Source organism: Dendronephthya gigantea, unplaced genomic scaffold (genome assembly GCF_004324835.1).
Source record: "Dendronephthya gigantea isolate DGI-Jeju-01 unplaced genomic scaffold, DenGig_1.0 000136F, whole genome shotgun sequence".
NCBI classification, from domain to species: domain Eukaryota; kingdom Metazoa; phylum Cnidaria; class Anthozoa; order Malacalcyonacea; family Nephtheidae; genus Dendronephthya; species Dendronephthya gigantea.
In genome coordinates, this window is record NW_021163146.1 from 312,266 (window position 1) to 384,354 (window position 72,089).

Sequence of the window (72,089 nt, forward strand, 5' to 3'; positions counted from 1 at the left end):
GTGTTTTGCCCCCATACAAAACATGTATTTCTCCCCTATTTATTTTCATACTAACTCCCCTGAAGTGTTTTGTCTATTTTGGCAGTTGTTATACCACATTTGATGCTAAATTGAGTGAAATAGCTCAAGATTACGCCGAAGGAGCCCAAACGAGCGATGATGTTAGCCAGAAGTTAGCTGAAATTGTAAACCAACCTTGCTCATCCAATTAGGAGGCAAAATTGAAGGACAAAAATGAACAAATATGCTCGGCTGCAGAATTGTGAGAAGCTCACTGTGCCAAGAATAAATCCCAAGATCTGGTCAACCTTGAACCATACGACCCGTGGGTCTGGTCTCAAATTAGTCAATTATCAGAAAACGCTGGTAGCGTTTGGGGTTGCTTTAACTCAATCCCCAGAAGCGCTGTTATGACAGGATATTCAGTTCCGGTTTCGCGAAAATGGAGCAGGCTCCGGATTCGAGTGAACCCGGAGCTGGAGTGGCTTGTTTTCATAAAAACCGATATGGCCGTTTCGCTTTTTATTTAGCTTTACGACGAGTTTTTGTACAAACTAAAAGATAGACAATCGAGAGAAAGCCTAGGAGAATATCCTTATACTTCTTAACTTCCTCTAGCTTGCGAAACCACGACAGGCAACTTGTGTAAAGTCTAGCCGTCTGATTTCATTCACGCACCCGTGGCATAAATTTAATCCCTTCGCAAAGGCAACACCGTCAAGCAAGTGTACACAAAGCGGCTCAAATCGACGAACGGCCATTGCATGTTATATACGCCGAGATTTTTCGCTGATATCAAGATGGCATGAGAGTGCAAGCCGTCAGAATTAAAGGAAAATGGCAATATATTTTTTTTCTGCATAATATTAAAGTTTACCTTTTAAATAATCAAGCGTGATTAGTATTATGTCGATAAAGAAGCTTTGTCAAAAGAAACGAGCGTTTGTTTATACCCGAGTGTTCTCTTTCGTCCGCCATCTTGATTTATATTTCTCTATGCTAATTTATGCACGCTTAACATGTGTGACGTCATAACCTGGGTTGATCTAAACATCTTGGCGCGAAATATAAATTTCTATTTACTTTTACTGCGCCAGAATGTATTGCCCGGTTTACGGTTGCACAAGCGATTACAAAAAGAACAAAGAAAACAATATACATTATTTTTCATTTCCGAAAGCGTCAAATAAAGAAGAGCAGAGAAGGCGAAATATCTGGATCGACTTTTGCAAGCGAAAAAACTTCCGTCCATCGAAATGCACTTGCATGTGTTCCTTACACTTCGCTACTGACTCCTATGTTCCATCACATTCTCCCGATTTTTTAAAGTCGATAAATTTTTTTGGAAAACGTAAGTTAATTCTCAAACCCGACGCTGTGCCAACTATAAGAAAAGCACTTGATTCTGACACCAATAAAGAAGAGGCATCAGCAAAAAAGAAGAGGTCGACAGGTATCCTTTCAAGAAGAAAGGTAATTTAGAAAATCTTATTAAACCTGTTCTCTTTTATTATTTTCTTTGAACTAATATTATTTGTTTGTTTCTTTTTTCAAGGAGGTAGATGAGTTGATCGCTCATGCTGAAAGTTTTGCGGGAAAAGCAGACGAGGGTGAATCAGAAGGAACCATACTTGAAAGCAGTGTTAGCGCCAGTGCCAGTGAGACATGCCAACCAGAGGCGAGGGAGTTAAAAAAACACTCGTCAGTATCTGTTCAAACTATCCGTCTAGAATACGTTGGTAAAAATGCGGGTACCCAGACAAGTAGGAAGCTTGAAGGAACAAAATTAACATGCGTGACAAAAGGAACACAAACCTTCGTCAGCAATGAATTTTTTACAAGACTCGAGTCGCTCAAGAAAGCTTCAACATCCTCACAAACGGATCCAATAGAATGTGACAGTAGTAATGCAATTGTAAGTGAAGAAATCAGGAAAGTGGAAGACGATGGACATAGCTTGAACGATAAGAAATTGGCTGTGACTGTGGATTTGGACAAGAATAATATTGAAAATTCAGACCACGTTAAAGATGACCACGACGAAAATGATGCAGGCGACGATAGTTGTGACGAAGAGTTTTTACCCACATCTGGCGAAGAAAGCGAATCTGATGAAGAACATATCGAAGATACAAAGACATGCGATTCGGTCATTCTTACAAGTGACAAACCCATTCAAGATCAGCTAAAACTGATTATATGCGAGGAATCAATTGCGACTATGTTCAGTGTTTGCTTTAAATGCGGAAGTCGTTGCACTGTTTCTGTTGGGAACACAATTGGAAGTTATTGCACTATCTACATATCATGCTGTTCATCAGCAAACCATGAAATAACCTGGTCAACAGGCCCTCTTCTGAATCGATTGCCAGCGATGAATTTACTTATGGCGTCAACAATATTGAGCACAGGCATGGAGTGCAACAAGACGTTGAGATTCATGGAATCGCTAAAGATTTTGTGTTTTAAGAGACGCGAGTTTTCAAATGTCCAAGGTGCCTATGTTATACCGGCTGTAGTCAGTGTTTGGAGAACAGAGCAACGGAAACTGTTGTCCGAGATTGATGGAAAATCGATTGAAATTGCGTCGGATATGAGAGTGGATAGCCCTGGACACAGTGGGCTCCTTGGAGCTGGAAGCAGTCTTGATTCAAATAGAAATGTCATTCTCGATACTCAAATAATTAAGGTACTACATTCTTGATAAAAAGACCCATTAACATTGTTCGTTTTTAACATTGCTGCGTCTATTACGGTTGTTCCTGTTGTAATATAGCACCTCTTTTATAAATCCTAATGGGCCTTTTCGTTGAAAATGCCCGTCATCCCGTTTAAGGCAGACTTATTCCGATATATATATTTAATAATTGTATAATAGAGCACAGAAGTAAAAAACTCTAATGGAATGGAATTAGAATCTCTAAAAAGGCAACTTCTTTACCTCGAAGAAGCAAATGTGGTTGTGAAGAAAGTGGTGACAGACAGGCATGGCCAAGTAGCGTCCTACATGGCGGAAGAAAAGCCAGATATTGAACACAATTACGACGTCTGGCATTTAGCTAAAGGTTTGTTTTTCAAATTAGTCACTTATTACTTGGGGAATGATTTACAACCTCTTCTGCCATTTTCATGGGGCAAAGTTTGCGAAGTGACACGTAGTGATATATATTATAAATTACACAAGTGAAGATTCTAACTTTAATTACAAACTGTATTTCATAGGTGAAAAGAAAAAGTTGCTCAAAGCTGTGAAGACAAAAAAATTTAAAGCCATTAAACCCTGGATTGGGGTAACTATAAGACATTTTTGTTACATTATAACACAAGGTTGCAGTTATTGAATAACTAAAGTTGCAGTTGTAGCTATTGAAATAAAAAAGCATCTTTAATACACTTTTCCTAGTCTATTATAAATCATATATACTGGGTGGCTTTGTCAACTGCAAATGAAGATGAGAGAGTGGAAAAGTGGTTAAGCTTGTTGAATCACATAGTGGATATTCATGTGCATGAAGAAAACAAGATTTTTAAAAAATGCACACATGAGGAAGTGGATCGAGCTTGGTTGAAACCAGGTAGAATGGTTGCTACAAGTGAAATTGTAAAATGCATTTACAGAAATAAGCTTTAAAGTATGTTATAATGTTCCTATTCATTTTTTCAGGTTCAGCAGCTTATAAGAAGCTTAAAGAAATCTTAACAAGACCAAGATTATTATCTGCAATTCGAAAGCTGTCAGGCTCTCATCAAACCTCATCCCTAGAAGCAAAGCATGCTCTTGACAACCAATTTGCATCCAAGAATACCTACTACCCATACCATTCATTGATGGCAAGGTTTGAGATTTTCTGACAATTATTATGATGATTATACTAGGGGATAATAACAGTCTGAGGTATAAATCTAACTTAGTCCCTGTTACTAAGTACAAACTACTGATATACAATCACATAACTTTGACATTTCAAAGAGGCAGGCAGCCAGCCCTTTGTCATAAAGTAAGGGTGTTTATAACATTAAATGAAGAGTAGTCTACATACTGTATGGTTCAATATGTTTTTTGTTTTTTGTATTTTCAAATGCTTTTCTATATAACTCTCTATGCACCTGACAAGAAAATAAATATTCCATTTGTTGTATAGGATATTTTGCTCAAACCTACATTTTAATGAAAATTCACAACGGAAACAAGCAGAGACAAAAGAAGGAGCCCCCCGATGGGTTGTCATATATCCTAAGGCACATATGGGTGAAAAAGCAATTGCTCGAAAAATTAAAGAAGATACAACACACAGTTAGTTTTAAGAATATGTTAATTATTTACCTGACAGCTATATGACTTAATGGATGATATTTACATTAATTGGCATTAGGAAACATTTTAAAACATGTAGTCATGCACCTTTAGGCTTTAGCATGTAAAGTGCATGTCATGGCCCTTATGCATGGGTTAATTAAGATGCATTATTCTTATTTGTTAGGTTTTTTTGTAACACTGTATACAATCCAATTTTAAAATTTAGAATATATACAAGCAATCCAGCAGGAAACTCTCAAGCTGAGGATGAACTATCCAACACTAAAGAAAGCATGTGAGCATGCAAAAAAGATCCTGCCTGAAGAGCCAAAATCACTAGTTCAAAATTATCTTGATGGCAAACAACCAGAATGCAAAGAAACAGTTGTTTCAAGGAAATACAGCAGATTCACAAAACCAGCCTATCCAATTGCTGACGATGGAACCACATGTAAATGCTCAGGCAAATGTGCTACGGTTAGATGCCCATGTAAATTAGTTGACAAGAGCTGTACACACGAATGTAAATGTAAGGTACAGAAGTGTTCAAACAAATAGATATATTTTATATGTTCAGTGCTGTTTCTGATCAAATAGTATTATGAAAAATACAGAATAATTCGATGAAATGGGTTTTCGTTATTTCGCAAATTTAAAATGAGTGTACAAACCACTTGGTGACGCAAAAGTATTTCTAATACAAGTATACACACATGAAGGGAAAACTCTACGATTTTTCCTACCCAAAATTGTGAATACCCATCGTGAGCATCTTCTATACGCCGCATGACGAAATATTTTGTGTGTTTGTTCTAACTCATCATCGTCAACCGGCCAATTCTCCTCCAGATATTGTGATACGTCAACGTCAAGAACTTCCTTCGAAAGCATATTTTGAATGAACGATGACAAACTTGTGATACAGTTTAACCCTCGATTCTGTGCATCAGTTAGAATACCATCGTATTCATCGTATTCTACAGCCTTCTCGTGGCAACAGAAACTTTCAATTGTTTTTTCCATGAGTGTACAATTGCCACATTTACACCACTGAAGGGAAGACAGACGCCATCTATTTGCTGTTTCAAATTCTTCGTCGAAATTATCCTCAATCGAAGCTGAGTCGTCAGATGAGTTATCACTGGCTTCTTCTTGATCCTCCTTAACAGTTGGCTCAAACAAATAGGGTTGTATTTGTTCATTATTAATAACTTTACATTCATCTTCTTCGTTGCCTTTCGCAGTTGCCATTGTTGAAGAAACTATAGCAGCAACACAACCCAGGTTGTGACGTCACATGGACATTACGAAAGAATTATAATTTTGTTCAAATATGATTCAAAATGGCGGGCAAACATTCGAAGTACCGAAAATTACATCTGCATTTACTCATGAACGTTCAAAACTGATGAAGGCAATTGACATTTTTAAAACATCTCTGTAAGTCCTCTTTCAGATGAGCAAGAAAAAAAATATATTGCCATTTTCCTTTAACATGACAACCCGGTGGACAAAACCACCGTGTTTAAAGCAAATTCACGCTTTAGCGGACAAAAATATCTTTACTATTTGTAGTACACGGCGCAAACTGCGTCGCTAAATGATGGCACTATAAAAGCGGCTCAAGTTCTCGAACGGCTAGAAATATGTCAAGTAAGCTGAACATCACTCGAATTGTTTCGCAGATTTCGTCGATGATTCGACTTTATATAAAATTCTAAAAGATGGTCATTTGAGATTTATATTCATACTGCTATGTTATAAAAGAATAAAAGCCTTTGGATTAACATGTACATGCTTGCAGCGGCGACAACTCATGAGAACCCAAAGATATTTTTTAGTTTCCACGTTGTTTTGATCTCAGGAAAGACCCGTGTATATTAGAGTTAACTAATCACGTAATACAATATATAGGAGTTTCCCTGAGAACAAAACAACGTCATTATATAATCATGCATAACATCGCTCAGGATCTTTTTGTCAACAGTTTAGATCCTCATGAGATGTAGTCGCTGCACGTTAATCCAAAGGCTTTTAGGTTTTTAGGTTCTTACTGTCTAGCTCACACAACAGTCTGCATGTAGTTACAAGTTGCAGTCGCTGTCCTAATGCATTCTTTTGTAATATAAGATGCTATTTGTATCTTGTTAAAGAAAATTTATAGCTTTAATTTCAAGTTACAGGGTTCCAAAAAACAACCTAATTTTTACGTGCGTATATTTTTGATGCAAACATTTCTGGAACTGGAACTATGAGCACTGTTTACACTCAAGATGAAAAATGAAAACGCGCTTACCTTGAAAATTCATCTAACTTAAAGCTCAGATAGAAATATAATATTCAAAATATGCAAACATTTGCTGGATCTACTTTGCATTATTTTTTCTGAATAAAGAGCCCAGTTGCGTAACAACTTACAAATTTGACGTGATATAGCCATATCACGGATGGCGCGTCAGCATTATAGGTGTTTTAGCTTGCGTTTCTAGTCCCTGTCTTCTGGATTGTCTATGATGGTATACACTCGAGGCGACCCACCATATAAATTACTTGGAGATGCTAGCAGTTTTCTTTGCTCTCAAAGCATTTCACTGAACCTCTGAGAATAGATAACGTTACTGCTATGGCAAACATTGGGAAAATAGGCACAAGCTATGCTCGAAAACTTAATAATCTAGTTCGGGAAGCTTGGGACAGGTGTATACAACAAAATATATTTTAAGCAGAGCCCATATACTAGGTGTTGAGAATGAGGTAGCAGATGGAGAATCTAGAATGCCTTAAGATATACTTAATGGGCCCTAGATAAAACAATCTTTCAACAGAGCATTCGGTTACTGAATGTAACTCCAGTTATTGACCTTTTTGCCTCTAGACTGAATTATAAAGTAAAACCGTTTATTGCTTATCAACCGGACCCTGAAGCTCAGACTGTGAATGCATTTACCATTTCTTGGAAACAGCATTTATTCTATGCCTTTTCACCATTTAGCATCATACCTTTAGTTCTACAGAAAATTCAGGAGGAGGAGAGCATAGGAATTATTGTTGCCCCCAAGTGGCTTGCTCAACCGTGGTGGCCACTTCTGATGCGAATGATAATCCATACGCCTGTTATGTTACCCAACAGAGAGAACACTATCTACATGCCCAGCAAGCCAGACCTGATCCACCCCCTGCATCCCAAGTTAACGTTATTGATGTACCACATTTACGGGAGCCCTTTACAAATAAAGGCCTTTCAGAAGTACGCAAAAACAATATTTACCTTAGTGATAATGCAAAGACTCAGGTGTGTATATTAAATGTATATGTGATGTTGCTACTCCGAGCCACCAACCGGGCAAGCTGAAAAAATTAGCTTGCCCACGGTGGGAATCGAACCCGCGACCTTTGGTTTGCTAGCCCAATGCTCTTCCAACTCAGCTCCAAAGTCAAGACGGTTCGAGTAGTATAAATATTTACCTTATTTTAAGAAATGGCGAAAGTATTGCAATACAAGGATATTGGATTCCCTTTCAAGGACTGTAGAAGAAGGAGTTAATCTTCTAGCAATGCTATACAAGGAAGGTCTTTGTTGTGTTCTTTCTTGTATTTAAATCGAATAAATCTTTCTGCTCAACACACTTATTTATGTGCACATATCATGCATTGATTAAAATAATATAATAACTAATATGAATATATTACATCTCCCCTGTTTAATTGAAAACTTGAAGTTACTTTTTTTTTGTTCACGTTTTTCTAAAATATAATGTTAATATATGTTCCAAAAAAATTATATTGTAATGTTACTATTATGTTAAGCTAGACATAGTCACCAAATCTCTGAGGTTTCTTCACGACTCGTCCTGATCGCGTTTTCATGTGATCAGCTGCAGGATACTGTTCCGAATTTCCTTCTTGAGTCACTTTTAGTGACGATTGTAGTGCTTTTTCCAACTTGTTCGTTGACTATCTGTAGAACTTATCTGTAGACGTTGACTGTTCAGTATCTTCTGATTCGAAAACTTGAAGAACATGTCGCCTGTTCCGTCTAAACGTGCTCTCGTCCGGAGTACGAACATGAAACAAACATGGTGTCTCGACCACTACATACACAGCTGGTTTCCATTCTCCTTTTTGGCATACTCGAACACTATCATTTAGATTCAACGGAGGTAGAGGCTTTGCTGTACGGTCATAATGTTCTCTCTGCTCCAATTTCTTTTCTTCCAACATTTTTTTTACAAATTGGTGATTAGTCAATTTCGGTAACAATTGTTTGTGATGGGTAGGCAGGTCTGTTCTAAGCCTTCAATTCATCAATAATTGTGCTGGAAATCCGGTTTTTTGAATCGGCGTGTTCCTGTAACTTAACAAGCTCAAATATGGATCTTGATTACTTTCTTTAGCCTTTTTGAGTAGATTCGTCGCGGTTTGCACGGTGCGCTCTGCAAGGCCGTTTGACTTTGGGTAAGTTAGCGACGAGGTTTTATGAGTGAAATCCCAACATTTCGCAAATTGGCTGAACTCCTCGGAGGAGTACTGGAGACCACTGTCCGACATTACGACTTCTGGTATACCCTGTCAGACAAATATTGACTTAATAAAAATTATGTCGAATCACGGTTGGGCTCTTCGTATTGGAAAGTAGCGATATCTCGAAGTAGTTGCTGTAAATTCCACTACGAATGCATAGTAGGAATTATTCCACACAAATAATTCAGTGGCCACTCTTTGCCATGGACGCAACTGTATCTCATGATGATGAAGTGGCTCCTTCTTCTATGCAATGCGATATTCTTGGCATGTTGCACATCTCGCTACAAAGCTTTCAATTTCTTTGCCCATAGCAGGCCGAAATATAACATCACGACCTCGTTCTTTGCATTCCTGCACACCCATGAACCCTGCATGTGTGTATCTTCTCAAGCATTTTTTGTCGTAGAGCTTTCGGAATTATTATCTTCTGAGATTTGAACAGAATTCCCTTGAGTACTAAGAGAGGTAGGTGAACATGCCCAATTGACATTCTAATTCTTTCTTACACTTAGGTGACTCAATTTCTTTAACTGCTGCCACTTTTCCTTGATCAGGCTTTAGACCGTCCTTACTCTGCAGTTTACCAAATAATTTCACTTGATTGGAACTTTCTTGGGTTGAACTTGATTCCGTTCTCTTTAACTCTGACAAGTGTTCCTCGTAGCCTTTCATCATGCTCCTGAATTGTTGACCATACAACTCGAATATCGTCAACAATAATGAAATTAAGTACACCGGAAATACCCCCCCAAATTACATCCATTCGCTTTTGAAATATTTCTTGGGTAAGACATATCCCCTTGGTTCGGTTTTATCATTACTTTAAATATCGACTCCGCTATATGTGTTGTAACCGTTCATCTGATCAATGATAATAATCTAACCCTTCACATTGCCTTCCTGAACAACTTGTCTGTCTGTTGTTTAAACGTCAATTTAAACAACAATGGACGAGTTGTCCATTAAGACACCCAAGTAGTCGTAGACTGTTGAATTTTCTACTTTCGTTTTTTCGGCCACTATACTTATCTCAGATGATATGGATCGTTTCTTTTTAGTTCCATATAGAACAGGCTTGGTTTTTCCTTTCTTCAGATTTATAGTTAAGTTATTGTGATCAAGCCAATTTATTACACAGTTGAATTCTTCATTTATAGTACCTTCTATTTTCTTGGGATCTATATCTGAGTAAAATATTACCATGTCATCAGCATATAATAACATTTTACATTTCTTTATTTCCATTCCAATATCATTTATATGTAGTAAAAATAACAATGGCCCTAATATTGAGCCCTGGGGAACTCCACTTGTAACGGGTCTTACGTCAGAATCTACACCGTCGTATTTGACATATTGTTTTCGGTTAAACAAGTAATCTTCGATCCATTCCAATTCTTCGTCCTGAATGCCATTCGCCGGAAGCTTGGATAGAAGGACCGAATGGTCCACTGTGTGAAATGCCTTCCGCAGATCTACATATACCACTCCTGTATAATTGCCTTTATCCATATGCATACGGATATGGTCAGATAATAAAGTTACGGCTTGGGTTGTACACCGACCCCTGCGATAACCATATTGACTTTGATTGAATAGCTTGTTACTTTCCAAGTATCCGTAAATTTGTCGATGAACTAGTCGTTCTAGTACTTTCAAAAAGGTTGGCAGTACAGAAATCGGTCTGTAATTGTGGAATGAGTCTCTGCCATCAGATTTGAAGATTGGTGTTATTTTGCCACACTTTTTAGCAGTAGGAAATAAGGATTGTTGAAGTGACGTATTAGCAATGTAGCATAGGGGAGGTGATATCTCTTCTGCCCCATCACGAATTAAATTTGAAGGTAATTTGTCATTCCCAGCGGCTTTACCTTTCTTTAGCCGGCACTGATCATTGCGTACTTCCCTCAATGTGATATATCTGAATTTGAATTTTTCTTTGTTAGGATTCACCGAGTTTTTCAGTTCAATAGAGGAATCCCCATTTTCCCTCCATATACTGATTTTTCTCAGTTTTTCACCTACCGAGCAAAAGTAGGAGCAGAAACTATTTGATATCACACTTTTGCCAGAAACGCTGATTCCATGAATTTGAAACGTTTTTACATTGTTTTCAGATTTGGACTTTGCTGAATTGTTTTGGATCGTTCACTTGCTCATACAATATATTTTTATTGTACTTTGATTTACTATTCCTTATCATGTTTGTTACTGTGTTTCTAAACCGTTTATAAGTTGACCAGTCATTTTCCGCATTTGACTTTCTGGCACGCTTATGATAATAATCACGCTCTCTCATTTTGTCCTTTATTTCACTATTCATCCATTGACAACCCTTTCCTCTCACTGTTTTTTGCTTAACTGGTGCATGTTTATCAACAATTGATGTAAGCAAGTTCTTAAAAATACACCAGGCATTATTTAAATTTGACTCGGAAAGTACGTGGTCCCATGGACTCAAGTTTATTATATTTAGAGTAATCGCGGCGATGAATTTTTCTTGGCTTAAACTTCATAACATTTAGTTTTCTTAAAACTCCCGTTAGATCGTGATCGCTGAAGGAGTTTGCTTCTACTATGGTGAGTCGTTGCTATAATATAACTAGCGTTTTGGAAGTTGACGTTATTCTGGTCGGCTGGTCAATTAATTGCTTAAATCCGTTCAGATTTATAGCATCTTTAATTTCTTTTTGGTCGTTCTTTATCAGGTCATTACAATTTAAGTCACCTGCAATTATCGTTTCGGGCCTTATTTTCATTTACCCCAGCTTCTAACATTTCCTTAAACTTGTTAGCGAAATTGGTATCTAAATAGGTCGATGATTCCGGGCATTTGTATGCTATCCAAATTAGGATAGGCTTCGATAAACTACAAACAATTCAATCCAAATAGATTCAATTCCCTCAACCTCAAGGTCATAGCGCCTTTGCCAGTTCAAGTCATTTCGTAAATAGCACAAAACTCCCCCAACCTTTCCTTTACCCCTATCTTTTCGTACAATTTTGTATCCGTCGATTGCCAACAGTTCGTTCAATACGCTTGAATTGCAGTGGCTTTCCGTTAATTCAAATATTTGAATGCAATTACAAGTGTCTTGCATAAATAACTTTATCTTGTCAACTTTTTTGAGCAAGTTATTAATATTTTGATGGAATATCTTCAGGCCGCGTTTTCCAACAAGGTTTGTCAGGTTAAAATGTGCCTGGTTGTTGTCAAAATCTGAAGACAGAGCTTCAGCTTCCACTGACTTCACTCGGACAGCATACATTTGGACAATAGCGCTTTTCCACACAGTTTTCGAACCGATCTTTGAGGCATTTCAAGTGGGATATCCCGTCACAAACACTGCAATTCACTCTGCTCTGATTCTTTCTAATCGTTTTGAGACAGCACGGAACAAAGCAATGTTGTACATTGCGCGTGCAACATTGCTTTGTTCCGTGAGATCCTTCATTTTTTGTTGATGATAATTCAATTTCTCTAGCGATCGTTAAGGCTTTAGGCTATGAATAAGTCTAACACTTCGGCTTGTAGAAGTTTCTCTTTTACAAGCAAGTTATTTGTGCCACAAACGATTCTATCGCTAATAATTTCATCGGTTAATTCCTACCCGTACGCACAGTCTTTCGCTAGCCGTTTAAGCTCAGTCAAGTACTGGTCGATAGTTTCGCCGGCTTTTTGACTTCGTGTATTAAATTTATACCTTATCACAGTTACGTTTTGTTTCGGGTTGCAATCTGCCTCGTATTTTTCGAACAACACTTTGATTTTATCTCCCTCTGTAACGCGTGCAGGAACCAGACAAGTTTACTCTGCTAACAAGATCAATATGATTCCATAAAACAAATACAGCGTAATTTATATATCTACGGATAATTAACATAAAACATGCAAATTAACTGAACCTTATATGGTAAGCGTAAAACGAAATGCAAATATCGTCACATCTCTTCCTGTTTAAGTAATAACGATAAGTTCCTCAAAACTGAATAAGTTAATATACTATATTTCCTACAAATGTTCCTAAACTAAACCATCTGTCCTTATGCTTGAAAACGTTCAGGTGATTTCCTCACTCGAGTAGATCTTCTTAAACACGATTGCCCAATATCTCGGGTACTTAGTACATCTCCGGACGTAGGTACTGGAACCAAGTCATTTGAAGTAGGAATTTCACCCCACCCTCTCGATGTTAACTTTTCCTTGGTGGAATCCAACTGATCTTCTAGGGTCTTTCTCAGATCGCGTCGATTCCGTCTGTACTTTCGATCATCACATAACACTTCGTACGATCGAGGACCAACTTGCTTCGAACAAGTCGCCAGAGACCATTTCTGTTGGCCAGGCAATTTTACACGAACCATTTCTCCGGGCTTTAAAGATGGCAAAACACGAGTTTTCGTATCATAATGCCTTTGCTGCAACGCTTTAGCACGATCCAAACCAGCCAAAACTCTCTCTTTCGCTACCACTTGAGGAGATAACAGATCTGTTGTCGTTGGAATACGTGTTCTCGTTCTTCTAGAAAACAGTTTTTGCGACGGACTCGTACTATCTCTTTCGCTTGGGGTGTTTCTAAAATCCAACAACGCGAGGTGTACATCCGACTTTGACAAAGCTGCTTTCTTCATAATTAACTTACACGTTTTCACCGCGTTTTCAGCTTTTCCATTGGACTGCGGATGGAACGGTGAAGACGTACGATGTTCAAATTCCCAACTATCTGAAAATGACTTGAATTCTCCACACGAGAATTGAGGACCATGGTCAGAAAATACGATCTCTCGAATACCATGTCGACTAAACTGCTCTTTCATCTTTTTAGTAACTGCTGTGCTAGTAGTGCTCGTTAAATAATCTACTTCCACAAAGTTAGAAAAGTAATCAACTGTTAGTAAGTAATTTCTGCTCTCAAGAGTAAACAGGTCTACTCCTACCTTGGCCCATGGTCGAGCAGGGACCTCATGGGGTAAGAGTGGTTCTCTACACTGCCTCGGTTGATACGTCTTACACACCATCTGGATACGAAATCTTTTACTTGAGTTGACATTCCTGGCCAATACAAACTTTCACGAGCTCTTCTCAGACATCCTTCAACTCCAAGATGCGAACTGTGCAACCGTCTAGTTAGATCTCCTTGCAAAGCTTTTGGAACAACAATTCTTCCCAACTTGAAAATCAAACCTTGCTGATACGATAATTCACTGCAGAATGAATAATACTGGTAGACATCAAGTGGTACATCCCGCCGAGAAGTTGGCCATCCATTCTCGACATATCCACGAATCTTCTGAAGTGTCTGGTCAGCGGCTGTTGCACGTCTGAGATCATTCAGCCTCTCGTCGGCAATGGGTACTTCAGCCACCAAGTTGATCTCTTCCAATTGGATACTGAATTCTTCTTTTCCAACTACATCATTCTGTACATCATCAGTCTTCGTCAAATATGTACGAGACAAGGTATCCGCGATAAACAATTGTTCTCCTTTCTTGTAAGTGATCTTCACGTCGTATTTCTGTAATCGTAGGTACATACGCTGCAATCTCTTCAGGATTTCATGGAAGGGCTTCGTTGCGATTTGCTCCAGCGGTTTATGATCCGATTCAACCGTAACCGATCTTCCGTAGACATACTGATCAAAACGTTCACAAGCGAAGACTATCGCCAAGAGTTCTTTTTCCACCTGAGCATAATTCTTCTCAGCTTTCGACAGCGCTCTTGACGCGTAGTAGATAGGCTTTCCTTCTTGGGTTAGGACAGCCCCTAAACCTCCTTGCGAAGCGTCGCACTGGATAGTCACTTCTTTCTCAGGATCGAAAAACGCCAGGACTGGAGCCTCTGTTATGCTCTTCTTCGACCCGTCCCAGGCTTTCTCATGGCGATCACTCCAGTGCCAATCCACACCTTTCGGCACCAGGCTTCGCAAAACTTCACTTGTAGTGGATAAATTTGGCAGAAACTTGGCCAAATAGTTGATCATTCCTAATGCTCTTCTCAAGGACTTAGCATCTGATGGCGTTGGCATATTCGCAATGGCATCCACTTTAGCCGGATCAGGGATCAGACTTTGTGGTGTCAACAGATGACCAATGAATGGGACTTCTTCCAAACGCAGTCTCATCTTTTCCGGGTTTAGCTTCAGATTTCTTTCTCGAGCACGCTCTAAGAAACCAAGAAGGTTCTTGTCATGGTCTACCACAGCTTCTTCAACCGTATCACCATACCCAATGACCAAGAAATCATTCATTATAACTTCAACCCCGTGCAAATTCTCGATGAACTCGTGAGCCTTTCGCTGCCAAACTACGGGTGCTGACTTAATTCCGAATAGCATTCTCTTCCAGTAATATCGCTCAAACGGAGTATTAAATGTAGTCAGTTTACAGGAGCTCTCTGATAATTTCACTTGCCAAAACCCCGACTTCGCATCAAATACCGAGAATACCTTAGCTTTAGGCAATCTCGTCGCGACTTCTTCCAACGTTGGTAATGGATAATGACACCGCTTGATGGCGTTATTCAAATCACGTGGGTCGATACACACACGAACTTGATTATTCTTCTTAGGAACAACGACCATTGACGAAACCCACGGAGTTGGCTCGGTTATTCTTGCGATGATACCGTTTTCTTCCATTTTCTGCAGTTCTTTTTTAACTGTGTCACGAATCGCTATAGGAATTCTTCGAGGTGCATGTATCACTGGAGAGTGTTCTAAATCCACTTCTACATGGTATTCTCCGGGTAAACAGCCAATTCCTTCGAAAACATCTCCGTAATCGCGAAGAATTTGGTCCTTCCCTATCGGTTTGTTAGGCGTATCAGTCCTTACTTGACGTAGATGTCTTGAAACTTGAGGATTTGGTGTGCTGTCACTATCGATGATCTTCACTAAGCCAAGTTGCTTACTTGTCACTAAACTCAACAATGGTATTTCGCAATTCTCGACAACCAGACATTGCACTCGATAACCGTGACCACCACGATGTAGTTGCACCATTGTACTGCCTCGGGGAAAAACCAGCGATTTGTTGTGCATGACCAACACATTATTCGTAGCCTGCAGATTATGCCCGTCGAAATCTCTCGTTATCTGCTGATATTCATCAAATGGTAGGACATTACAGGTTGCACCAGTGTCAATCTGAAAGGCAATATCTTTTTTTTGGTTTACTTTAAACATAACAAACGCTTGCTGCTCGGGCTTGCTCTTTCCCAACGAGTTAATATATAAATATTCGACTTCTTGCGAGACTTGATTAACGTTAGACGAACGGCAGACTTTCTCGAAATGCCCTGTCTTTCCACATTTCCGACAACGTTGTTTCCAGGCTGGGCAATTTTCTTTCTTGGGCAAATGTCTAGGACCACAAAACTTGCAGTCTTTGAATTCTCTTGGCATTTTGGATTCACCGGGCGCGTCACGTTTCGACTTACTCGAACCCAAGTTTGCATCATTCTTCGGCTTTACTGATTGTTTTGACCACTAACGTTTAACGAAATTTGCTTCCGATTCTTCATTTGCAATTGCTTTAGCTTGGAAATGGGTCAGTTCGCTTGATTTAAGTATCTCGATACATCTATCCAAGTCTAGGTCACGTTTGCCCAATAGCTTCTCTCGAACACGGTCATCTCGAATACCGTATACAAGCCGGTCACGAACTAGCGACTCACGTAGTTCCCCAAACGCACACGTCTCTGAGAGCTTTAACAATGTTGTTATGTAAGCATCTAATGACTCGCCATTGTTCTGGTTCCGCTTGAAAAAGTTGTATCGCTCGAAGATTTCATTTCTTGCAGGCACACAGCGTTCTTCGAATTTCCCCAGCACTTTTGCTATTTTGAAGTTGTCACCTTCGTCATCCCACTGAAATGTTTCGTACATATCCAGGGCATCTCTTCCGATTACGTTCAGAAGGGCGGCGACTCTAATCTTTTCTGTCTTTGATGCAATTCCCGCTGCTATTTCGTAATACGACCATTCTCGCTTAAAATTCTTCCAATTTTCTCCGCGATGAGCTCGGTCTTCAAGATTAAGCGGTTCTGGCGGTCTTGCCGAATTATTTGAAGCCATTCTGACTTTCAACTACAGGTTCTTTTAAACACCTGACACCATGTAACGCGTGCAGGAGCCAGACAAGTTTACTCTGCTAACAAGATCAATATGATTCCATAAAACAAATACAGCGTAATATATATATCTACGGTTAATTAACATAAAACATGCAAATTAGCTGACCTTATATGGTAAGCGTAAAACGAAATGCAAATATCGTCACACTCTCTGTCGACGATAATGTTAATGTGTTGTAGATATCTCTCCCAACGTTGTTCTACATTATATAAGGAAATAGTCGCATTGTTGCTTTTTGTCCTTTTCTACCAACAGTCCATGAAGCATTAGTTGCATCGTTTGTTTCCAACGCTTCCAATTTTTTCCGCAATATTACCGTTTTCAAATTCAAGCTCGTTGATTCCAACTGGTTTGGATGCCATGCTTATTTATATTTCCAAATAGATATCCGATCTATTTCACACTGGACACCATGTTGTTTTCTCTCTTGTATTTGAATCGAACAAATCTTTGTGCTCAACACACTTATTTATATACACATATCATGCATTAATTGCAATAATATAATAATACCTAATATTACAGTCATGGCTATAGTGCGTTAAATACGTACAGCTCTGAGTGCATTATCAGCAACTTGTACCTTCTCCAGCGATCAACACTTTGGGACTCACTTTCTGGTCACCCGCTTTACGAAAAGAGTTTTTGAAACCAGACCAACGTTGCCGCGTTATTCTGACACATACATGGATATGCAAATCGTACCGAATTATTTAACCAGTTGGGGTAAACCAGAGGAAGTTCACCTTAAAACGCTAACTCATAAAACAATTATATTGTTGGCATTAGTGACCGGCCAATGCCGCGAAACGTTGCAAGCATTGGATATTTCTGCCATGGTCTTGATTCAACAAAGTGTAGCTTTTTTATTCATTCCTTACTAAAAATTCTCGTCCTGGTAAACAACTAGGACCGCCATAGAACTGCCTTCATTCAAACCACCAGACAAGAGCTTATGTCCTGTCGCGCATATAAATGAGCATGCATGTCAAACGAACGGCGAAATTACGTGAAGAACAGCGAAGTTTTCTTAATTAGTCACCAAATGCCTCATAAAGAGGTTTCAGGGGGTACTAATAGGCATTGGCGAGGAAAAACATTAGAGTTAGCTGGTATTGATACCTCAAAATTTGGAGCTCACAGTACTCGGGCAGCAGCAACATCAGCAGCAAAGGCTGAGAGCATGCCCATTGATATGATTATGCAGAGTGCTGAATGGTCACAAGAGTCTACGTTTGGAAAATACTATGATAAACCAGTTAAAACAGTGGCCATTTATGGCAGATTTTTGTTAAGTAGTACTAAATAACCGCGTGCAGTCTATAGCTATGTGTTATTGTTTGTGAATGAATCAAGTTTTGATTTATTGGGTTTACTTTGATGTGTTTATAGTATATTTGTGCCGCTTTAAAATATCATAGATGTCATATGACTCCGTAGCCACCAAGACCATGCAATGACGAAACAGAATTCTAAAATCAAACGAGACTTACCTAGTCGAAGTTTGATTTGGATTCTGTGAGTTACTGGTCGGGAGCCCCTAAGGGGCTGTTTACATGAGCTCGGTTACCCGAGATTCAACGAAGCGTGCGATGATTTCGAAGTATTGAAATGAGCAGATAACATGATTCTGGTAGTCGTATAATCACGACAACAATAGCATGTGCTTGTTTGGTGTCATAAAGACTTATTTCAATACCTCAAAGTCCTCTCACGCTTCGTTGAATCTCGGGTAACCGGGCTCATGTAAACAGCCCCTAAGTAAGGTTTTAAGGCTAGATTTGTGGAATATTTAACTCATTTACGCTTCCATAAAATGTAATTAATAAAATACATTACTGCCCAGAAATAACCTAACACCGCGGTTGCGGTTCGGTTCCGATATGGTTATCTCTGGAAAGTGCTGTATATTGCAAAATTTTAAACATACATACAATAAAAATATGTTTTTAATGGCCTAACATGTCTCCATCTCCCGCTAATTTGAATGTCTTCTGATACAGTCTATCCATATCCCCGGAAAATATTGTTTCTTGAAAAGTATAACCAAAATTTTATTGTTTCCATCAAAAAATATCCAGAGCACAAAACCGAAAATCATTTCACTGATAATGGCTCTGTACTCTAGAGGCGGCTCAACTCTCTAAACAAACTTCGTCAAAAAAATGATTGCACGATATTCTTGATGCTGCTTGCCAGCGCATTAATTGTTTGCACTTTGCACGTGCAGATATTACCGGACGAACTTTCTTTTCTCTGACAAGTTCATCCGGAGAAATGAATCATCTTTAGTAAAAATCATGTATCTGAAGAATAAGCTAGGAATCTCACCGTTTGATGCGTAAGCAGGCCCAACCAAGGTTATAAGAGTCATGACCAAAAGCTCCATTCTGTTTTTCCCTGTATATTATGCTACACGCTCCTTGAAAGATTGTCGAATTATCAACTTGAAAACGTGTTTTTGAAAATGAATTTTGTTTTATCCTTAATGGGAAAGTAAAATACATTCAATTTCATACAAGAACACGTCACATCCATTCCTTGTATGGGGCCGGACTTTGTATATACTTATATTGGTGCTCAATTCAGGAAAGATATATATTGCATTTAGGAGTGAAGTTATTAAACGACTTTCGCTTATAAAATGCCCACGCATAAGCCATATTTTATAACCCTCATAGGCAATAATTATACTAAATATATGACAGGATATTTGAGATATAGCTACATGAAGCCCAGGGGCGCCGTGGGTGTGCTAATGCAGGGGTGGCCAATGGCAACATAATTCCTACCGGCACGTTTTTTTCCCGACATCTTTATAAGAAAAAAGTAACGAATATTGACAGGGGGGTTTGGGCAAAGACGCGCATGCATTTGCTATGACAAAGATCACGAGCAGTGGCGTAGGAAGCAAGTTGAGTTGGAGGGGAGCACATGCTTTCACACACAAAATACACAAAAATTTTCTTGTTAAAAAATTCATGTTAAAATTTTAAGCTCTTATTATATGATAAGACAGCATACAACATGGTTCCGCGCACCATGCGGCACTTAATGGTATAATACTCACAATTAATATATGATATTTGTATTAATATTATCAAATTAAAAGGTAACAATACTTTTTGAAAATACTACGAATTTTTTCAATGTAGCTTGCATTACAAATGTGAAATACAGACACAAACTAAATTCATATTTTTAAGACAAGACAAGAATTGCGCTGTTTGGAAAGCGAAAATGAATTAACTTGAGGGTGCCCTTTTTCTATGAAGAAATGCCCCTGAAAGCATGTGCTCCCCTCCAACTCAACTTGCTTCCTACGCCACTGCATCGGAAGCGTATTCCGCAACGTTGAATATTAGTGTGAATACGGCATCGCATTCTTAAGTATTCTAAGTGTGAATATGCATGCTGTGAATATGCGCGTATTCCGACTAATATTCACACTTGAAAGTTGGAACATCTCACTTCTCGCTTAATCCGTGTTTCCACAAGATAATTTCTGAAGCTGAAAAAGCGCTCTTTCCAGTTAATAAACATTGATTCAGGATCGTGCATTCGTACTTGTAAGAAAGCTTTCGAGGGAAAAATAAATATGGGTCAGTCAAGAAGAGAATCAAGAACGCCAAGGGCTTAGTAAAGTCTGCAAACTCTGGTCGCGGTCAAAGAGCATGCCAGCGAGCATTTGTATGCTACGATTCCCATGAAGAAAATGCACAAAACAGAAATGAGATTGTATGGCGAGATGCACACGCCAGCTTCGACGACTCCCTTCCACCAATTCCAACCTCATACGAGCTCGTCGTTTCCCGCCCCAACAGGAGCTACACTTCGTTACCCTTCCCTTCAACTTGGCTTACGGTTTCTGTTCATGCGAACCCGAATAGGCCACAATTTCGTCCTGGCGCTGTTCATCCCAGCATCCGAGGTACGCCGCCATATTTGTTTACCACTCAGTACCCGGCTCCCGGTCTCGGGGTCTCTATACCGGGGTCTATTCCCCATAGTTTCATGTCGGGTCCGGGGTTTTCGGCACCTGCGCTTGCGCCCTCTAATTTCCCTGCTATGGTAGTCGGGCCGGGCTTTCCGCTAGTTTCGTCCAAGCTTGTTGCGGCAATTGTGGCTGGTGAGTTCATTAAACTTGCTTCTGTGTTGGAGGATCCGTTTGATTCAGATTCCCCATCGTTAACTGTGGTAGCTGACCAGCTCATCCTTCGACACACTCGCCGGCTTAAGCAGATCCTGGACTGTGTCAGGATCGGGACCCAACCCCCCCGTGTGGCGTTAGAGTCTATTTGGAAAAGGTACCGTTTAGCTCCAGATGTTCCTGTTAAAAGTGTCCAAGCTTAGCAAGTCTTAAAGAACGCTCGCATTCCCTGACTTATCACGATCGCATCACCAACCTCGTTCGCATCGTCTAGCTCGATCGTTTCGTTCGCTCGATCGCATCGCCGTGTTACCGTCTCCATCCTTACCGATCGGCAGCCGCCAAGACCTAGTTAAATGCTATAGTATCGCGCTCGAATGAACTTCTCTACTCGGGGTGAGCCTCGTCAATCTGTGGGATCATTAATTGGTAGTGATTTTATGGATTTTATGAATTTTCCTTTTTCCCTATTTAGGTAATTTTTTTATAAATAAATTACAAAAAAGTTGTGCTGATGCCAATTGCCAACCATAAAAGCGTTGGTCTCAGACTTCTGTCAGTCTGTGTGTTTGTTCTGTCTGATTTTGATACCACATATTGAGCTCGTGGAATCCCAGGACGGCAGGACCTTTTACTAGCCAAAGATATGGACGAAAGTTGTTGTCAATGGTGGAATCGGAACTGTCACATGGCTGTTGTTCAGAACAAATCATTCCATGGTTGCGAACCTTTGTATAGTTTCATGCACTACATATGTACCGCCGATATATTTCTTTTTGTCTGCATCTTATTTTAATTGTGCAACAAACTGAACATAGTTAAAACATTTCCAACCGAAGTTTGTAGCCTTGTAGGTGAGTTACAGTTAACACTTATTTCATTATTTATATCACCATTTTCGCGCCGCTATTTCCTAGCGCCAAAAATGTCACCAAAATGACGGTGAGGACATTTCTATAAGGAAATTTCCTTCGAAGCAAAACTGTTTATGTTACATTGCTATCTTTAGAGAACAACGAGAGATAAGCCACATAAAATTTACACGGGGCTTTATGCTGTATTTTTATACACATATGGGACTTGAATGTTAATCTTATAACATAGGAGCGTACAGGAGTTAAAATTTATACATTCAATACAAGGATATATTCGAGCGGATTAACAATGTATGGCAAAGTCAAGGCATTGCAAAGGAGGAAAAATCCGATCAAAATTTGCCATTGAAAATCAGAAAATATAGGTCCTGGTCATGTGTTTATAAGTTTATTGGAGATCAAAGACACTAAATAAAGTCTCGATTCTCGATAATGTAATCTATATCGTCAATACCTGACACTAGCAGGCGATTGCAGAATCACAACAAGGCTATATATGTATATTTGGCATTATAGACAAATTAGCGGCAAATTTTTACAGTGAATAATGTCTCGCTTATTCTATACTTATTCAACAGCACTTAATAATATGACCAAGTGTGAATATCCTACCTCAAAAAATATTCACACAATTTTCGAACATATTCTAGGTGAGAATATGGGGTGTGTTTTATTCACAGGTATTCACGTCGGAATACCCCTGATATTCCGAGGATATTCACAGTGAATATGTGTGAATACGTGTGAATACTAACCATATTCGAACTCATATTCGCCTGTATTCACCTGTGAATACTCGGCTTTTCATGCAGTGTGCAATAAAGCCTTGCGTAACAGTATACAGACTGTAAACAAGCCCTACCGTATACGTCTGCAGGCCTGAAGAATTCTTCTTATATGTAAACCAATCTTAGCGATTCCTTTTTGAGAGTAACCCATACAGGTTTTCGACAGCTTGGTTTGTATCTCGATTCCTGCTGCAATGATCAAGATTTCTCAATATCGAGAATAGTTATAGCTGTTGGCCGTAAATGTCAATATTAAATAGCCTAATATCTATATTTTGACAAACGGATGTGTCATATCTGCGTGTCAACGTGTTTTAAAACTGCACTTACACTTTTCATTTGCATGCATACATAAGGTCTGACTTTGAATGGCTGGCATGCAGTAACAAATAAAAGGAAAGTTGGCAAAATCAGCCGCAATAATATAGGACTATGTTTCTTTGTTTTGTTTGCAAAATCGAGACATATATTTGCAAATGATTATTGATTGATGGAGGCTGGTGAAGTGGATAATTGAGAGGAGGGCGAATACTCATATATTCATGCAGTTCTGCCAGAGGGATTTCTATCGTCAGCTATTGCACAGAAATCTGTCGGGCTGAACCGGATATATGACGCCCCCAATTATAGTTTTAGTCACGCCACTTGGGCTAACACACCGCAGGATCAAGTTCTAGTTTATTTTCAGGAACACGCTTCACTGACTCAATATTCATATTTAGGCGTTATATTTCGTAAGAGCGGTCAAGGTGCATGATTCTCAGGTTGAGAGTTAGCGTAATTCTAGCTATTCTGAAGTCAAACACAGTATATCTTGACAGTCAGAAATCTTCTCTGAACATCAGAAGATTTAATTCACATTTTAAATTGTTTAATATTCAAACGAAAATATACAGGGCAAGGCCGCAAGGTGGCTAAGTCTGTGTCCATCTTGCCAGTGATCATGACTTTGTATTGTCTTTTCGGCAAAATGGTAATACGAGATATGAAAGTAGAATGAGCCCGCTAAACATAAAAGGAATAGAGATAACATGTTTCACCAAAAATGGGATGATAAACTGTCCTCAACGGAACTTTAGATTCTATTTCGTCATAGTTACGTCACTACAAAATAATATGAGATAGCGAATGCGAATCCAACATTGCGAATTGCGTTTCACAAAGGCAATACGTGTTGCCTTTGTTAACCAACAAACTTACTTAAAATACAACCTCAGGGGGCAAAAACTCGAGGTATGTGGGTGGATACGATCGGGAAAACATATACAATAACGAAACACTGCTTAGCTAAATTGTTAATAAGTGGTAAAAACTCACGCGAGAAATGTCGACAGCGAAAGAAGTCGAGATTGACGAGAACGAGCTGCTTAGTGATGCACCAAATGAATACAGCTTAGCTTCGACTAGCGTACCTGATCCGATGTATAATCTGATACAGCAAATGCAAGAAAGCATGAATAATATGGCTTCGTCAATTAAGGCCTTGCAATTGAGCCAACAACAACAGCACGCAGCCACGCGGTCGAGAGGAAAATGTGAAAATAACGAGTACTGGCCCCAATCTGCTAATGAGAGCGACGACGCTGAAATGTTAATTGGCGCCAAAATGCCTGCGGCAAAGAACGCCACGGAAGACTGTATCAAAAGCAATGACAACACCACCCACGCAAACGTTTTGGACGAAATTGAACAAGAATATGAGAATGCTGCTACTGGGCCTCAAGTGGACGCGCATGTAGCCAAAACTATGAATAAACGCTGGGAAACGTGAATGGACATAAAAATATTAACAGACAAAGTGGCCAAATACAATATATAGGCCTGACAACTGCGAAATGATTCGCGTCCCGCGTGTGAACACGCCTGTCTGGAAGACACTAGAATCATACCAAAGACGCAACTATGTTAAGATTACAAACATCTAAAAATAGGCAAGAGTGCATAAGGATTTGCAAAAACGCATACCAATGTTTTGTTTATTGCGAATGGCGATTGCATGAACATAAGCAGCCCAATGTTATGGTGGCCTGCGCACGGGCACATATGGCGTAGTGATAGTTATATAATAGTATATAAAACCAATTCCCGCACATTTAAAGCCATTTCCTGAACGTTTAACCTGCTTGTATTCTTCAGGTATATTAAAATTGTTGAAAATATCTTTCGTTTTAGGACAAGGTCATATTCGCACGACGAAATTGATAAACGCACGACGAAATTGTTTCAATGCTTCCGCTACAAGCAATTATATTTTCTAAAGTTCCATGAGAGAAAAATGGAGCTATTAAGTGGAGACACCACCTTCAATTTTGTATAAAATCCCGCTCCTTTAGTTTAGTGAATTTGGCTTTTAGGACCTTTCCCACTTGTAATCCCAGCACAAAATAGCCATTTATCCCTTCGCTTAGCTCTAAAAATAGGCTAAATCTTTAGTTGCTCGTGCATTTACGAAATTATGCGGTATTTTTTTGCCCAAAAGATCGCAAATATTCACAAACTGATGCAACAGTAATAGCGGATAATAGTTTCCGACGGTTTGCGAATTTTTGAGTCCTCGGAAGATATCGTAGTTACGTCACATTCTTACTATCTATCTATCTATCTTACACAGACGATGACATAAAGGATTTTGCTTAATAAGCAAATCCTTAAAAACATGTATTGCGGTGGGTGCTAGCCTTGCTTATACTTTGGATGCGGTATGTAAGGACCAAAGCTCAAATGATTTAGACATGCACCTCTCAAATTGCAGATGCAGCTGCATTGTTTGGTCACATTAATACTGATTTATCACTATTAAGACGACAACTTATGCGACCTATATTTTCATGCAGATTACCGAAATCTGTGTAACTCTGATCATCCAGTAACATCCCTCCTGTTTGGGGATGACCTTCAGAAAGAAATGAAAGATCTGAAGGAAACTAGCCTTATTGGTAGTAAAGTTAGCTCCAACTAATATGTTTGAAAGGACTAGCTCCTCACAGTCATTTAATCAAGGATTACGTAGATTTAATAACTACAGACATCGGGAGTTTTCTTGGGGCAGTCGCCAGAAAGCCAGAGTAAGGAAGAAATACCCCTCCAAGAAGGATGCAGAACAACTTTAACCTCTCACACAAAGGCAAGTCTACCTTGTGCAGGAATATTGATACGAATAGCCAGCGCATAAAAAAAAAGCTTTCCATCAAGTAAAGCAGGTTAGATTTCTAATTTTGTACATCAATGGGAAATGCTGACATCTGACACAGAAATTTTAGATATGGTTCGAGGCACTCATATTGACTTTGACAGCTTACCAAAACAATAAAGTGTACCTATGCCTTATGGCTTCACTCAGGAAGAAACTGTGTTAGGTACTTCTGAGATTAAAAGCTTATGGGAAAAGGGGTTATACAACCCTTTTAAAAAGAAAGCCATGCATGACTTCATATCTAAAATATTTTTGCAACCTAAAAAAGATGGTTCACATAGGCTTATTTTGAATTTAAAAAATCTGAATCAAAATCAACCTCGTACCCAAGGTCTTTACTCGTGGGGGGGGGGAGTAAAGACCCTGGTCAGAGCAGGTCATGTGACAGAGGCCAAAGTGAATTCCTTAGGGGGCGAGGGGAGAGTATCGTGTTACACTTGGTTAGCAGGCAACCACTTCATAAACAAGCACGAGAGCGTTATCGATGCTGGTCTGCATAACCTTTTAAACTTTTTTAGAATTTCCTATTTTAAATAGCTTGTACAAATAAGTTATATTAAAACCAAAGCAAGTTCTTTGCCTGGAAAATATTTAATTACAAAAAGATGTGATGTGCGTTTTGCCGACAGGCTTTGGGAAGTCTTCGATTTTCCATCTGCAACCAGTGCTGTTTTTTGCGAAGTCAAAGCTGCTCAACCACGTTCGATTGCGAGGTATTTATACTTGGACAAGATGTTGATGCTACTAAATCCGTTCTCATGCCAATTGCCAAAGCACCGTTGGATGAAAAGTACCAAATTACAATTGTGTGTGTCTGCTGAGGTTGTGTGGATTTGCATAGAGCAGATAATTTATAAGCTCTTCGAGTATGTCCTTGGTAGTCATCAATACTTCCCTCCTGGCTCTGCTGCTATTCCAGCAAACCGACTTTTTGCACAGTTTCATGCTCCACAAACAGCACAGATGAAGGATAAAATCTTAAAACAGCTTTGCTCGGGAACAAGCATTATCGGAATTGTATTTGCTACTGTAGCAATTGGGATGGGTGTAAACAATCCAAATATATAGGGCAGGTGATGCACATCGGAGCACCATGTAGTTTGAAAGCCTACTTCCAGGAAACTGGACGTGCAAGGAGAGATAGCAAGCTTTCATCAGTTGTGTTAACAATCGAGGTATTGGCAAAAATAGACTAAAAATACAAGATGATATGAGAGAGTACTGCTCAAGTGAGAATTTATGTCTAAGAAGATTGTTAGTCAAATCATTAGATTTTGATTTAGATGTTGAAAATTCTGTAAAACAGCTTTACTGTAATTGTATGTAAGCAACAGTGCAAATGTTCAATGTGCACCACTGAGAGTGCAATACAAACAATAGATATAATGAAGCTTGTTAAGATTTACGGTTTTAATCTATGATTGTCCTAATTTGCATTCAACTTGACTGAAATTCTCAAAATTCAACTCAAAATTGTAGCGTAGTAATCCGTACAGATTATATTCAATATTAGTATGCATAACTGAAGCAAGTTCAAATGGCTAAGGCTCCGTCATTTCGCGCCAGATCGTGATAAAACTTCACACAACTATGTTGAAGGTTATTATTTATCTACTTACGGAGTTAAATAGTTTGTGCTGATATTCTTGAGAAGATTTGCAAGCCATGTAAGATTGTGGCGGGAGGCAAATTTTAATATTATTAATATTCATATACTATGAGTTCAAGCCAGAAGGTCGTGTATTTTCTTTGTTTTTTACATAATATATATTCATGACTATAGGACCATTGCGTTAAATGCGTTTCTCTCTAGGGCATTACTTATTTTTTATTTATTTGTTTAGGCTTTGCCCAGCATACATAAAAACGACTATAATGACAGTGGCATGCACGCGCGGTGCACGCAACGCTAGCTTCTCGCCAGCTACAGCGGCATAGATTAGGACATAGATGTGCAACACGGCACATTTTAAGTGTCTTTGCAGATGAGAAAATGTAGAAAAACGACAATTTTAACATAACCGTTCGCAAGATTGCCTATATAGGTTCATAGATATTTGAAATTTCATCCTGGAGAGAAAGATTGAATCTATACTTCACCAGTTCCTGGTCCAATAGTACGATCGTACTTGTTTATTAAATAAGGCACGTTTCATGCCTTTATCATTAATGACTTTATTTATTATATAATCAATATATTGCATTTCATTAAGGAATCATATTTATGAACTAATAAATGAAACGCACAACATACAATGTTGACATAAACTTCGACATAACATTTTTGACAACCAAAGTAAAATGTTGTCGATTCTTTCGATTCCGAGAAATTTAAAAAGCTTAGGTTTTAAAAATTCAAAAATATTTCCTACCTTAGCTGTCTCGGTTGTTTCTTTGAAACTCTTGGAATTATATTCTCTTTCACAGACGATAATATGTCCTTAAGACATAAATACGAGGTGAATGTATTACTGTGCTAACTTCATACGTTTTATTTTAATACTTGTCATCAAGATTTTACTGCACTGAGACCCAGTCTTAAGACCAATTGAGCTGGAACAATTATTATTACAATCATGTCATTGCTTAACTTAGCAACACACTCGTATCTAAGCCAAATGCCGCTGTTCTTATGCACTAAATGCATTGGAAAGTATAGATATAATGAGGCATGGAATATAATGAACCCCGATTATCACTGAATATCATTAAAATAATTTTTACACCTTTATTCTCTCCTATATTCGCTCGCTCTATTCTATACGCTTTATTCAAAGGTAAAGAATCATTCACCCTCTCCCTTCAAGAGAAAGATATCTCAGTAGATAAGCTAAGAAATTTATTTTTGAACTAGGGATGTGCTTGGAGTTACATGCATGTCATTATTTGAAGACGCTTTCTTAAGAGTACACTTGCTTGAATAATATTAGAAGTGTTTTGTTTTTCCAACACACTTTCAGTGAAAATTTGAAACGAAAAGTAGAAAATAAGAAGGTATTTGCGATTAAAATTATTTAAATATTAATTTCGCAAAAATAAATAATTATGTACGCAACGAGAACAAATATAAAACGTAGCTAAGAGAAGCGACGACATTCACAGCGGTACAATGAAAGTTGCCTAATATTTACACCTGTTGCAACAGCAAGAGCAGCCTTCTTCTAACCTGGTGGAATAGGATCCATTTAAACGTAAAAAATACCTGTTTAAAATTAAAAGAAAAAATATCTCAAATAAACGAACAAATCTGGTGCATTTTTCCATTAGAGATGCATGTGCGTGCAGTTACTTGGCACATGAACCTGCACTTATAGTCGTTTTTGTATGAGTGAATATTGCGCCTAAATAATATCACAAGTATTTTATTTTCCGAAACATTTTTATCAAAAATTTCAAACGAAAGCTGGGAAATAGGAATTTTTTAAATCAAATAATTCTCAAAAAGAAATAATTACGCAACAAGAACAAGTATAAAAATTAAGAGAAGCAATAACATCAACGACAGGACAATGAAAGCCGCCTAACATTTACAGCAGTTGCTAGGGTAAGACCAGCCTGACTAAAACCTGGTGGACTACGTTGCATATAAACCTGAAAAACCTTCCGTAAAGTAAAATGAACAATATCTCGGATAGCAGAAAAAATCAGGTGTAGCTATTTTTGCATTAGATATATGCGTGTAGTTACTTGTCACATGAGCCTACACGTATAGTCGCTTTTCTATAGGCGAATATTGCGCCTGCATGAATAATATCACAAGTATTTTGTTTGTCCAATACACTTTCACCAAAAATTTCAATTGAAAAGTGGCAAATAAGACTTTTTATATAAAATATTATTTGCTCAAAAAGGAATAATTACGCAACAAGAACAAATATAAAAATGACGAGAAGCGTCCACAGCAACACAACGAAGCCGTATAATATTTACACATTTCACAACAGCAATGTGCACTTAGTCGGTGAATATTGTGCCTGAATTGGTAGGATGGCTGAGTGGGTAAAGGCGTTAGACTTAGGATCAAATGTGCGTCATACTCGTTGCAATATGCTTTTTTGTATTTGCAGCCATTCAGTAATTTTTGGTAGAATTGTAGTTTAATTGATGTTATAGTTTTTACGCAAACGATATCACTCGCTTATAATTACCTGGTTTAAGACGAATTCACCTGGTCAGCATGCAATTAAGCTCTTAGATTCTGACGCAATACAATCGTGGTTGCCATCCAAGTTGCCAGTGTTACTGTTTGCAATTTGATTATCCCTTTCAACCGATTTTCTCAAAGCCACAAGATTCTAAACGGGAATTTCAAATAGCACATGGTATATGGGACAATGCCAAGGGTCATTAAGGCCGGCATAATTAAATATATGACTGAACACATTGTCAGTTGATGACTTTGTCCAAACGCGTTTTTGCACACATTACTGGTAATATGTTTTAACGACAGGACGAGCCTGAGCTGGTAGCTTGGGTAGCTTGCACATAAATATCGCAAATCGCAAAGAAATTGCCCGACAGCAAAGCAATGCTTACATGGAGTGCCTGCGACCGCAATCTTTGTGAAGAAAGAAATGTTTTAAGTTTGCAACAAGAACAATCCTAAATGTTGTGAATTCTTCTGCCCTAAACAATCGATCTCATTGACGAGGAGAAAGACGCTGTTCTTCAACAAAGAATAGTTTCTTGGACGAACACGATGGCCGAAGATATTCGCCGCGAGATAACCGAGACGCCAGATGGAGTTGACCCTAATAAGTTAGGAAACTGGACTGACGAACAATGTCGTTTCTTTAACAAAAAGTGGGCCAATGACGAGGAACTCGGGATAGTCGATATTTCTGACCATGAAGTAGGCGAAGAAACCAATAACCAAGTGAGTGAAGGCAGCAAGCGAAAGAAAGTCAGAGAAGAAGTACCCTCAAAACGGCGATGATTTCACTATCAAATCAGTGGAACAATTAAGACAATGTGCGCAATTTCAATACGAGAGGTACTGAGTAACTTATTTAAAGAGTATCTATTTGAACAGTGCTTTTAAGTCAATCGTTCAATTTAATGCCTAAAGTGTATTTAATCAGTTTAAAACAGCGCTTCTCAGGACTTATTTTTTATTTACGTATGGAGTATATTTGAAACAGTGCTTTTAGGTACTTATTTCTTTTTAGTACGTATGACATGTATTATGCTTTTAGGTATGAACGTTACCGTAAAATTTAATCCCTTGGAAGTTCGAGGGATGTCAAATGCCATGTCGACGTTGAACCGCGCATTCCAACAGTCATTTGATCGACTCACGACTCATATGGCACTCCACGACCAGTTTCGCTTGATTCTAAAATCGCACCCAGGAGCGGATCTAGGGGTTGTCAGATGAGTCACGCGACAAGTCAAGAATTACCCAAGTCCAGGTCGAAATATTTAAACTTCATGCAGTCCGCGAAAATATTCATGCGATAATTAACAGTCCAGTTAAAAGTTATTAAGCTTCATGCAGTTGCTGGTCACTGACTTTTAAGCCCTCGGCAAATGAGTCATAATAGCGGATACCCGCTTGAATTTTGCCTCATCGATTTCTGATTATAGGCATTTGATTGGCTTAGAAGGAGTTTGACTCATCTTTTCGGGGGGGCCTGACTCATCTGCGGAATTTAAGCGTTTCCAGTTGGCTGGTGGAGGGCTAATACTGGTTCTTCATTGGCTTGCCTTATCTTTGCGGGGGTCTGACTCATTCGCCAAATTTAAGCTTTCCGATTAGCCGGTGAAAGAAAAATATTGATTTCTTATTGGTTTGCTTCATTTGACTGAAAGGAAAAGATATATCCTTTTCAAGTAAAGAAGGAATATTGAAAAATATCTGCATGTTTGACAGTGGTGTTTTTAAAAATCTTTTGAATTCTTCTGGCTGATCTCGCCATTTATACGAATTCGTATTTTTATTTTACAAAATGGCTTTTATTGCAATGATTTGAGGTTCCTAAATAGCGAATAAGTCGAATAGATTTCAGTTGTCGTCTTGTCGAGTATTAAATATGGATATTTCCGTTACCTGGTGTGCTCGTCAAAATGAGAAATCTACTGAGATAAGGTAAAGATTCATGTCGATGTTCAAGTATAAACAATACTTCTATAAGTTCGCATAAACTATAGTCCCATAATTTGATTTACCAAAAACCAAGACCTGCCGACAATTTAAAAAAGTAAAGTAAAAAGCAAATTCCGAATAAACAAGACATCTTGAGAATCAAAATATAATTCAAAGTCATCTACAGACGGAATGAAATACAATACTTGACAACGCATATATATACAACAGAGAGAGAGAGAGAGAGAGAGAGAGAGAGATAGAGAGAGAGAGAGAGAGAGAGAGAGAGAGAGAGAGAGAGAGAGAGAGAGAGAGAGAGAGAGAGAGAGAGAGAGAGAGAGAGAGAGAGAGAGAGAGAGCGCGTGTCAATCCAACATGGAAGGGGAAGGCCGGTAAAAAAAGCAGAGCGAATTCAGTGAAACATGATAAGGTGTGAATAAAACTAAATATGTATGCTATATTTACAATAATATGTTATATAGATTAATCTAAGGAAAGAAAAGAAAGACCCGACATTTAAAATATAGGGAGATTGAGTGAACAGTTGTAGTTCTTTGCTGGCTTTAAGTCCAGTGTTAAGGAAAGGTTTGTTATGTTTGATTAAGAGTGCTTCAAGAAAGGCGAGGGTATGATAGTTACTCGATTTAGTTATGTGAGGCTCAGCGAGGCAGCACACTATTCTTGACCTTACATGACGTTCTTGCCTCCTCGTGCCTAGTCCCCGGCCGAGTTATGTGTTGTCTGCTGTTCTATTGACCAAGACGTTGGCAAACGATAAGTAAGGTCCAGGGTAAAGGCAATTTTAAGTTTTTCACTTTTAGTATACGTATTATACATTAAAATTCGAAGGGTATGTTAGAAGTTAAATGCAAATTTGTATACATGCAAGCCAACATACTGCAAATTTCTGATAATAGCGAAATCTTGGTATTCACTAAGCAGATATGCTGAACAAGCCAACATACTGAACTAATAGATGTTACAGGAAAATGGCAATAGATTTTTTTAATCTTAAGATAAAGCTTATCATATAAATGATTAAAAATAGTAAAAGTTTAATCTTTTGGCATTTACATCGGCAGAAAATAACAATTGCTTGTACCCTAAGATATGTATGTTGCACTTCGTCCGTCATCTTGCCCGTCATCCTAATTTATCCACATTTTTATAATTATGACCTCAGAACCTGGGGTGAAGGTGATATGGTTATGGCACGAATTGCAAATATTTTGCACTGTGCTGATGTACTGTGCTGTTTACAGGTGCACAAGAGATAGGAAAAAAGTGTTGAAAAGAAAATGCACTTTTCCTCCTTTCCAAGGCCGGTTAGCAAGAAAGAAAAACGTAGCGGCATCTGGATAGAATTTTGCAAGCGAGAAAGCTTCGTCCCGTCAAAATGCACGTGTTTGTGTTCATTACGTTTTAGTTCAGATGCATATATTTCATCCCATTCTCCCATATCCTTTTAGTATAAATTAAACAAGTAGGTTTTAAATTATATAGTATATTGAATTTATTTTAGTTTAAAATAATATTTTTAGCTAGAATTTAGGTAAAACGAATTAAACCTATAGATAGTTTGATGGCCATAAACTGTCATATATTATTAGTTAGTGCAATTTTTTAAATTTTATAATTAAATATCTATATACTAAGGCAGGTCTTAGTACTAAATTTGTAATAGTAACTTCGGTAGAATATAAGATTGTTTAAACTTAAAGTATAATTTATAATGGATGATGAGCCGGGAACTTCAATGGAGGTTAATCATAATTTGGCAGCAATGACAAGTGGTTGGACAAAAAGTTTAAATTTTATCCCTGAATTTTCATACAAAAAATTGGAAGAGAATTTGGTATGAGATAGTTGAAACACCTGATGGACAGCCTGTTGGAGCAATGAAACACAAAAAAGTGCAGATATAAATTATATAAAGCAGATTATCCAAGGCAGTTTAAGGTAAGGCCAAATGTTCGAAAAGGTTATGAGACAGTGTATTTTCTTGTGCGGTGTAATGTTATGGCTGAAATGAAAAAAAAAACAATATCTTGTCTATGCACACCTCAACCAAAATTCAGGCGATGTAGTATACGCAAAATGTTGCTGCCCTGCTGGTGCGAGTGATCATTGTAAACATGTAGAAGCTACTTTGTTTCAGCTCTTGGATTATATGGAACTAGGCCTTTCAGACATACCAGATGAAAACACATGCACTCAGCAACTGCAACAATGGCACGTGCCCAAGACAAGCAAGACACAACAAGCTCGTCTTTTTGAGGGCTTAACATTCCCACTGGACACAGTTAGCGGACGAGTTACCATCAAGACAGAGAATTATGAGAGCAGAGGAAATGGGAGACAAGCTGGAGACAACAGAAATTAGATCAAGCATTTTAGAGAAATTGGACATATCTTTAGATTATGCATATATTCCCAAAGATGAAAATTGTTTGAAATTTGTGAATGTTAGGTTAAAAGTGAACAATGAGAGGTGTCAAGAGAAAAAAATACCAAAAAATAAAATGAGTGCAGAGAGTGGTTTGATTAAAGAAAGTGTAGGTTAACATCATCAATGTTCGGCACTGTAATCAAGAGAAGGAAGCCCATTTATCCAAACAGTATTATAAAGAGCATCACAAAACCCACAGCTACAAAGAATGCCAGCTGCCAATGGGGAATTGATAATGAACATACTGTTCTCATGAGGTATTATCGATATAAGGACAATATCAAAGAACATGTAGAGATCTGTGCAGCTTGTGGTTTGGTGGTAAATCCAGGGTTGCCATGGTAGGGAGCAAGTCCAGATGCTTTACTTTCAGATGCTAGGGAAGTGTCATTGTATGGGGCTGTGGAAGTGAATCCAAGTCGGGGAAGACCATTGTAGAGGCTTGCAGTGACAAATCATTCTGCCTAAAGTTGGTAGAGGGAAAAACATGTCTCAAAAAGAAACATATTTATTATTACCAATGTCAAGGTGTTATGGGCATTTGCCAGTTGGATTTTATAGCTTTTGTTGTTTACACTGTAAATGACATTCATGTGGAAAGAATTTACTTAAGTAAAGTAGAATGAGAAGAGACTGCTTCACCTGAAATAACTGCATTTTACTTTAAATATTTAATGAATCTTGTGCAGTAGTACCATAATAGCATGTGTTCTCTGAAACATAATTAATAGTTTCAATTCTTGGAAAAAACAAATGTACTTGTTAATTAATGGTACAAAATTATTTGTGTTGAATAATATGTTCATTCCTCATGTTCCCGAATTAATGGCCTGAAAAACAAGGTTAGATATGCGCAAACAACCCAAATCTTGTTAAAATCAGCTGCCATTGATATCGGCAAGTCGTGTTTCAGAATGCGGAAGGTCTTAATTCGCTGTATAGCTCTTTTTACAAGGATTCGATGCTTTATATACTATTCTTCGAGTTTTAACTTCATCAGCTGACAAAACTGTAACTCGTACACAGGTTATTAAGTCATGAATATCAAAGCAAGCATATAAAAATTATGCAAATCCAAGATATCGGAAAATTATTCTTGCGTGAGCGACGGAGTTGAAAATTCATTTTGGTTTTGTTTTGTTTTTGTTTTTTTTTCTATATTTTTTTTATAATTCGTCGTCGCAAGTGTGTTTTGGCGCAAATTATACTAGTATTTGAAATGTGTATGTTACCGTATTTATCTACGTCACAGTTTTGTCTCCCAAGAGTTGTGGTGCACAGCTTTAGCTAATTTCCCGATGCGCGATTTAATTTCGCTCGCATGATACGACAATTCCCCCAAGAGGAACAAATAAACCGTTCTTTCGATTAAGTTTAGATTTAATTGCGGTCAGAATATATGTAATACATATAGATTCTGGTGCAATTTTTAAATAATATTTTTTAATAATATCGCTGCTATTTTGCGGTTTAACAAGTGGTCGTGTATGGGCGCTATTTATAATTTTGCACTCGATTTTGCAATAGGGCAGTCCTTTGTAGATTTTCTCTAAATGTATAATGAAAATGAAAATGAAGGATCCTGCATGTGCATTACAGAGTTTATAGTATACTGGTCTTATTTTTAAACAGGGATCTTCGGATCTTCATGACCCCAAAACGATCCGATTTCGGCAAACCTTCAAAGAAACGAAAATCTATAACTATAAGTTTAATATATTGTAAGTCTTTTATTGTAAGTTTGTTTGTGCTCATTGCATTGTGTTCCCGCTATATTGCTTGTGTAATGCAAGAAATCAGTTGGAACAGGGAATTATTATTGTATTGTGTATGTGCTGTTTGTTCCTATGTAAATTCAAATTTAAGCAATATAGCGGGAAAAGCGTGAAATCTGTCTAATCCCAGTTAACTGTGGTCTAATTTATGCGAGATTACCAGAACATATAAAAGCAAGTGTAAGGCAATATTTTGGTTGTTATTAAAGTAATTTTAGTTTTCCACAAGGTTTTATTTGATTCTTCTTCTGACGCGATCTCGTTCGGATTTGGCACAACACTTGTTACATCACTGAATATACGTCACAGAAAATGAGAGCATTATTAACGCCTATCGACAAAATCGCGTTCTAGAAAAATCGGCTATTTAACTGCATGTGGGGAATATATTATTTTATTATATACGTGAAAAGAGGGGACTCTGAATGTTGACCGCAAAATCTTGTTTTTCAGGTTTGATCGAACCAGTTTGATAAGGGGTTAATACTTTTAACCACCGAGAGTTAAGGCTGCTTTCCACTTACGCGTCTTTTATATGCACGTACACGTACGGAAAATTTTAAATGCTTTTTAATTTTTATTATTTAACATCTAGGTCAACTAATGCATACTAGAATACGCAGAGTTAGTTACTTGAGTTAGTTTTTTCAAAGGTAACATGTATAAGGATTTAGACTTTTACGTGCGTGTACGTGCGTATGAAAAATGCGTAAGTGGAAAACAGCCTTTAATAAAAATGAGACTGTACCTTTGAACCTCAGCCCAATTCTTTTTAAAATGAATAGTTTCTTTTGCCTACGTTTTTGTCGCGTATTTTCAGCCGTTGTTTGACTTGTTTCCTTTAAAACTTGCTATATAATAAAACACTAATTGACTGATCTCTTTAACATCATAATTATTTGTGAACACTCGACAACAATTTTGTGGAATCTCGACAACATTAGTGGTTTTGGGTCAACAGAACATGATTTTTCTCCCGGGATCAGTCAATAAGTTTAAATATTTTACACCTATTTGATGGTTCGGGTTTGTATATAAACATACTTAATATCGAAAATTCACAACGCGAACTTATGGCTTGTCACGCACTGCAGAGAAAATCAATGCGTTAAAACTGGTCTGCATATATTTTCTCTATAAGTGCTTCCCTCTGAGATATAAAATGAATTAAAACGAGAAACAGTACAAAGTTATGCACACTGCTCAATTGCAATATCTGTGCAGTCAAATTTGAAAAATTATTAAGTATCAAAATTAAAAACCAGGCGAGCTATAGCAAAATATTTGGACAATAAAACTCTTGGGGCACATATAACACTCATTTATTGTTTAAGTTTGTATAAAACGTAAATAAATTGACAGATTACTAAAGCAGACTTGAAATACCTGAAATTAATGAAGTTATTATATAAAATAGGTAAAATTAATGAGTTAAAATGTAAAACTTGCTGTTTGAACCTAAAAATTAAAGAGAACTTTTATTATAATTTTATCTTTCCAAAATATTGAATGCCATGATAAAACCGTATAAAGCGAACTATTGTTCGCCAATAGCAATAAACAGGTGATTTGCAAATGCGGTCTTTATTGCCAATAATTTTGAGCCAATAATACCGATGGCAATGTAGAGCAGCAACCAGCCTGACGATTTAGTCATGCTATGCAAATTTTATGTTATTATCATTATTCATTTCCTTAGAAATGCATTGTTTTCAAAGTAAATGAACACCAAATGCAAAATATTAGGATAGCATGACTAAATTGTCAGGCTTCCTACGTCACTGACCTTAATTGTGTTATGCTTAAACATTGAGTCAATCAGCGACGACCAAAACGCCCGCCTCTTCGTCCAACGCTGCGCCCAGCTTTTGCAGGAAAATAATATCGATAAGAATGTGGATTATGATTTGCACCACCAAAATAATAATACAATCTTCTTCCTCCATATATCAGTTTCTGTTCAGGTTTTAAATTGCTAAAATGCATCAAAAATTGTTTTGTAGAAATCGGTATCAATACAAAGTGTAAGAATATATTTAGATAATGGAGCTTATGCATGTGTGTGCCGTGTCTTTGCCAATTCAGTTGTTTTGTTTCTTCAAAAAGATTTAGAATATTTTTTTTCAATTCAGGGCTTACGCTTGAGTCCAGTTTCATGATTGTTCATCTACAGAATTTATCACAGTGCATGGCTATCATCAAACATCTTTTCATCTTCCAAACTTAATAGAAATGAACTTTTATACCATTTATTTCGGCAGATCGAAAATTCTACGTCTCAATTGCCTATAGCCCAATTTCAGCCGCAAATGGGAACAAATAAAGAAGAATAAATGAATCGGCATTAATCGAAATATTTAAAACAACACATCAATTAACAAATTTTAAGGAATCAATACAAGTCATGCATGCATTCACTCCGGCAGCCAAATCATTGTTCTCCAGATCTTTCCAAAGATTGTACTTATTTTTTACTCATTGTTTCTAAATTCCAAGAGATCTATAGATATGCAATACAACTCAACTTTTAGCTGGTGTGCTGAAATCTGCTAATTATATCAATCTGCTAATATAAATATATATATATATATGTATATATATATATATATATATATATGTGTTTTATATGTTCTTCTACAGAAGTATAACCAAACGGGCAAGCAGAAAATTCTATTGGGAATCGAACCCGTGATCTTCGCAATTCTAGAACGATGCTCTACCGTCTGAGCTACAAGGCAAAGTTGGGAACGACTATGATTTTTATATTGATATTGACATTACGGAGTCTCGTCCTTACATGTCGTTGTGTAGTTTTCTGCATGTGTTAATTTATATATATATATATATATATATATATATATATATATATATATATATATAATATATATATATATATATATTTTATATATATATAATATATATATATATATATATATATATATAATAATATTATATATATATTATATATATATATATATATATATATATATATATATATATATATATATATATACATAGCGATATAACGTAAAAGCGCTGTCACTGTGGTGCAAAATGAACTCTTTTCATGATCAGTAAGGGTATAAAAATGTGTCCATTCTAATATAGATGTAGCTAAAGCCTGGCAAGAATTAGTAGGCAAAGTGCTTTATAGCCTTATTGAACACAAACTGAAATTTGAAATGTATATGCATGCAAAAATCCGACTAAATTTTCATACCTCTTCATGTATTTTCGATTGGCAAAGTTAATAACATCTGCGTTGACAATCAAAAACAAGAAAAAGGCGACAAATATGACTGCTGACTTCATGGTAACTTGAATCAAACTAGATAGAAAAAGCTGTTTGATTATATATGTAATTTGGGTGGATTAGTAAATAAAATAACAAAATCAATGATATTATATTGCCAGAAGTTTCTATGATGAGAATCTTTAGTAAAATGTTTTGCACTAATATATTAGTAAATACAGCAGTAAACAAGTACTTACATGAAATTCTGTCAGATATCAGTATCAAATGAACACTCAAACGCGATCTGATAAAGCTAACGTCAAACACGAAATTTTACATTGCCAATTGGAATTCAAGAACAAAGATAAAAAAATCATTTATCATATAGGCTGACTGTTAGGGTGAATTCATGGATAAAAATATTCTTAGAACTCTGCATGTCGCAGCTATTTTAATTGATGTAATCCGGTTTGATTCATTCAACTCTGCTATTTGATATATAATTGTTTAAGGTCATGCTGTTCATTTTCTTTATGGTATTAACAAAGGACGCGACATTGGACGCCACGAAGATGAAAACACTTATAAATTTATAGTTATATGTCGAAACATGTTTGCAATTAAAATATTTCTTAAAATATATATTATTGAAGATATCAAAAAGGCGGTAAATAATTTTGCTCTCAGAAGCCCTTTAAAGGCAAAGATATTAGATCCATCAAACTAATATGAGCATTTGCTATTAAATTAACTATTGCCTTTTAAAGGCAAAAGATATGTCGTGACAAGCGAATCCGCTATCTCGTATAGACGGCGCCTAACGTCTTAATCTCAAGAGCTGACTTCAAAGATGCCAATTATCTTTCTTTAAAACGCTCATCGAAAATATTTTATTTTTTTTTCACAATTGATTCTGCTATAATTTTTTCGAGTGTCGTTGTGCTGAAGATTCAACGGGTAGCCTAATTTTAATGGTGAATGGATAAACATTCCAAATTATCACGCACTACATATACAACACTTTATCCAGTTTGGCTATGACGTTTGGTCACTTTATTTTGACGCTAGTTTGTTCACTCGGAATGATATTTAATAACGCGAGTAAAATTTATGCGTCGGAAGTGGAAATAGATAGCCACTTTGTTTCTAAGGGAAGGGCACGTTTACACAAAATGTTTCATATAGGAGCGAATATACTTAATTAAAAAGGTTAATTGTCCGTCAAAAACCTTAAAGCTTAAAGAGATACAGCAATAAAAATTATCTTAGACTATTTTGAAAGAAGGTCATGTATATTTACAAATTCGTTTACAGATTTTCGTTATCTTTATTACTTCTCAAGATATTTTCGAATGAAATTATCTTCTATCCGTCATTTTGGATATGCATATATTCTTGCTCTGATATGCGTTAGATCATAAGCTAGGTGAAAATTCGCTTTGTTACTTCAAATTAACGATCCAGCGAAGTATAGTTTTATGGTATTACATGCAATAGCACGCATCTGAAATTATAGCAAATGAATTGTAAGAGTTCTAAACTAGAGCGTAAACTTTTATACTTGTTATTTTTTAATTATCAACCCTGCTTTTGACGTCAAGTAATTTGATTTCATCATAAAACAAGATGGCGGATACATCTCTATAGCCGCCGATGTTTTTGATCTTCAATATCTTGTGAAGTATGAAAGATATAAAAATTTTGTAAAAAGGCTTTGTAAGAAGTAAAAATTTCTTTTCAACAAGGCAGAAATATTTTTTATTGCCATATCCTTTTAAAGCCCATAAGCGCAAAGAATGGAATTCTAATTATATATTCTAATTCATTTAACAAGGCTTCTTACAGTTGGTACAGTTTGATTCGATATTTATATAGATCTGGCGCGCGTGGAATATTCACGATTCACAATTAACAGATTGCTTTTAGCCTGAATATGCATGGGCAGAAAAAATGCTTTTTCACAAAAAAAAACATAAAAACGTTTAGAAAATGTTGCCAATTCAACGCGAAAACCGCCAAGTACCCAAACGCAAAGATCTGGTTTGAAAACAATATTTCAAAAAACGAGCCAAGGGTTAGAGGTTTTCTTACATTTGCCATCCTAAACGTATTTTTCTTCGACCAAAATTACTAACTGAATTTTTGTTTTTTTTTGACGGTTGCACGCTTTATTGCGCCCGAAAACACTTTACGATGTCCTTAACGGTCAGTGATTTCACTTTTGCGTGGACTTGAGGGTTTCCCTGAAATAAAAACTACACTTTGCGGTGCTATTTTCTCTCTCATTTGCACGGTGGCCATATCTCGAATTGTTTAGGTATAGTTATTCGATTAAGTTAAACTCAATTTCTAAATTTGAAAAATATCGCTAGTGTAGTTTTTGTGAAACTAATTTTTGGCTTTAAGAAAAAAATACACTGGTGATTCTGAAATGATTTTCCCAAAGGATTCAAAAGATTATTATAAATTTATTTCTACAATAAGGAAGGTAGGTCACTGTCTTAATCCAAACTTTGATACGCACTTAAAACAGTAGGCAGCCTCCTCAAGTGTTCGCTACAAGGAGTGGGAATCAAGCTATTATTAAATTTTGAATGCAGAACTAAAAACGGATGATATGACGACATCTCAGCAAATTTTTGCATTGACGTTTTGTATTCCAAAAAAACTTGTGAAATACATAATCCCCGAGCCGGTGCCGAGCACCGTGCGAGGGTACTACTTCCGCCCGGGTATTAGGAAATACACCTGGAACCCGGGAGTACATAGCGGAATTCAAAGTTGTCCTGTCATGGACAGTCAACCTTGGACAATTGATGTTCAACCTCATTGAAAGCTTGCATTTCATTTAGACCTAAGACTGTGAGGGTACACAGAAAACAAATTTTGATTTTCATTTCTGAAACATGAAAACTTTTAAACTTTTCGAACTAATTTTCGAGGTTTTTTTAATTTTGGCAATTCAAATTTAGCAAAGAATCATTATTCTGCAGCCCCGAGAAAGTATTCGTAGTGTAGTGGTTATTACGTGCGCCAAACACGTGCAAGTTCCCCAGTTGGTTCGTGGGCCGAAACATTTCGCTTTAATCCCCTCTTTTGAACACAGGATAATCGTTTTTGGAACACAAGTTATCGCCCAGCAAGATTTCAGACTCGAAGGTGTATACATTTTATCTCCGAGCCGGTGCGGAGCACCGTGCGAGGGTACTAATTCCGCCCGGAGATTAGGAATTACACCCGGGACCCGGGAGAACATAGCGGAATCCAAAGTTGCCAAATGTCATGGACGTTCAATGGTCATGGTACTTGTGCGCATGCGCGAAATACGAACGAGTGTAGACTGGTAATCAGCAACTTCCTGATTGGCTAAGACGAAACGTTTGTGTTTCAGTGAGAAACGTCAGCAATTTAACTGTCATTTTGCAAACTATTTTTTAAAAAATGTTTCGAAAACAAAATATGAAATGTGGAATCAAATAACAGATAAAACACTGGAAAGAGTTTAAAATATTATCAGAACTGGAGGAATTAGCGGTGAAATGGAACAACTCGATTATAATCCTTGAAATGGTAGGTGTGTATTTTGTTTATTTCGAGGTTTATTTCGTGTTTGCTGTACGAATACATTTTATGACCTTGGTACAGTATGTCGTTTTGCTCGGTTTTGCGAAGACGAGACCGACTATTTAAGGCTTTACATCATCGTTTTAACTTCCAAAAGAGTCCTTAAAAGTGTAATTCGGAGTTTTAATATAACAAATATCACTTTAAAGGTTTATATATAGTCGACTGCAATCACTGCGTGAATTTAATAATCGACTAGAAAACAACATTCGACGTTCACTGCTTGGTTATTTATATTACTTGGGCTTTTTGATATTTTGAAGGTTTAGCTATAATGAAGTATTAACAGTCACTTAAACTGTGAAAGTCTATAACTTAATGCAACGGAAAGCAGCAGGAAAATGGGTGATTTCACTTCACCTTTAGTCTTTACGACTGTGTTTGTTTCCGAAATATTTGAAACATAAGCTATCGGCTTTACATTTAGGACATTTCATAATATTGAAGGTTAGGACTGGCTAGCTCAGGAAATATTTTGCTTCGCTTGAAATGGCGAGGGGTTGCTGCATGCATGTATTTCTAGTTTAGACCTATAACCGTTAGTGCTGATAGAAAAATATTTTAAATTTTAATTTTTGAAACGTAAATACTTTTAAATTTATCGAACTAAAATTCCGAGGTTTTCATATTATCCCAATTCAAACGAAGGAAACATTTTTTGCAGCTACGTGAAAGTTTCCGTAGGGTAGTGGTTATCACGCGTGCGCCTAAAAAGCGCTAGGTCATAATATGGAAAGCCATAGCTGTCTTAAGTGATCAATCGTCATTTCAATCGGTGCTTCTAACATTATACGCAGTGCTTCTTATTATATGCGGTGCTTCTAGCATTATATGCGGTGCTTCTAACATTATATGCGGTGCTTCTAACATTATACGCGGTGCTTCTAACATTATATGCGGTGCTTCTAACATCATATGTGGTGCTTCTAACATTATATGCGGTGCTTCTAACATTATATTCTGTGCTTGAAACGTTATACGCGGTGCTTCGAACATTATACCCGGTGCTTCGAGCATTATATGTGGTGCTTCGAACATTATGTGCGGTGCTTCGAACATTATGTGCGGTGCTTTGAACATTATATGCGGTGTTTCGGACATTATACGTGGTGCTTCGAACATATGCGGTGCTTCGAACATTATACGCGGTGCTTTTGCATCATTATGTGGTAGTGAGCCAGTATGTTTGGGTAGCGGTTAATATTTTGTCCAGGCAATTACTTCATTTAACTTATTCTCATTCAATCGCAAGTTACAAAATGGCGTCCGAAATGGGTTCTATTTTACGCAAGCTAAAACTGGATTATTTTATAGAAAAATTCAATAGTGAGAAAATAACGCCTGATTTGATTGGAAAGCTTTCTTTAAATGATTTTAAAGAGTTGGGAGTGCAAAATCGCAATGATATAATGACATTACGAATGGAATGTTCCAAGTACGGGTCGAATAAACCACCCAGATATAGGCGAAACGAATGTGGCGCGCCTGTGTTTGAAATCCCAAGGTCTGTTTTGGAGTGTTACCTTGAGCAAAATCTAACCATAGAGGATATCTCTAAAATTCTATCAGTCTCAGAGAGCACCATTTATCGTCGAATGAGACAGTATGGTCTGAGTAAGATGGAGTTTTCGAGTATTTCAGCAGACGAATTGGATCGAGTTGTTAGAGAAATTACCAAGGAATTCCCTCACTCTGGCGAGGGTTAATAAAGCAGATGCTGCTCGGAAAAAACATCAAGGTTCAACGCTGGCGGTTACGTGAAAGCCTACATAGAGTTGACAGCGAAGGTATTGCCAAAAGAAAGAGAGGGCGTTTGCAGAGAAGGGTTTATAATGTACAAGGACCAAACCACCTATGGCATATAGACACCAATCACAAACTAATCCGGTGGAACCTCGTTATTATAGGTGGTATTGATGGCTTCAGTCGATTGCCAGTCATGTTAAAATGCACTGACAATAACAAGGCAGACACTGTTTTGTCATGTTTTGTGGATGCTGTCAATGAGTTTGGCCTACCAAACAGAGTTCGCACTGACAAGGGTCTGGAAAATGTTGGTATAGCTGAATTCATGATCCGAAACCGTGGAGCAAATCGTGGAAGTGTGATAGCTGGTAAGAGCACGCACAATCAGAGAATTGAGCGCTTATGGAGAGATGTTTACGAGGGTGTTTTAAGCTTTTTCTACCAACTTTTCTATTTCATGGAGGAAGAAGGTATACTCGACATACTGAATGAGTCACACCTGATGGCACTTCATTTTGTTTATGTGCCACTTGTTAACAAGAAGTTAAACCTTTGGCAATCAGCTTGGGCTCACCATCGAATGCGCACAACAAGGTCGACACCTGCACAACTTTGGTTAACTGGCCAAATCAACAACCCTATGGGGCTTGACGCCACTCCTACCCCAATGCAAGATGATGATAATGATATTGACAATGACCTTGAGGATGGGAATGAGGAGCAATTGCAGGGAGATCGGCCTATATTTCTTCCACTGTTGACTGGACTGCCAGATGCATGTCTGAATGAACTGAACTCCCAAACCTGGTCAGCAGCAAATCATGGCATCGATGGCTATGTCCAAGTGTTGAATATTATAAGAAGACATGATGTCTAACCAAATGCAAGAAAGAATTGTAGTGAAACTTAGTTCATTATGTGTCTACTAAACAGGGTATTGGGAAAGGGAGAGATGCCTGGGTATCCATTATGTTGGGTAAACATTATGTTGGGTAAACATTATGTTGTGTGTCTAAAAGTTCAATTCATAAATGCCTTATAGATTTAGATACATTGTTGTGCTGTATTATAATTTCAAAGAGCTATTAATGCTATTCCATGTATTCTTCTCTAGACACAGTGTATCTCACTTAAACAAATAAACAGTATGAATAACAGTAAAGTCAAGAACAAAGACAATATTATGAAACATTTTTGAAAACAATTAGTTAGAGCGGCTGACTTTTGACTTTTTCACTTATACAGATGTTCACTGCAGTGTCTCTCAAGTTTAGGCATTACCAAAGTAGGCATTTGCAATGGCAAAATCGAAGAGGTTAAAGAGTCGGTCAGGTTCTGGCAAAGGAATAAGGGATGTTGCATGAGGTATAACCAAAGAACATATGCAGGTATTTGCAGTGGGGACAAACTTGCCAATACTCTCTACTTCTGCAAAGGTGATGCTTGGTTTAACTGTAAAGCCTAGTATAGGCTCTTCGTCAGCACATGTCGCAAACATGAGAATATGGGCCAAGCTGATCACACCCCTCCTTCCACCTAGAATTAGAAATAAAGAAATCATAAATTTGATAATCAATACTACCATAACAGGTTTGTCAGCTATTGTCTAATTTTCTATACATTCTTATAATCCAATTATCCAGACCACTTTTTAATTAAACAAAATATCATCAATATTTTGTGTGTGATTCAGGCCATGCTTATAAGAAACCAAACATTACTGTATTCACTTACCAGCAACCAATCTTATATACTTCATAAATTGTGCATACACTTCATTCTCAAATCGTCTTCGATTAGAACCTTGCTCACTAAATCTCGGATTCAATAAACTGACCAAACTTCTGACTGTCAAAGTGTATGGTGGACGCTTGAATATTTCCAAAAATGTCGGTAGTAGACACCCAAGCTATAAGACACATATAAGTATTATAAAGCATTATTTACTAAACAATCAAAATAGTGGAGGTAAATATATTAATTCACAAAAATAGGATAACTCACCTGGTAGATTCCAACTTTCTTAAAACCTTCTTGCAGTTCAGCAATACATGCTTCAGATGATGTTTCAGAAAAAACTTTTTTTACAATGTCTTCACCAAGGAAAACTGGAATTTTTCCATTTTGAATTATACTCAATCCTATTGAGAAGACAAGCTTTCATTGCAATACCATAAACCCTGCAGCCATTCAAGTCTTGGGATCAGTGGCAAGGGGTGGGACATTTGTCTCCCTCTCTTATTTTATTGTCTTCCCCCTAGTTTGCTCCCCCAGAAGATGTAAAGATGTAAAGAATCAGTTAACTAGTTCACTGCCAAAGGTCCTTGTAATATGTAATTGAATCAAAATATAAAATTTGATAGTTTGTGGTATGTAACTCACCTAATATTATTCCAATGATTGTATATGTTTCCCTCAACAATTCTCTTAGGCCGTTGTCAAAGTAAGTCTCTTTAATTTCACCTAGGATCAATCTAAAGAATTCTTTTCGTGGTCCTCCATAATCTTCAGCCACCTAGTTTTGGATAGCATATTGAAATGTAATATAAAGTATCTCTTCCATCATATAAGATTAAAGCACAATTACGCTATTAGAAATAAGAAATTTGTAAAATGAAGGTTTTTATCGCACCGTATGTAAATTTGGGTCGGAACAGTGAACTATGAGTCGGAAAGGACATGTGAGCTAAGCATTGATATATTTTAGAAGACATGAAGTATATTGGATTTCCTTTTAACACCGCTACCCAAACATACTGGCTCACTACCACATAATGATGCAAAAGCACCGCGTATAATGTTCGAAGCACCGCATATGTTCGAAGCACCACGTATAATGTCCGAAACACCGCATATAATGTTCAAAGCACCGCACATAATGTTCGAAGCACCGCACATAATGTTCGAAGCACCACATATAATGCTCGAAGCACCGGGTATAATGTTCGAAGCACCGCGTATAACGTTTCAAGCACAGAATATAATGTTAGAAGCACCGCATATAATGTTAGAAGCACCACATATGATGTTAGAAGCACCGCATATAATGTTAGAAGCACCGCGTATAATGTTAGAAGCACCGCATATAATGTTAGAAGCACCGCATATAATGCTAGAAGCACCGCATATAATGATAGAAGCACTGCGTATAATGTTAGAAGCACCGATTGAAATGACGATTGATCACTTAAGACAGCTATGGCTTTCCATATTATGACCTAGCGCTTTTTAGGCGCACGCGTGATAACCACTACCCTACGGAAACTTTCACGTAGCTGCAAAAAATGTTTCCTTCGTTTGAATTGGGATAATATGAAAACCTCGGAATTTTAGTTCGATAAATTTAAAAGTATTTACGTTTCAAAAATTAAAATTTAAAATATTTTTCTATCAGCACTAACGGTTATAGGTCTAAACTAGAAATACATGCATGCAGCAACCCCTCGCCATTTCAAGCGAAGCAAAATATTTCGTAGTGTAGTGGTTATCACGTGCGCTTCACTCGTGCAAGGTCCTCAGTTTAATCATGAGCTGAAAAATTTCGCTTTCTTTCCCTCTTTCAAAGACACAATTTTAGCATTTTTGTTCTGCTGAATGTTCTTTGCGTGTTTCCGTAGCTGCCTCGTCCACAGGTTCTTCTTAATTTTTGGCTTATTTCATGTATTTATCAGTTTTACATCATTGAAGTAAGTGGGGACGAGGCAGTTTTCGTAGTGTAGTGGTTATCACGTGCGCCTAACACGTGCAAGGTCCCCAGTTCAATCCCAGGCGGAAACTTTTCGCTTTCTTTCCCTGTTTTAAAGACACAATTTTAGCATTCTTTTTCTGCTGAATGTTCTTTGAGCGTTTCCGTAGTGTAGCGGCTATCACGTGCGCCTAACACGCGCAAGGTCCCCAGTGCAATCCTGGGCGGAAACTTTTCGCTTTCTTTCCCTTTTAGGCCGTATTCTGTGGCCGATTATCGTTCAGTTTCGTTGCCCTCCTTCGGGCACTACAGCATGAAAACACGATAGAAAATTAGGATAAATTATAGAAAGTCTAAATTCACTTGTTTTCACCTTCACAAACCTGCAGTTTTCGAGCATTTCATCTTCGAAAAATCAGTGAATTTGTATGTTTAGAATTACACCGACGCCATTTTGATTCAGAAAAGGTCTCGCGTTACTTGGTGTAATATACGACATATATAGCAGATTCAGCAGTTTTATACCGGTATTTACATGAAGTTTCCGGCATTTTTGCTGTGCAAGCAGGTTTCAACAAGGAAGCCTTGAGTGGAGTTTTACGAGGTTTTCCGCAAATTTTCATAGTTTTTCAAAACTAAATTAGTCAGAGAAGACTTAGACAACAATTAATCAGAAAAACATCCGCCAGTTTGCGATTTTTTTATAGCATTCTGCTCTTGGAATTTACAAATAAATAAGAACAACTTTATTTACACGCATCAAAATCATCTACGAGCGTTTTGTTTCTAGTCAATTTGTGTAAAATAATTACTACACAATTCCTTTCCAGCATACCCTTTGTTTTATATTAACTGCTTTTATAATACACACGTTTCCTCAACAAAACTATCTACAACATCTCAGTTTTTGACAAAGTTAATTACCAACGCCAACATCTATTTAAACGTGATCTGCAACGTACAACTACTGTACATGTTAAAATATTAAACACGCATACCAAGGATGATATCAGCCATACGCTTTAATACCAGTGTGGGAGAATTATGAGCGCCTTATAATTTTAAAAAATAAATTGTTGAACTCAACCCTTTTAATCAGACAGCTGATACCACAACTCATCATCGACGTCATCTCCGAAATCCATATTAGATCCGATCCTAATCCTTCAAGCTCATCATCGTCATCAGATTGAGCCAGGCCATAATTGCTATCATCGTCATTACCATCTTCAACTATTGCATTCTGGCAATCACCACACGAACATAGGTCGGTGTACTTTAAGTCAGCCTTTTTGCAGGAACAACGCATGGTCGAGCATCTAGAGTCTTGCACTTGCACTCAACACACTCAATTAAAGATCGCGGAGCGGGTGGGCGGTCATCCAAGTTATCTCCAGCTATTTATCGTCAAGCGTCAAGCCATTGCCAACCAGTGACGAAGATCGACTTCTGCACTTAAACACTGATACCATGATGCTGCTTGATTGCTAATGCCATTACCGGTAAAAGCATGAAAGCCTGGTAAACAAAGAGCAACATCCACGCCCAAGAATCTCGAGATAATTGTTACAAATACGCAACGACGTCTATCTCCCGTGCCAGTCAAAGAGAAAATCTCTTTCTGCATCTGTTGTTGCATGGCAATCGCAGGTATAAGAACATCTGTATCAGGGCTTTTGATAATAACTTTATCGTACGTTGCTGCTGCGTAGTTGGCATGTAGAATTAACCGAATGTCTGCTTCTTCGTGGTTGCTATGAAGCGAAGACACCTCATCACTTGTAACACTATGTTCACATAAAGAAAAATATGAAAGATTCCTTGTTTTCACCGCATCTTAAACACTTTTAGCACTGTTTTGGAACACTCTGATCTTTTCCGAAGATTTGAACTTTCTGGACTCCTTTTTCACTTTTCAGCTCTTCGTTGTCTCTCTGCATTCTATATGCTCAAATAAGGATACCTGTCTGCAACAATCTAATCGTTTGGAATTATACTTTCGTGCTAACGTGATGAGGTTTTTAAAAGAGCATTATCGCCAAAATGTTTTCCATTTTCCTTTCATCGACTGAATAACTGCCATAGCATCTACAATCAGTGCATAGTTGTTATAAATTATGGTGTATGGAAAACCCTCGTAGTTCACTGAGTTTATATCAAACCCCCCCAAAGTATATATTGACAGAAAGCTTATAAAATGAAGAATCTAAAGAAGCTATTTACTGCACACAATAACCTATATTAAGGTGGCTCTGGGCCGATTGCCAAATTTTCGACTGGGCTATATTCAAGAAAGGATTGCACTTTCTGTATTTAAATGATTTAATTGATTTTTATCTTTAAATTAACTAACACATAGTGATTTCTGTTTTGAGCATAGAGAATTTGTATAGATTGAATAATAAAAAAGTTATGGCCAATCAGATTTTAGCATCGAATTATAAAATATTGAAAATGCCATAACTCTCAAAATATTTGTCATGAAGTAAGTTCCTATGCTTAAAACACAATGATGACTGAGTGGAAAAATCACTTAAAATTTCAGCCAAATCTGTATTAATGTACTTGAGATATCTTTTCTCAACCGTTGAGCCAGCTAAAGTTTAGTATGTCATCATCTTACCTAGTTAAGGCCTTATTTTGAAAGTTCTAACAAACTATGTGATCCCTGTAAGAAGTACCTAGAAGGCTCCTGACTCATATGTCACTCCTTCAGCTTTGCGGAGGGTTTCTTCTCTTCTGACGCGCAACAGCTTCATTCCTTGGCGTCGCTTCTTCTACTTATCACTTGCTTGCAGATCAGACTTCTTCATTTTCTGCTGGTCTTTTGCATCACAGGCTTTCTTTGTGTTGTTCCTAGCAGGAACAGAGAGCCTCTTCATCGCCTTCATCCTACTTTCAGATCCCTTGTGGAAATGACAAACTGCAGCAGCCACAGCACAACAAACTGCCTTGTACCCATGGTGCCTATGTTTTCGACACTGAGCCCAAACCAAGGCATTGAGGCTCTCTTTCTGATTCTGAGATCAGTGCCACTCAGAGTCATGAATGTTAGTTTTAAAACATCTCGGAACACTGGCGGCAGGCAGTCTTTGTCATCATAGGTGGAGGTTTTCATCGCTTGATCCTGTTGCCATTTGCACCATGAAGATTCAAACATGGCAAAAGCGATGCTGTTGGGCAAGAGATTGTCCTTTCACACAATGGTGCAAAATAGCAATAATGTTCTTTTTCATTGCATAAACTGCCACATCAATTTCTTGCTTTGTTGGATTCAACTTCTTAATTGTGTTCTGCCGTATCGCAAGTCCATAATATTTTTGCAGCTGCAGAACTTTGGTCTCTGTCAACCGCCCACGATCCCCAACAGTTTTCCCATCAGCAAGCTTGCCCTTGGTAGTTGACTTTAAATTCAAAAGGTGCTTCCCCATTTTCTTTTTCACATGGCCAACACAGTCTAGCTTCTCAACTTTCACATCGCTATAGACATCCTCAACGGAACTAAATGCCTTGCTATCACCGTCACTCACCATCCACTTGTACCTCATGTTATGAGTTTTGATTGATCTTTCCCATATGACAACAGCTCCTTCTGACTCCATTGCTGGAGAACTTCCCACAAAGTTAATGTCACATTTGTGAGTCAACAACCATTGCTCGAATTTTTCTTCGGTAACCTTTCCTTTCTTAATGGCACATTTCTGGCAAGCCTTTGACAGTACATGATAGTCCAAAACTTCCCCAGTGTCAACAGAAATGACAAAAACCACACCTGTCAAGGATGTAAAGCCTCTCTTAGCCCAAGTACCATCAAAGGTGACAGAAACATCCAGTACATTATCATTAGTCAGTTCCGGATTTTCATCCAGTATCAATTTACGAAGCCTTTTACCAGCTTGCTTCATCTCTTCCTTTGCTTCTTCTTCAAGAGACCCTATGATGCTTTCAACCTGCTTGTAGTAAGCAGGCTTAGACATAGAAGGCATGTTAAAAATGCTGCAAAAAGATGCCAGGCCTTCATAACCACTGCCAGTCTCCACTGAATGGTAAACAGCACGGCGATTTATATCTTGCGACCGTCCTTGAGTAGCAGCTTTGACTAACGTTTCCTTTTTCTTTTATATGAAGATCTAGGTTTTTCCCCGACCATTTATTTATGTTAAAAAACGAAGATTAAGAAGCGAAGAAATCGTTGCTTTTCAAGTTTGAAAATGCCTATTGCAGTTGGAAAATCTTGATCACAAATTCTGGCTTGGCGTGCCAGCAATCACAGAAATAGAACAGTGCCTGCAGTTTAATACCATGGGAAATACTTTATGTAGTACACGACAAAGGGTACTATGTAAATCATTTGCTTTTGAAGCGCTTGCATGCAACCAATCAAGTTAAAGTGGCAAAAAAACAAAAATTGCCGGATTGGTTGCCATGGAAACGGGCATCAAAAATAAAATAGTGCATATTAAAACCCTGCAAAGTAGATGAAGGATTTTGAATTTTCAAAAATGGCTTGGACACATGTTAAATAAGGTCCCAAAGTTCTTAAATATGTAAAAAATAATTTTTGAATTTTTCCAAAGATTTTAGGTTAACTCCCCCCTTAAATGCACAAACATTGACTTCTGGATTTCCAGATTCATTTTCCAATACTTCAGCAAGTTTAGACTTGGGCCAACTTTGCAGTTTTCACAAGTCCTCTCACATTTTCATAAGGAAAATGTTTGAAATTTGTTCTGTTTCAACTTCGTAAAGATGTCTGGGTCTTTGCTCAACAAATTCGTTTTTAGTGGATTGATGATAATAAGATAAAGGTTATGGTAATTAACTTTGTCAAAAAACTGAGATGTTGTAAAAAGTTTTGTTGAGAAAGCGTGTGTATTATACAAGTAGTTAATAAAAAACAAAGGTTATACTGGAAAGGAATTGTGCAGTAATTATTTTATATAACTTGACTGGAAACAAAACGCTCGTGGATGATTTTGGTGCGTGTAAGCAAAATTGGCGGATGTTTTCCGATTAGTTGTTGTCTAAGTCTTCTCTGACTAATTTAGTTTTGAAAAACTATGAAAATTTGCGAAAAACCTCGTAAAACTCCATCAAAGATACCTTGTTGAAACCTGTTTGCACAGCAAAAATGCTAGAAACTTCATTTACATATTGGTATAAAACTGCTGAATCTGCTATATATATGGCGTCGGTGTATTGCAAAACATGCAAATTCACTGATTTTTCGAAGATGAAATGCTCGAAAACTGCAGGTTTGTGAAGGTGAAAAGAAGTGAATTTAGACTTTCTATAATTTATCCTAATTTTCTATCGTGTTTTCAAATAGTGCCCAAAGGGGGACAAGGAAAATCGTTTTCCAAGCGACTTTTCGTGCCAGAGAATACGGCCTACAAGGTATAATTATTCATTTATGTAATAATATTTTCATCACATTTTATGCTTCACAGAATTCGGGTTACAAAGCGTCATAAAGCAGATTTTAAACTCTCGTTTTAAAGGACAGGTGCAATATCATTTTGTCTTGTATTATTTCATTAAAATTAAGTGTGCACAAGCCACACTGGATACAATCCGTCGTAGAATTGGCATCCTCTGTATTGGCTTGTTTGCAAAAATTCCAAAAATAATTTTAACGCCTTATAAAAGCATCGGTGTCACCACTGTATATAGTGCATTATAGCGCTATAATGTTTTTATCCTGTATATATATTGATAATTATTATTGTTACATTTATTATTATATGGGTGAGAATTTTGTGTTCGAGACATCGATAATGTACGTTGTTAGAGAGGGGCGAGCTCTGTGCGACACTACACGTGAGGACAAACTAATCCTACAAACTAATCTTTGACTGTCTAATCCTATTATTCTGTGTACACTATGCTTACAACTTTGATTATAAAGTTCAGCGCAGTGCAATGATTTTCATAGAAAAGGCAATCTTTCGCATGAACTTTACCAGCCAAATTCCTCTTGGCGTTACCCAAATTTTTTCTCTGTTTGGTCAATGAAGCGATTATTGCGTTCTATATTGATGTATTATTTAAGGATTAATGCACTCTGTGAGTGCATTATCGGGTTTTACATGCACGAGTTCACAAACAAGGAACGAGAACGAGCCCTTTGCTGTATCATCAAAAGAGTTGAGACGTCGAAAAGTGCGTGAGTGGAATAGGAACTGCCATCAGGCCCTTGAGACGATTCTTCCGATTTTAAGCCTTTAAAAATCAAAGCCCCCTTTATCAGCGCAGACGAAGCGGTGAGAATGGAGAATCGTTTTAAGAGCCGGATGGCAGCTCCTATTCACAATTTCTAGAAAAAAGCCCATGCATATAACACGTGTCTAGTTAGTGTAAGTCTTTCAAAAGGATGAAACAATGAGGTGTAGATCTTTGTGCGTCATGCAGCGAAGTAATATCAAAGTGCATGCGTATAGGTTTGGTCAAGAAAAATCACAACTGCATGCGCTTTCCTAGCTGGGCCATGCTGTAGAAACATCATGCAGTTCGTAGATTTCGTTCAGTTACAAGTTTTTAATGGCTATGCTGAAGATAATAGGAATTACTATGCTTGATAAATTTAATAACGATTAAAACTCTCTAAAATACCAGTAAACTCTTCGTACTGAGATACCATGCACCGAGCCGATCTGGCTGTTTTTACCGCATAAAGGAAGCGCCCTTAAGGCGGGCAGGTTTTCCTTGACACGTTTTCTTGACCAGTTCACTTGCTCGTGTGTATGGCAAACAGGCTTTCCTTGCCAAGTTATATTTGCCCGCGTGTACCCGAAAAAGTTTTACGATAATATGAGAATATATTTTAGGATAATATGAGCCATGATAAAATGAGTATTTACGACCGAATCTTAAAAAAAACATAGGTGATAAAACTTGAAAAGCAGCTCGATTGGCTCGAAGATTGTTGCACTGTCTCCTACTGCAAAATAGTCTGCTTTGTCAGTTGCATGCAGGGGTGGATACAGCACTAGTGCACTAATTTGCATGACACGAGAAAACTACTAATTAGAATTATAACCATGCATGCATGCACTCTGTTTTGTAATGCAAATAAGTGCACTAGTGCTGGATCCATCCCAGGTCAGTTGCCTTGAGCCTGGATTTCATTGTATAAGTGGGATTTTGTGGTCAAGAAACTGATGCCTTTTGAAGGTATTATTAACTAGATTTTAGACAGAGAGCATAAAATTAATATAAAGTAAGATGGATGTTTGCGTGTTCAGCTTGATACGCCCAAATTAACAATCGCAATTAAAGGGCTTGATGCCAGCTCATATTCCCATGCATGCAATTTCCGGAGGCAAAAATAGACATTATATGCATAACAATTAGCTAAGTGTCACGTTTGCATGTGAAAGTACGATGAAACAATGAGTTGTTGATCTTAGTGGGTGAGCGAAGTGGCTTTATTAACCTAATATCTATATGCGTACAAGTTTGGTCAACAAAAGCACATATCCCGTTGCGTAGCCCAGCTAAGCCCCATATATATATATATATATATATATATATATATATATATATATATATGCACATCAGCTCGAAGACTTCTTCCAGCTACCAGTCTTAAATTAAGTCGATGCTCAGGAGTTTTTTCCATGCTCAGGAGCAAATAATGGTTTTATACAAAGTTAGATTTGAAAAATATTTTAATTACGGAATGTAAGCTTATGCGTTTGAAGTGCAAATAGACAATAGCATTGCTGGCACAATATATAGGCCAGTTCCTGTATAATGAAGACTGATTTCTTTGAACGGAAACCAACACTTTCTATCCTAATACTGCAACTGAACGAAGGCTACGAGCTGATGTTTCTGGAGCGTGGCCGAGCTAGAGGCAACCAAATAATTATGTGTTTATTCTTAACATATATACGCATGCATTTTGATATTAATCAAGCTAATTCGCTAACGCAAGAAGATCAAAACCGCATAGTTTCATCACTTTTAAATCACTTTTTTCAACATCTGGCAAAATATTCGTGCGTCGGAATGCTGAGACTTATGTTGTACCCGTAAAATAATGATGAAAGCGTAATTAGGAAGTTATATGATGACAGATAAGTTCTGAATTGGTTATATTTATGTTAAGATTTTAGTAATGACATTTTTACAATGTTCGACTTAATTTGGATAATTTGCCTCGGTTTGAAATTCTTTCATCTATAATCTCAAGTTCGGGTCTTGCTAATCTTGATCCTGACCTAAATATTCCAATGCAATCAAATTTCAAATACTACACAACTGATGAGTTCCAAAATAATACTGAAATAATAAACTGCTCTAACCAGTAACTTTCTGTCTTGCACTCTAATATCCGAAGTCTAAATGCTAATTTTGATAGTTTTAATGAATTATTAGTTGAATTGAATCACAATTTTTCTTTAATTGGTTTAACTGAAACTAAGATATTAAATACAAATGAGCAATGTGTCAATATTGAAATCCCAGGTTATTCATTTATCTTACAACCAAGCCTCAGTAATGCAGGCGGAGCTGGGTTCTTTGTACACAGAGAATTTTACCGAGTTAAAGCAACTCTTTTTGGAGGGTTAAAATAACTTCTTGGTGTAGAGTTATTTTTCTAGAGTTATTTTTACTCTGAAAAGAGCGTTATTTTAATTATCCTTCCAATAATCGGAGTTGAAATAACACTATCTAGAGAGTTTAAAAGAGAGGAGGTTATTTTAACTTCCCAAGGGAGTTATTTTTACTGCATGAGAGTCAAATCAACTACAGTTACGGAGTAAAATTCACTCTAATTATGAAGTTAAATCAACTCCTGTTTCATGGTAAAATCAACTCGAATTTCGGAGTTTAAATCACTCAAAATTTAGCGTTAAAACAACTAAAACGTCGGAGTTAAAATTACCTAAAATTTCAGAGTTATATCAATTCGCATTTCAGAGTTAGCTAAATCAGCGAAAACATTAAATCGCACTTCGGAGTTAAATCAATTCGAACTTCAGTCTGTTCAGAGTTGAATGAACTCAAAACTGAAGATTTGAGAGATTCGAGACTCTGGAGTTAAATTCATTCGAAGTTTGGAGTTAAACCAATTCCAGCTTTAGAGTTAAATCAAGTAAAACTTCAAAGTACAATCATTCCGAATTTGAGAGTTAAGTCAATTCGAACTTCAAAGTTAAGTTAACTCAAATGTAAACCTGTACATAAAGTAAATTTTACAATAGACAGTGACCATAGACAATCCAGAAGATGTCTTCTGGATTGTTTATGCGGTGACTCTAGCTTGAACTCTTCTCATCTCCCTTTCCCGCGTATTTCATATCCACGTTCCAAATATGGTCAAAATCATTCCTATGATGCATTTCGGTCAGGCACACTTCGGGCTGTGCTTCGGGTTTCTTTTTCTGTTTTTCAAGACTTTTTTGTTCATGTCGACTGTTGTCGGACTTGTCGCACTGGTTAAAATAATTTAATACACTTTGTCGCTAACTTAGGAAGTCTTTTTATTGAAAGTTACAAGTAGCAACTGCTTAAGGAGACAATAGATGGTGAGTACATTTTTAAAATTTGGTTGGCAAGCATAAACTGCATGGTGAACGTGAACAGCCATAAAACAGCCGCGGCGCAACTAAGCCTAGTAAATTCACACTATCTTGAATTTTTTAATTTCCTTTACGGTTTTTCAAGATATTCCAACAATTTGCACAGTTTTTTCTATTTTTGAAGTCTTTTTAATTATTTTCAGGCCGTAAGGATTAGGGAATTTACTTTTAACTTTACTTTGAAAACAAAAAATTAAGGCTCTTCATTTATATTAAAAACTGAGTGTATATTTCGTACACATTCGTGAACACAGCCACTGTAGAATATTTAAACAATTTAGTGATAACTTTATGATTTTTAATTGTGTGTGAATCTTGTCAGTTTACGTAAAATACGACATTGTTTTCGAAAAGGCTAACGCCAAGAGGGGTTTGCATTTTTGTCAAAATACAAAAGTAAAGAAGTTTCAGTGTCTGGGAAGTGTGTAGGAAAATTACCCTTTCAGTGGAAGCATCGTCACCAAAGTCGAGCAAAGTCCAAAGTCTTTACTTATTTTCTACTTTAAAGCATGCTTAAACTGTGCAGGAGCAGGATGTGGAGGGTTTGAAACGGAAATTATCCGAATCGGAAGCCAATGAAACGATAATCAGGCTACTGTTGATGAAGAGGTTGGCATTTTCTATTTATTTAGTGATATTAGTTCATGCTAAAATATTTGCACTTTTAAAATACACGATTCCCTCCGGTTGGGAAAAAGGATTATGAAAATTTATAAATGCCCATGTATGCAGGCCCATTGTTAACTTCTGCTTGCATACCATCGTGTGATTTAATAGATTTGTTAATTGTGAATTTTACGAAGATTCAGTTAAAATATAATCCCCGAGCCGGTGCGGAGCACCGTGCGAGGGTACTAATTCCGCCCGGAGATTAGGAATTACACCCGGGACCCGGGAGAACATAGCGGAATCCAAAGTTGCCCAAATGTCATGGACGTTCAATGGTCATGGTACTTGTGCGCATGCGCGAAGTGCGAACGAGTGTAGACTGGTAATCAGCAACTTCCTGATTGGCTAAGACGAAACGTTTGTGTTTCAGTGAAAAACGTCAGCAATTTAACTGTCATTTTGCAAACTATTTTTTAAAAAAATGTTTCGAAAACAAAATATGAAATGTGGAATCAAATAACAGATAAAACACTGGGAAGAGTTTAAAATATTATCAGAACTGAAGGAATTAGCGGTGAAAAGGAACAACTCGATTATAATCCTTGAAATGGTAGGAGTCTATTTTGTTTATTTCGAGGTTTATTTCGTGTTTGCTGTACGAATACATTTTATGACCTTGGTACAGTATGTCGTTTTCCTCGGTTTTGCGAAGACGTGACCGACTATTCAAGGCTTTACATCATCGTTTTAACTTGCAAAAGAGTCCTTAAAAGTGTAATTCGGAGTTTTAATATATCAAATATCACTTTAAAGGTTTATATATAGTCGACTGCAATCACTGCATGAATTTAATAATCGAAAAACAACATTCGACGTTCACTGCTTGGTTATTTATATTATTTGGGCTGTTTTGATGTTTTGAGGGTTTAGCTATAATGGAGTATTAACTCTCACTTAAACTGTGAAAGTCTATAACTTAATGCAACGGAAAGCAGCAGGAAAATGGGTGATTTCACTTCACCTTTAGTCTTTACGACTGTGTTTGTTTCCGAAATATTTGAAACATCAGCTATCGGCTTTACATTTAGGACATTTCATAATATTGAAGGTTAGGTCTAGCTAGCTCAGGAAATATTTTGCTTCGTTTGAAATGGCGAGGGGTTGCTGCATGCATGTATTTCTAGTTACTGAGGAAACATATTTGAATGATGTTTTCATAGTGCATATACATCTATCAATACTGGTATATTTTCCCACTCAGTATACATGCTTGTTCAGTACAACTGAAATCTTGACATAGTGGATTTTTTTGTGTACTGTGCCCATCTTTTGCCCCTGCATGTTGGGCCAAATCGGATTTGACAGAGTCTTTAATGTGATTTGTGTAATTGTTTGTGTCTACATATTTTCGATGCTCAGTCTTTAAGGTTATCCACTGATGAGTTACTAAGAACTATTGGCCTAAAATGTGGACAAATCATTGCAATTAGAAAACCATTTCCTAGTTCTTTGGATACAAGCACTAAAGATCTGCTGCTCCATGGCCTTAATCAACTATTCCTATGGTATGATTGTGTTTAATATGTTCAGGCAACTACTACTAAAGGATGCAGTCATCTCATTTGTTGTCAACATATCTGATTTTTGAGTCATTTTCTACATTTCCTTTTTTATGTTTTTTTGCTGCCAAATTATAATGAACACAGACCCCCAATGCAATCATTTCTGCAGAAAAGCAGGAATCTGCCAAAACAAGTCATGTGAGTAATCAATATTAATATATATATATATATATATATATATATATATATATATATATATATATATATATATGTATATATGTATCTTAATTTTGTTCTCCTAAACTACCGTACCACCTACATTTACCCAGTTAAAAAACAAAGGAAGTGCAAAAGCCTAAAAATCTATAAACTTGTACATTATTTTTCACACATACAGTTATAGTTAGCTTAGAAACAGATTTGCCACCTTAAGGCCCTGGTGCAATTTTTCTTGCAACTTGCACTTCAATTCTTCTTTTGGGAGATGTAGATTTGGCAACTACTGAACTTTTGTCTTTATTACGCTCCATTGCAGTTCTTACACTTACATTTTAATGACTCCTCACTAATTTACAGCTCTTTAAAGTAGAATTGCAATGCCAGTTACAAGGAAAATTGTGTGTAACTGTGTAACAGGGCCTTTAGAATTTATAGGTGGGAGATAAGGAGGCAAAAAAGATGTTTGCTTTCACCAGTCCACTCCTTATAAGCATCTCATCCACAAATTTTGAAGCAGCAAAATGTAGTACTGTCATGTAGTATTTGACTGACTGTCATGACTGTCATGTAGTATTTATTCATTCATTTGAATTATTATGTGATATAATATTGCTGATTAATACATGACAGGTTTAGACATGACCATTCATTTCCAAGGAGAAAACTTATTTACTTAGGAGCAAATAGAACTAGGTTGCATGAAATTGCACTTTTTAGAATACTAATTACTAAAAAATCATTGTTGTTTTAATCAACAGAGCAATGCATCAGTGTCCAGTGCTTTTGTGAAAACACCTGAATCTGGAAAAAAGAATATATTATCCATAGAGCTGCCTGAAAAGCATCGGTAATTAAAGCAATTCTATGAGAAAATAAATCAAATATATCATATATCAAGTCAGTTATAGTCAAGTTATATATATATAACGTTAGTAATATTTATTTGCATTGCAGTTATCTCCAAGAGTACAACAGGGACTAAGAGAAGGAAAGTTGATAGACTAAGCCAGAAATGAGTATGTCTGAGATGTGTGCAGTGTAATTCGTACATTTTCATTGTATATATATTATGTATGCATGTACAGTATAGGCATATAGTTAATTGTTTATTCCTATTGTTTTTATAATTTCATAACTTAATCCTCGTGTGTGAAACTTTTAGTGAATTATGCTTACTATATTTATGTAGCTACCCCTATATAATTATAAGCCAATCAGAAAAAGGCCAGTTATATTCAGTCCAATTAATTGGCTGACCATAACTAAGAATGTTCAATTACCCTCTGAGTTTACATGAGTGTAGACAATATGTTTTATTTGCGATTTAAAAGGATCAAATAAGTTATATACTGTTACATTTTCATGTTATAGATTTAAAGTTAATAACTGCATATTTTTATATGTTTTATATACGTGTTTTTAAATAAAGGTGATATTTTAATGATTGGGAGTTGTTTTCACTCGTTTATTGTGTGTGAGTTTAAATAATCCTGCAATACGGATGATGACTCTTTTTGGGGTTAAAGTTACCCTCTTCTTATTTGTTTTATTAACTCCATCGCCAATAGTTATAATAACTCTATATTCGTTAGAGTTAAAGTAACTCTGAAATACGGATTATTCTGTCCCCGTTTTTTAACCCCATTTTTAGGGTTAAAATAACTCGTTGCAACTAAGAGTAATTTTAACTCCACATTCGTTAGAGTTAAAGTAACTCTGAGATACGGATTATTCTGTCACCGTTTTTTTGACTCCATTTTTAGAGTTAAAGTAACTCGTTGCAACAAAGAGTAATTTTAACTCTATATTCGTTAGAGTTAGTAACTGTAAAATACGGATTATTCTGTCACCGTTTTTTTAACTCCATTTTTGGAGTTAAAATAACTGGTTAAAATTCTCTGTGTATCTAATCAATTGAGTTTCAACTTGCGGGATGATCTTTTAGTCTCAACAGTTGATTATGAAGCTTTGTGGATTGAGATTCACAGTAACATGCAACAAAATCCTCTGTGTGGTGTTATATATAGACACGCCAAAAGTAATATTGAAAACTTTATCAGTTTTCTTGATAGCTCCCTTGACAAAATTAATTGTGAAGGCAAGCTTTGTGTTGTTATGGGTGATTTTAATATAAATTTACTTAATACAGATTCCCATCAATTAACTGATGATTTTCTTAATACACTAGGCACTTATTTTTTTACTCCTCATGTTCTTTAGCCTATACTCGGATAACTGAGCATTCTGCTACATTAATCGATAATATCTCTTTCAACTCTATTAGTCATCATACAATTAGTGATATATGATTTGACTGACCATCTTCCAAATTTCTTAATTATTAACAGATTTGCTACCCTTCTTAAACATTTCAAACTCTATAAGAGAGATTATACCAACTATGATGAAAGCAAGTTTATCAATGATCTAGATAGGATAGATTGAAGTTCCTGAGACTAATGATGTGAATGCTATCTTTGGCTCTTTTTAGGTATTTTAAATTATCTAACATTATTGATAAACATATTCCTCTAAAACAGATTAATAGAAAGAAAATGAAGCACATGTCCAAACCTTGGATCACTAGTGCCATAGGTTTCTCTCTTAAGGTTAAGAATAATTTGTACAAAAGATACATAAAAACTAGATCAACCTATGCTCACAATAAATTCAAAGTATATCGCAACAAATTAAAAAAACTAATACAAATAAGCAAAAGCAGTATATTATAACGAATATTTTAAGTCTAACACGAGGAATATGAAGAATATTTGGGAGGGAATTAAACAGATTATTAGTGTTAAACCCCAAAATTGTATAAGGTTTCCTCGAAGATTATTCTAGATGGTTGTGAGATAGCTGATACAGCATCGATTGCCAATGCATTTAATAATTTCTTTGTTGGTATTGGTGAGAAACTAGCTAATTCAGTTCCATCTGTGAATAAATCACCTATATACCCTTTATGACATCTAACCAGCAAAATAGTTTGTATTTCAATCCTATTTCTCAAAATGAAATAGAAGATGAAATAAATGCTTTAAATCCTGGTTACAGCATCCCGATAAAATTCACAATTAAAATTTGAAAAAATTCAAATACTTGATTTTGACTCCTTTAGAAATATTATATAATCTATCAGGGTTTTAGCAGTTTATAAAAAAGAATCACAAATGAATATATCAAATTACCGACCTATATCACTACCTTCTGTTTTCAATAGAATCTTAGAGAAATTGATTTACCATAGACTTATTAATTATATTGATAAGTATAACTTATTGTATAACAGACAATTTGGATTTCGTGCCAAGCATTCCACTCTCTTGGCCATTTTATCTATTACTGATAATATGCAAAAAGCTGTTGAAGACAATGTCTACTCCTGTAGAATTTTTCTAGATTTTAGCAAAGCTTTCGATACTGTCAATCATAACATCCTATTGTGTAAGCTTGAATATTATGGAATTAGAGGTTTGGCAAAAAAATTGTTTATTTTCCAACTTAAAAAATAGAAAACAATTTGTTTCCATTTGTTAGTGCATGTCGAGTCTGAGCTGAAAAATATCAGTTGTGGAGTAGCTACCTCAAGGCAGTGTTCTCGGCCCCTCTCTACATTAATTATTTTCAAAGTTGTTCTAAACTTTGTGATTTTAATTTATTTGCGGACGATGCAAACCTTTTTTACGCTAATAAAAGTTTATAATCACCCTTGAGAAGGGAGTTAATAATCACTTAGTAGACATAAATGTATGGCTCTGTGCGAATAACTGTCACTTAATTTTGATAAATCGAATTTTTTTATCTTCCATACAGATCAAAAAATAAATTATACTCAGTAAGATTGGTTTTAAATAATTGCGACTTAAAAGAAGAAACTAAAACTCGTTATTTAGGAATTTTGATTGACTGTAATCTAAGCTTGAAACCTCACATTTCTCATTTTTGTAGGAAAATTAAGCGCAATATTGGTGCCTTATCAAAATTACGCCATTATATTAACATTAATGTACTTATCAATTTGTACTATTCATTAGTCTAACCTTATTTTTTTTATATGGCATTGTCATATGGGGTAATACTTATTCTTTAACAACTAAACTATTATTCATTCTGCAAAAAAGAGTTATTCGAATTATTACTTTTTCTAACTTTCATGATCACACTAATCCACTATTTATAAAACTGAAATTATTAAAATTTGTCGATTTGCTGTATCGCATACTGCTCTGCTGATGTTTGACTTTCATGCAGGTAACATTCCGGAATATTTTAGGGACTTTTTCACACCTGTCTACAAAATTCACCGATACAACACAAGACTTACTTCTCGTTCTAGTTTTTCATTACCTAAGGTGCGGACTAATTATTGTAAATTTAATATTAGATTTATCGGTGCTGGAACTCGATTGATGAGAGTACAACGAATCTATCAAAGACAGCATTTAAAAAATGTCTGATTGGCTTAATCCTGGACAAGTATTCAGCATAAAACAATATTTTGCTTGAAAACCATTATGTTTTATATTTTTTGTCAATTCACTGAATTATTGCTTTGTTTTGAGATTTTTTTCTTTTTCTTTTCTCCAGTCTGTGTTTACAGTATGTGCTACTATTTATATATAATAAGCTAACTAACTAGGCTAGCGCTAGTCTTGTAGTAAGACTATTTTAGTTGGCTTATTACCAAAGTATTCAAATGTATATATAATGTTTAGTATATTTATGTGTATATTTTTCTTTTTCTTTACTGTATATATACATACACCTATTCTATTTTTGTGTATTTTATTTCGTATATGGTAATGGTAATAAAATACTTATATATATATATATATATATATATATATATATATATATATATATATATATATATATATATATACCAATCTGAAACTGACCAGGAACCAGTGGATGAACCTGAAACTGACCAGGAACCAGTGGATGAACCACTGTATGAAAATGCACCTGTCATCCTTGGTCAGTGTCTACTACTGATAATTAACAAATATTGGATGAGGTTGAGTGTGATATCGAGAATTATCAAGCCGAAGTTTGCATTATTCGCCGAAGAGAAGCTGAGTTCAGAGCTGAGAAGCATAATTCTCGATATAATGCGAAAACCGAATTCAATAATTGTTTTATTATGTATTCCCTTTTTAGAGAGGAAGCCTGCGGCATTAGACAACAAACTAGCGGCAAAAAATTACATCACCTACAGATAATTTTCAATGCCTTGTAGGTGGCAAGACATTGAGAATTATCAGTAGGTTTTTAGCCAATCACAATCGAGATTGCATTAGTAATGCATAATAATGTCATTTGTTCTTGGCAATAACCTAACCAGTGTGGCTGTTGGTAACCTCCTTAAATTGTTGAGCATGATACTCCTAATTGGATCTTGTTTGCCTCAAACAAAATATTTATTCGACAAATATTTTAATGGTTTTCGAGATGGACTTGAACATAAACTTTATTGCCCTAATTGCCAAACACTTTTTCAAACTTGTAAAAAGTTAAAGTGTGTCATTTGCAATGTAGAATTTGAACAACACAGACTATTAGAACAAGGGTTTTTTTATACCCCCCAATTGAAAAACAATTAAGGGACTTCTTACAAGAAAATAGTGCATCAGATGGTTTAGATTATCGTTTTAATCGAGAATTCTAACTTCTGATAGAAATGCTTTTAATTTGTCTTTTATTTGTGACGGTGTCTCAGTTTTTCGCTCTTCCTCATTTAGTATTTGGCCATTACAGGGTATGATTAACGAACTTCCTGCCAAAAAAAGAAAGCAACATATTTTCTTGATTGGTCTTTGGTTTGGGCCAACCCTTACAAAAATTTCACATAACATTTCATATATGAAATAGGAGTTTCATATATGAAATGATCATTTTCATATATGAAATGAAAAACTTCATATATGAAATTGCATTTTCACATAAGAAAAGTGACTTTCATATATGAATTTTGTTTTTTTTAATATTAGTTTTCCTGTGTAAAAAAACAATTCCGACATGAAATTTTTGGTTTCTCCAATGAAATAATTTAAATTGTGTATGACGTTTATTTTCACATGTGAAAAGTAAATTTCATATATGAAATGCTAGTTTCACATATGAAATTTTGGTTTCACATATGAAATTTTGGTTTCACATATGAAATTTTTGTTTCATACATGAAATTTTAGTTTCACATATGAAATTATTTAAATATCATATGAAATTTTACGTTCACATGTGAAAAATAAATTTCATAATATGAATTGCTACTTTCACATATGAATTTTAATTAATTTTTAATGAAGTTTTCCTATATGTAAAACGATGCGTGCATGAAATTTTGGTTTCTCCAATCAAATCATTTATACCGTATATGACGTTTATTAGTTTTTACATGTGAAAAGTGAATTTTCATATATGAAGTGCTAATTTCACATATGAAATTTTTGTTTCATTTGTCAAATTTTGGTTTTTCACATATGAAATTTTTTAAATATCATATGAAATTTTACGTTCACGTATGGAAAATAAATTTCATAATATGAATTGCTACTGTCACATATGAATTTTGATTTATTTTTTTATATTACGTTTTCCTATAAGTAAAACGATTCATTCATGAAATCTAGGCTTCTTTAGTAATAAAATGATTTAAATGGTCACCATTCATGTCATTAAATTTCACCTGTACATGTGAAAAATAAATTTCATATATGAAATGCCAGCTTCACATGTGAAATTTGTTTCACATATGAATAATTAAAAGCTGATACATATGAAATTTCACCTTCACATGTGAAAAGTAAATTTCATAAATATGAAATTTCTTTCACACGTGAGATTGTAAAAAGGAATTTGGTTACCTAGGAAATTACTTTCGAGCGCAAAGCTGTTTATGAAATGCCTTGGTCGCTACAGGGACGTTTATACAAGAAGCGGGCAACACAAGTTGTATCTCAAAATTCGTGATGCAGTTGCATCTCAAAATTCTTAATTGGACTGTAAAACGTCTTCACTGGTCAAATCCCACTAAAGCCTGTGGTGTTTTTATATTTATTTCATTTAAAGCGCCTGGGAGCGAGGATGACCCGATTGCTACCCGACGAGTCCTCGATCGGCTTAGTCGGCATTGCTCGTAAACGAACCGTGCTTCGGAAGAACGTCTCATATTACATCACGTCTCAAACTTTCTGCTGGCTGTCGTAAATATGGTTTGGGAAACTTGTTTTCGCGTAAAAATTTAATATATATCCGTGTGGAATAGTCCAAATATAGATATAAATGGGACATGTGGTTAAGCTGTGGTTAAGCTGTGTTCATGTGGTCTATTTAACAATTAGACAACGAGGCGGAGTTGTCTATGAAGCGAATAGTCAACGAGGCGAAGCCGAGTTGACTATTTGCTCATAGACAACGAGGCCGAGTTGTCTAATTGTTTTAGTATAAACTATAACATTAATTTACAACTAGGAAACACAATACAAAAATACACAAAAGTATTAAAATTGAATTTTAAATTTTTAATAACTTATTCTCCCGGAAATGACGCGCCAGGTCACGCGTTACAATATGCGACATTTTAGAACTGTCAAGTTTCAACTTTCAACTGTTTTCAACACGTCGTCTTGAATATCATCATATTATTTATCAAAGAAAATATTAGAGAAGAAATATTACAGTATTTATATAAATCACACCGTTATTTCACAACAAAGTCTCCGATGAACCAGCAGTTAAGAAGAATAATTGTTGTTTACGATCGAAACAGTGCAGCCATGGAAGCTGTACGACTGCGGTCCTCTCATCTCGATATTGGTTTCCTTTTGAATATTTTCGTTATTCAAACTCAAAGGCATCACTGTCAGAGTGGATGTTGTTGGAAGTGACACTTTGCTGGAAGTGGTTTCTAATGCTGCGACGATATTATGAGTGGATTGATCGGCGTCTCCAGATATAAAACGACTTAAAATATTTGACATATTTTCTTTTTGTTGGAATGATGCTCTTGCGTTGTACGCCTGGATTGAAGTATCCGATTTATGTCCAGTGACTGCCTTGATGTGTCTAGCCTCTACGTTGCTGTCTGAAAGTACCGTGACTGATGTTGCTCGAACACAGTGGTTTGTTAGATGTGGGATTATTCCAGCTGCTTTAGATATGGTTTTCATCATGTTGGCTAGACTGCATTCGCCAAGGGGACTATTGGAATACCAGATCTCGTCCTTGTCTGGCTGAAACTTGGTGGACATTTCTCGTGGACGTTGAAATAGGACCTGTTGCGTTGGATGTAAATGGCTCAAGAAGTTTTCAATGGTTTTCACTGGGCACCGTCGGGAATTGACCACTTCAAACATCTTCCCGTCTGATTCATCCGTGTTGTCGTTGAGGCCTCCTTGGTGATTTTTTGTTCCTAACAAGCGGTCGCGTCGAAATTCAAAATATCGTCGGCCTTGTGCTGTAGTGTGGAGAACAAGCATATCTTTCGTGAGCTTTCTCTGGTTTTCTCTCCCTCGTTTACCAAAGTAAAACGTAACGTAGAACCAAGCCGTTTGTAAAAGCTTCCGAGGGTTCTTGGAGTCATAGTCGGTAAGTTCGCCGCTTTCGTACAGCTTTTGTAGTTGCTCGCTTGTTATCGGATGCTTGTGGATAACCGGACCGACTTTGCCCTCTCGAGTGAGTTTCTTGCAGATAGCATTTAGTGTTTTATTAGCTTGTTCAAACACAGGGTCGCCGATAATGGACCAGGGTTTGTTTTGAGGCGGTTGTTTTAGATAGCGGTCGATGGCAGATCTTATTGCACGAAGGGTTGAAACTTTAAACTCACTCCCGTCTTGTTTTCTTGCAGCGGCATAGAATTTTTTCAGACAGAGAGAAAGCTCGACTTTTTCCATTTCTTCAATTTGTGTACAAAATTCTTGTTGGCTTGCAAACCATTCTGAAATTTATTTCGTATATTAAAGGGAAGAAAATATTTTAATTGTTGTTCGCGTAAAATGTTTTAAAATTCAGTTTAAATATAAAAATTCAATTAAGTATACGTTATTTTTATGTATTTTCTTACCCTTAAAAATTGCAATTCCGTATTTTGTTGCTTTTTTTGTTTTTTCTGGTACGGAATTGTCCAACAAGTCGTCCAAAAAATCTTCAGATACTTCGGCGAAACGCGAATTTTCCGCCATTGTTTTGAATTTTGCTACTAGTAGGCTATCACTAATAGCCTACTAGTAGCGTAGCCAATCAGAACGCAGGAAAAGTGATAGCCTATTAGTAAGTTTATACTAATAAAGAATGGTTTTAAAGAAATTGTCGGGTATGTTATTGTTTGTGTTGATCAGCTTGACTTGATCTTATATATACATTATATAAAATCACAGATAAATCACGGGCAATTTGTTCAATTTATATTGATTACTCTTAATCCTTTTTCATATAACAGTAATATGAAAATACGAGGGAATTTATATTGTTCCTTATGACTTATGTTATTTTTTACACATGAAATTATTGATGGGAAAGCCATGTCTTATCTGAGTCAGACCCAGGCTGACTCAAAATCATCACAGTCATCAATCACCAGGAATAACAATCAGTGGAATAAGATTTCTAAAATTTTGTTGTTTTCAATTAGCTGAAAATTAAGATTTGTTCACAATGAACTGACCAGAGTGCTGTTGTTGCAAAATAATGCTGCGAATAATGTATTAGTCATTCATTTGTTTTTTTACATTGACCTATTAGCTGCATGATCAGGTAATTGAACTTTACAAGAACTTTGGTCTTTCAAAGATAGACTTGTGTCCATTGCACATCATGGCCTATTGAAAGAATGCTAATAACATATTGACAAAATCTGTAAGAACTAGTATACAAATACATTGTATAATAGTAACACAATTATTTTTTTTGCTCTTAGTTGATGCCCACATCACCTGCTTGGGTTGAAGTGAACCAAGCTAAAAATGAATAAAAATGGACAAATATACTGTTGGCAGCCATTGAGTTAGAAACACACTAGGAATCATCAGTCTTCGGCTGGCAAGGGAAATAAAGACAAACAATTTGATCTAGCTAAATGATAAAAGGTATCTATATCCGTTTTCTATATTTATAATATGATTAATAGCAACTGGCATGATTTTTCCTTAGTCGTAGAAGCTTTATATACTAAAGTTGTGATAAAGCTGATAAAAATTTGTGTAGCTAGGAATAGTCTTGTATGATGAAATTAGTTTATAATAATTTTGAAAGTGAGATAACCTAAGTGCATTTGAATAAACTGATATATTTACTTTTTATTAGAATGTGTAAGGCAGAACAGCAAAGACAGTGAAAAGGAATGCTATGTGCAAACAGATGAAGGATGAAATCATGAAAAAATGCCATGCAAAGGAAAAATAATAATTGAACTTGATAAGTGTTCTTCTTTAAATGTTAGCCAAATTGTTTTTTTTAATTGTATACATAAATATGTGTATGTATTTAAAATGATTAACTTTTGTATTTAGATTTTTATTGTATAAAACCTCTTAAGTTTTAATCCAATAAATGTTCAATCCATAGATTGAAATTCACTCATGCAGCCATTTTATTATCTTCTAACTATTTCATATGTGAAACATTTCATTTTTGAAATCATTTCATATATGAAATATTCTTGGGTAAAAATCATATACATATATGAAATGATTTCACATGTGAAACTGTTTCACATGTGAAATTTTCATATATGAAGTGTTTCAATTCCACACAAGGTTTCATATATGAAATATTTCACATATGAAACAATTTCACATGTGAAATTTTCATATATGAAACAATTTCACATGTGAAATTTTCATATATGAAACAATTTCACATGTGAAATTTTCATATATGAAGTGTTTCAATTCCACATAAGGTTTCATATATGAAATATTTCATATGTGAAATCGTTATGTGAAATTTTTGTAAGGGAAGTAAACCAAATATTCTGCAATTTTTGGAACCATTTACTTGCGAAATGAAGTGGCTTGGGCCATTTGGAATGAAATGGTTACGGGCTGGTGTTGAAGTCTGCTCCTGGGTTTTCGCTTGCATTTGGAGCTTAAAGTATTTGTTGTTGTCGATAGTGTGTGTTTTGCTTTCGCAAGGTCTATTAGTGTGGTGCGGCCAACCTGGCTTAGAAGGGATAGTGAGTGTGGTCGACTTTGTAATAATTTTTTTGAAGTGCTAGAAATTGATTCAGTGTTACAAATAGTGAGGTTAAATGACATCAAAGACAAATTTATATTATTTTATCCGCAGAGTTTTGATGTAAATAACTTTATATGTAGATTACCAAATATATTTGATAGAGATTAATTGTAAATAAGAAGACAACTTATTCATTATAAGTTTGAAATACTTTTTCATGTCAACCACATTTTGTTCACATAGGTTTATACATTTTCACATGTAAGCTTTGTTTGATTGCATATAAACCACATGTGATCACATATGAACCACTTGTTTGTAGAGACATTTCTCATGTGAACCACATGTGTATCTTATATAACCACATCTG

At 36.4% G+C, this 72,089-nt stretch overlaps 3 protein-coding genes, 3 long non-coding RNA genes, 2 other non-coding genes and 1 pseudogene across 8 annotated transcripts; 5 read left to right on the top strand and 4 right to left on the bottom strand.

The window, feature by feature from the left end:
• The first annotated feature begins 857 nt into the window (after positions 1-857).
• On the top strand, positions 858-4,855 carry LOC114536453. Its single transcript, XM_028557815.1, has 8 exons — positions 858-1,473; positions 1,556-2,689; positions 2,879-3,065; positions 3,223-3,290; positions 3,404-3,575; positions 3,665-3,836; positions 4,143-4,294; positions 4,524-4,855. Exons 1-8 carry the CDS (start codon positions 1,099-1,101, stop codon positions 4,853-4,855), a joined length of 2,592 nt encoding a protein of 863 aa, XP_028413616.1. The 5' UTR covers positions 858-1,098.
• A 32,767-nt stretch (positions 4,856-37,622) lies between these two features.
• On the bottom strand, positions 37,623-39,843 carry LOC114536467. Its single transcript, XR_003688449.1, has 4 exons — positions 39,764-39,843; positions 39,492-39,599; positions 38,058-38,246; positions 37,623-37,729 (listed from the first exon to the last, which is right to left on the bottom strand). It is a non-coding gene; the product is annotated as an uncharacterized LOC114536467 (long non-coding RNA).
• A 6,195-nt stretch (positions 39,844-46,038) lies between these two features.
• Positions 46,039-50,501, bottom strand: LOC114536454. Its single transcript, XM_028557816.1, has 6 exons — positions 50,454-50,501; positions 47,509-47,562; positions 47,259-47,391; positions 46,881-47,017; positions 46,611-46,785; positions 46,039-46,412 (listed from the first exon to the last, which is right to left on the bottom strand). The coding sequence occupies exons 1-6, from the start codon at positions 50,499-50,501 to the stop codon at positions 46,147-46,149; spliced, it is 813 nt and encodes a 270-aa protein (XP_028413617.1). The 3' UTR covers positions 46,039-46,146.
• On the top strand, positions 48,581-48,653 carry Trnav-aac. The gene has a single exon. It is a non-coding gene; the product is annotated as a tRNA-Val (tRNA).
• On the top strand, positions 48,722-48,794 carry Trnav-aac. The gene has a single exon. It is a non-coding gene; the product is annotated as a tRNA-Val (tRNA).
• Positions 50,502-51,242: 741 nt separating the features above from the next.
• Positions 51,243-54,153, bottom strand: LOC114536455 (annotated as a pseudogene).
• Positions 54,154-60,290: 6,137 nt separating this feature from the next.
• LOC114536466 lies at positions 60,291-61,380 on the top strand. The gene is made up of 3 exons (XR_003688448.1): positions 60,291-60,325; positions 60,467-60,520; positions 61,300-61,380. It is a non-coding gene; the product is annotated as an uncharacterized LOC114536466 (long non-coding RNA).
• A 6,681-nt stretch (positions 61,381-68,061) lies between these two features.
• On the bottom strand, positions 68,062-69,438 carry LOC114536463. The gene has a single exon (XM_028557824.1). It carries the CDS (start codon positions 69,436-69,438, stop codon positions 68,281-68,283), a length of 1,158 nt encoding a protein of 385 aa, XP_028413625.1. The 3' UTR covers positions 68,062-68,280.
• A 387-nt stretch (positions 69,439-69,825) lies between these two features.
• LOC114536462 lies at positions 69,826-71,013 on the top strand. The gene is made up of 3 exons (XR_003688447.1): positions 69,826-69,857; positions 70,461-70,629; positions 70,847-71,013. It is a non-coding gene; the product is annotated as an uncharacterized LOC114536462 (long non-coding RNA).
• The last annotated feature ends 1,076 nt before the right edge of the window (positions 71,014-72,089 follow it).

What these genes read in the sequence shown, in the direction of transcription:
- LOC114536454 (XM_028557816.1), bottom strand. Translation starts at nt 50,501, where the DNA reads ATGCAGAGAGACAACGAAGAGCTGAAAAGTGAAAAAGGAGTCCAGAAA. An exon ending in CCGACCCAAATTTACATACG is followed by an intron (nt 47,392 to 47,508) that starts GTGCGATAAAAA and finishes ATCCAAAACTAG; the next exon opens with GTGGCTGAAGATTATGGAGG. An exon ending in AGAAAGTTGGAATCTACCAG is followed by an intron (nt 46,786 to 46,880) that starts GTGAGTTATCCT and finishes TGTGTCTTATAG; the next exon opens with CTTGGGTGTCTACTACCGAC.
- LOC114536463 (XM_028557824.1), bottom strand. Translation starts at nt 69,438, where the DNA reads ATGGAAAAAGTCGAGCTTTCTCTCTGTCTGAAAAAATTCTATGCCGCT.
- LOC114536453 (XM_028557815.1), top strand. Translation starts at nt 1,099, where the DNA reads ATGTATTGCCCGGTTTACGGTTGCACAAGCGATTACAAAAAGAACAAA. An exon ending in TCGAGCTTGGTTGAAACCAG is followed by an intron (nt 3,576 to 3,664) that starts GTAGAATGGTTG and finishes TCATTTTTTCAG; the next exon opens with GTTCAGCAGCTTATAAGAAG. An exon ending in TAAAGAAGATACAACACACA is followed by an intron (nt 4,295 to 4,523) that starts GTTAGTTTTAAG and finishes TTTAAAATTTAG; the next exon opens with AATATATACAAGCAATCCAG.